This window comes from Camellia sinensis, chromosome 5, assembly GCF_055761805.1.
Source record: "Camellia sinensis isolate YWXY chromosome 5, ASM5576180v1, whole genome shotgun sequence".
In the NCBI taxonomy this organism is placed as follows: Eukaryota; Viridiplantae; Streptophyta; class Magnoliopsida; order Ericales; family Theaceae; genus Camellia; species Camellia sinensis.
In genome coordinates, this window is record NC_138965.1 from 114,045,339 (window position 1) to 114,117,427 (window position 72,089).

General features: G+C 36.3%; 2 protein-coding genes across 2 annotated transcripts in view; both read left to right on the forward strand.

Moving 5' to 3' along the window:
- Positions 1–16,239: 16,239 nt before the first annotated feature.
- Positions 16,240–42,902, forward strand: LOC114258345 (SNARE-interacting protein KEULE). The gene is made up of 22 exons (XM_028198307.2): positions 16,240–16,490; positions 19,641–19,699; positions 21,440–21,521; positions 21,894–21,972; positions 24,328–24,378; positions 24,507–24,603; positions 24,699–24,731; positions 25,330–25,458; positions 26,862–27,053; positions 27,145–27,228; positions 27,331–27,429; positions 27,506–27,576; positions 27,943–28,039; positions 28,339–28,464; positions 28,553–28,648; positions 39,592–39,708; positions 39,820–39,897; positions 41,111–41,316; positions 41,596–41,686; positions 41,784–41,873; positions 42,131–42,233; positions 42,446–42,902. The coding sequence occupies exons 1-21, from the start codon at positions 16,412–16,414 to the stop codon at positions 42,182–42,184; spliced, it is 2,010 nt and encodes a 669-aa protein (XP_028054108.1). The 5' UTR covers positions 16,240–16,411; the 3' UTR covers positions 42,185–42,233; positions 42,446–42,902.
- A 20,859-nt stretch (positions 42,903–63,761) lies between these two features.
- The window catches only part of LOC114258346 (Transducin/WD40 repeat-like superfamily protein), an 18,934-nt gene continuing 10,606 nt past the window's right edge, over positions 63,762–72,089 (forward strand). The window contains exons 1-2 of the mRNA XM_082869620.1: positions 63,762–64,257; positions 66,166–66,271. Coding sequence (XP_082725746.1) covers positions 64,054–64,257; positions 66,166–66,271 — 310 coding nt within the window. The 5' untranslated portion in view covers positions 63,762–64,053. The remainder of the gene's footprint in view (positions 64,258–66,165; positions 66,272–72,089) is intronic.

Consider the following 72,089-nt stretch of genomic DNA (forward strand, 5'->3'; position numbering starts at 1 on the left):
AAAGTGGTAGCAGGTGGCGGGTGGTGGCGGCAAAAGACGGTGGTGGAAAGTGGTGGTAGGTGGTGGGTAGTGGCAGCAGCGAAAGACAGTGGAGGAAAGTGGTTGCAGGTGGTGGCAGCGGAAGAAGGTGGTGGAAAGTGGTGCAAGTGGTAGTGGCGGAAGATGGTGGTGGCGGGTGGTGGCGAGTGGTGGCGGCGGAAGACGGTGGTGGTGGATGGTGACAGCAGAAGACGATGGTGGAGGGTGGTGGTGGCGAAAGACGGTGGTGAAAAATAGTAGCAGGTGGTGGGTGGTCAAAAAAAAAAACTGAAAACGTAAACTCATTTTTTGAGTATACAAATTTTGGCCAAATTTATAAACTGAGACCACTGGTTTATAAATCAAAATATTTACCAAACAAGTTTTTATGACGGTTTTTAAAATTTTTGTAAATATAAACTGAAAACTGAAAACGTAAGTGTTACCAAACGCTACCTTAATGTATGATAGTTTTTTTAAAAATTTTTAATAATGTGAAATATTAAATATTTTTAATAATGTGAAGTAAGATTTCTATGCACAAACTAAATAAAAATATTAAGAAATACAATCAAATAACAATTTTTTTTTTAGTGATTATTGACTTTCTAAAACCCGTGTATCACACGGGTCACCACTAATGTAAAAGATAGGGATGTAAATTTTTATTTATTTATTTTCACATTCTCTTTCATTTTTGTTTTTCTTTTTCTTCCATGAATTTCTATTTAAATTCATAATTTAGACACAACTTTAAAATATTGAATGTCTATAGCATAAGATCTTCTGTCTCAAAATTCATATACCCCTCTTTCAAGACACTCATAACTATTGAATTATGTTTTGAGATTCTTGTGCTTTGAAATTTTTATATAATTTAATAATTGTAAGTATTTTGAGAGAGAAGACAAAAGATATTAGGCTATATGTTGAATTTAGGAGATGAATCATCAAAAGCCTTACTTGCCGGGGGTCTGGTGGAAAACAAAAACAAAACAAAATAAAAAGAATTTCTTTTGTACTTGGATAAATTATGGGTAAATTATAGGGGATTTTTTTTAAGGTCCTTGATATTAAGATTTTATAACATAAAAGACATGAAATATTTTCATGATATCGAAGGTCTCTCAACATCGATCCAGAGAAATTTTAGTCCCAGATAAATTCTCTCCAGAGAAATTCTCTAGGTTCAAACCAGAGAAAATTGTGGAGAGAATTTGTGTGGCTATCCAGGAAAATTCTCTGACTTCACAAATTTCTCTAGCTCTATTCACAAAGAATTTTTTTGACTTTGTGTAATATGTAAGCCAACAATACAATCTTTACTAACAAACTCACAAATTTCTCTGGTTTAAAACCAGAGAATTCTCTCCAAACTAGACAAATCAGAGAAATTCTCTGGATTGAAACCACAAATTTCCCACTGTAAACTCACAAATTTCTCTAACCTTCCCTAGACTTCCCATTGTAAATTTCTCTAACCTTTCATTCTCTTCAGAGAAATTTTTTTCTCTGTCTTCCTGATACTTCCCACTCTCCAGAGAAATTTCTCTGGCCTTCCTCTCCAGAGAAATTTAATAATGTCAAGGTCTAAGGTCTCTCAAATTGATCTAGAGAAAATTTGACTTCACAAAGAAATTCTGAGACTTTCCAGAGAAAATTTGAAAATTTCTCTGACCAATTGTTTTCTCTGCTTTCCATACACTTCCCACTCTCCAGAGAAATTTAAAAATTTCTCTGACTTTCCCGGCCTTTCCACAAAATTACCTCTCTAGAGAAATTTTAAATTTCTCTGGCCTTTCCTGGACTCTTCACCTTCTCTCTCTACAACTCCCTTTGGCTGGACTCTCTAGAATACTCCCAAGAGAGCTCGGCGAGCTCTCAAACCTCCAAAGCCTATATCTCAACGTCAACACACTCTTTGGAACCATCCATTTCGAGCTCGGCTACGGCTCCTCTCTCTCCGACATCGATTTGGGCAACAATTTGATCAATGGGTCACTTCCCACATTGATTTGGAACCTCTAGGATCGGCTCGTTTCCCTTCGATTGCCCGTCTTCGAGCTGCTTACCAGCGAAGATCAACCTCTGTTGGTCTGGTGGGATAACCTTCTTATCCTGGATCTTAGCCTTGACATTGTCAATGGTGTCAGAACTACAAGTAAAACCATCGTAGAGTCAGTGAAGATCAACCTCTGTGGCTCGTTTATGCTTTTGGGTTCGATTCCTGTGAGTATAAGGGAAGGAGAAGACCAGAGCTCGAACTCACAAAACAGACGGCGGTAATGATGGTTAGTCGGCGACATTGCAGCGACGGAGGTGAAGAGAGAGAAAGAGAGAGATATATCCAACGGTGAATAGGAGACACAACGGCCGAGAACAAGATGTGCAGAGGTTGAGAACAAGAACAGAGAAGAAAGAAGAGAGAGAGAGAGAGCGGGAGTAAGGGACCTTAGATATCATAAAATAATATTGTGGATCTCTTTCATTACTAAAAATGAAAGAAGGATCTTAAACTAATTTTTCCTAAATTATATTATTGCTTCATTTAATTTAAGCGAAATTTTCTTTTGATCCTCTTAATTTTTTATTTGAATCCTACATTTTTTGTTTTATTACAATGTTATCTTTCTATTGCTTTTTATTAAAATTTTGAATAGAAAAAGATTACGTACTGTACGGGGAGGAAATAATTCTCCTCGTATAATCCTGTTGACCAAGTCCACGCTCCTCCGTACGACGTCGCTTTATCACCTGAAAACACAAACGTGAGCTAGCCGGCGGTTGTGTGCCGGAAACCTCTCCGATGCCTAAGTCAGTAAGCTTGACAAATAGACAAAGTTTTATGTTCTCAGAAAGAATTGTGTTCAATTACCTCCTCCAAGGTGGTGCTTGTGAGCTTTTATAGGTTTCGAGTGGCATAATCCTAGTAGGACTTTTATTTCTCCATGCAGAGTCCTCCTAGGATTCATACTCCTAAGGATAATGCTTATCCTTTTACACCCTCCCCCACTGCTTAAACCAAGTGGGATGGTTTTCACTTTGGCCGAACTACTATATGACCGAAATAAGCTTGGCTATGCAGAGCCACAGAGAAGGCCGAACTGTCCTTAGCTCGGTCTTCTCCTCCAACTCCTTATCTCGGCTTTCCCCTGTTCAACCATGGTGTGTTTAGATCAAACTTCCAAGTAGCAAGTTCTGACCGACCTAACCCAATTATGACACGACCGGACTAAATGCAAGGCCGGACTTACTTCAAATTGCCACCGGACCGGAGTTGCTTTACACATTCTTGAACCGGAGTAACCACACCTCTCCTGGGCCGGAATAACTACACTTCTACTGGGCCGAAATAACATTACGGCTTCTGACCGATTCCTTCACACTTTGGGCCGCAGGGCCCAACTCACAGCTCGGCCCAATTCTTTCCCAAAAATTACCCTCTCAATTGCCCCTTAATTTCATCTGCACAGCATGATTGAGATTACAAATCCTTCAACCGAGCTGAAGTTCTACAAGTCTTTCCAGCCGAGATAAAAACCCTTCAGCGTATCCAGCCGAGCTAGTTCTACTCCGAGCTCTGCTTTATCCGGTCAAAACGTCTCTTCAATCACGACTGTAACGTTTCCCTTTCCCTTGCCACGTGGCGGGCTATGATAGGCTGTGAGCTGTTATCACGCCGCCTTCGTACTTCGAACTTTTTGAACAGTCCCGCCCCTCTTTGCCGCTTTTTTCTCTCTCCTCTTTCACAAAATAACCTTTCTTATTCTTGAATCATTCACCTTCCATTCTTCATCTTCTCTCTCTGTGTTTTTGCTGTTCTTCCGTTGCTTCTGAAGACTGACTTTGCTGCCACTTTCCCATCATCAGATCCCCCTTCTTCAATCCTGGTAAGTAAACTCATTTTGCTTCCTTTATCTTGCTTTCGTATCTGTATAGCTTTGTTTTGTATGCTTTTTGCAAACATTTTCTTTCATTTGACGCTTCGCTTCTGTACTTTTATGAAAAAATAATAGCAGAGCTCATACGTGCATGAACTTCTGTAAAAAACTTGCCTTAGATCCAAAATTAGGTAGCAACCGAACTAGGATCCTGTTTGCCCTAAATAGGCAGATCACTATAGTCAATAACCGAACTAGAACTTGAAAGTCTCAAAGAGTCACCAACGCCTGACTCAGTTTAGCCGAAATAAGATCACCGAGTTTTGAACATATCAAACTAGGAACCTCGGTTTTCAACCGAACTAAGCTTTTGGGGCCAAGCCAGCTTTCTTAGTTTCTAAACCGAACTCAGAAAGCTGCCCCTAGAGGCTTAACCGAAGTAACTTTATTCACACTACAACCGATTTAGGCCTTGGGGCTAAAACCAGTTTTCTTAGTTTTTTAGACCGAACTCAGAAAGCTGCCCCTAGACGATAAACCGGTCTAACGAGCAAACTGCTCAAACCGAGCTACCAAACCTTTTGATGAACCGAGATAGAACCAGTTTTTTGAGGCCGAAGTAGGGCTCTTATACCTTGCTTTTAAATTGTAGCACGGTCCAATGATCAGTGCTTTAACCCCCTCTGTTTTCTACTTTGCAGACTTAGGTTGCCCAGGCCTTCCTTCTTGTGCTTAACCGAGCTGAGCACGATTTTTGCACCGATATAAATTATAAGTAAATTATATATCAGATGGGTAAGTATAGGTATCTAGTTGAGACCCCTGGTGGCATGGCTGAATTTAGGAAAGACTACCAAATTCCTGATGACGTCCATCTGATGTTGGCCGAAAAAGATGTTATTCCCTGGGAAAAAGAAGGCTTCGTCCCTTTTACCCTTCAATCCATAATAGAAACCGGACTACGGTTTCATGTCCAACCATTGATCTGTGAATTTCTTAGGCAGACTAGATTATGCCCCACCCAACTGTCCACCAATACATACCGCATTATTATGGGAATAGCCGCACTGAACCACCAAACCGGACTAAACCTCGGCCTGGCCGAAATTTTTCATCAATACTCCATCGGCTCAAAAGATGATGGGTGGGTCTACTACCTTAGGATTCGCCGCCGCCGAGAGAAGATAATTAAATACACACCGGACAAAGACCTTAATGACGATGATTTTTTCTGGGTCTCTGGGAACTTTGAGGATTTTCAAGCCCAAATTCCTGGCCGACCTATAAATTGGAAAAAGGGAGAGCCCGGTAATTTGACTTCGGTCTTCTTCCATGTATTTTATTTCGGTTCTTTTAGTCTATTAACCGAACTAACAGTTCTCCTTTTGCAGATTTTGCCCACCTCCGTTCCCTATATAGCTATCCCAACCTTGCGATTTTGCGAGCCGCACTACGGTGTAAAGAAAGAAGTTGGGCCAAGCTTCTAAGCTTTGAACCGACCTACCGATATAGCGGTCGTCGAAAGGCCCGAGTGACCGATTTCCTTCTTGAGGAAGCACCAGAACCAGACCCAAACTTGCCCGAAATACGACTTGTCCCATTAACTGCTGAAGAAGAGATGGTGAAGAAAAGCAGAGTGAGGGCCCTTCTGACCGCAACAACCAGGGCCGAAGTGCAACCATCCTTAGAAACGCAACCTGCCGTTGTGGCCCTCCCTTCTCAGCAGCATTCTTCATCTCGCCCTTCCAAACGCGCCCGATCTACATCGACCGAACAGCAACTTGTGGATGAGGTTGAATCCATCCCCCAAAGTCCTCAACCTACCCTCCAACCGGAGCAAACTGACTGGGCAGAATCTTCGAAATGGGCTCCGCAGCTAACCTTCAACGACCGAGACATCAGGGCTTCTGATTCGGTTGTTGCCGAAAAAGATCACCTATTGGCTTTTAATCTGGCAAAAAGTGTGTGCCTTCCTAAGGACATGGAGCACCACCTCAAGCAATTGAACACCGAGATGAAGTCCATCCGGTCTACATCGAAGTCCATGATTTTGGTAAGTAGCTCTGTCCATTTTTTCTGTTTAAATTTTCCAACTTTCACTTCGGCTCAAGAGACTCTTCGTTTTGTCAGGCCTTACAGAAGAACAACGTTACTTACAAGAAAGTCCAGGAGCTTAGAAAAACCACAAGGCAAGCAATGGCGGAAGCCGAGGCAAAGGTGGCCGAGCTAGAAGAAGCTGAGAAGAAAATGGCCGAGATGCAAGCAGAGAACGGCCGACTTGCCGATCTGGTTAATTCGGCTGAAGCGGAGAAGCAAAAAGCCGCCATCGCTATGAAAGACAAGTATTTGCGGGAGTTGGTGAAGCTTGAGAAGAGAAAAGACACCGAAATAACTCAACTAAAAAAGAGCGCGGAGGAAGCCGAAAAGGAGGGGTACAAGTAAGGTTACAAGAAGGCAGAAGATGTTTATGCCAAGCAATGTGAGGCCGCCAAAGATCTGTTCTTTAAGTGCGGCTGGAGGGGGGCCGTTGAGCAGCTCGGTCATGATCCCCAGACCGAGATTTTCAACCCTCCAGCCTACTTCATACCGAACTCCCTCTTGGAGTATGCGAATGCCAAGCAACAGGAGTTTCTTGAAGGCTCAGATTCTGATGAAGATTCTGCCTCTGAGGATACTCCGGTTGTCAACATCGATGAGGTGGTTCGGTCGGAGCCCATGGTGGAGGATCTAACAAATGAACAACTAGCTGAAACCGTGGTTCCGACCGAAACCACCCTCGCTGCCAATACGGAGCTTCGGCCTGAAACCGGTCTTCCTGCTGATGCTGATGCCGCATTTGATGCCGAAATTGAAGATCTTTTCTCTTGACTTTGTACTTTTTCTCTATTTGTTGCCTTTTTTCTTTGTAACCGAACTATGCCCCTTTGTAATGACTTTTCATTGAATGAAAATTTTACGCAATTCTTACTCCGGTTTTGATGTGTATGCTTGTATTTTGTAATGCCTTCCAGTATTTGAACTGCTATTTCGGTTTAAGGTGGTTGAACTATGCTTACCAGCCAACCACTCCTTAGCCGATATAAGTACTTCGGCTGAGGAGTACACAGAGTTGGTTTATCCAGCCAATACTTCTTCAGCCAAGCCCTTTACTTCGGCTGAAGAGTAACAGGAGAGTTGGTTTATTCCAGCCAACCGCTCTTCAGCCTTACACTTACTTCGGCTGAAGAGTACAAAGAGTTGGTTTATTCCAGCCAACCACTCTTCAGCCTTACACTTACTTTGGCTGAAGAGTAATAAGAGTTGGTTTATTCCAGCCAACCACTCTTCAGCCTTACACTTACTTCGGCTGAAGAGTACTAAGAGTTGGTTTATTCCAGCCAACCACTCTTCAGCCTTACACTTACTAGGGCTGAGCAAGTGATCCGTGAAATCCGTAATCCGATCCAGTCCAATCCAATCCGATAGGTTTGGATTGGTTTTTTTGAATCCGCGGTTCGGTTCCGGATTGAAGAATTAAAAATCCGTAGTTTACGGATTGGTTCCGGATTGAACCCCACGGTTCTGGATTTGAACCGATCCGAACCGTATACAAATAGTCTATATTTTTATTATACATCCTCCCCCATAGTATCTTCTCGTAATTCTATATAAAATCTAAACTCAAACCTAAAACCGTATAATATTTTCTTTTATTACTCTTGTCTGTTGGTTTTTAGTTTTAATTTGTAATGGTTTAAATACTTATAGTGAAACCAAATTTTCTTCTGGTTGTTTAAATTTTAGAACAGTATGTCGCTATTATAGAAAAATATGTTGCTATTGTGGAACTAATATAGCGCTATGTTTATATTTTTATAAAATTAAAGTGTTATAAATATATTTTTGTTATTTAATTATGTGAATCCGTGGTCCTAAACCGATCCAATCCGTATTTAAATGGATTGGTTCGGATTGGTTCCATGATTTAAACGGATTGGATTGGTTCCAATTTTTTAGGAACCGTAGATAACGGATTGGTCCTGGTTTTATCCCAATCCGGTCCAATCCGGACCATGCTCACCCCTAACACTTACTTCGGCTGAAGAGTAAAAAGAGTTGGTTTATTCCAGCCAACCACTCTTCAGCCATGCACTTACTTCGGCTGAAGAGTAACAAGTGTTGGTTTATTCCAGCCAACCACTCTTCAGCCTTGCACTTACTTCGGCTGAAGAGTAACAAGTGTTGGTTTATTCCAGCCAACCACTCTTCAGCCTTGCACTTACTTTGGCTGAAGAGTAACAAGTGTTGGTTTATTCCAGCCAACCATCGACGTTAGTTTTTCCAGCTAACTTATAGTATTTGGTTATTCCGACCAAATGTCCTGCAGCCTGGATCCTTATCCTGGGCTTAGGAAGGGTGTTGGTTTATTCCAGCCAACCTCTAAGTTAGTTTTTCCGGCTAACTTAGAATAAAATGCTTGCAATGCGCCTAATCTTTACTAAAGCTAACTTTTACAAGGAACAACTTGCGCTAAAAAGAATTTCTCATTTTATTGAAGGAAGAAAAAATTACATATGTTTGAAAAAGAAAAGCTAAAAGTAGAATAACTTGAGATTGGCCGTATTCCATGGCCTAGGGATTGCCTTGCCATCCTTGTCTTCTAGGTGGTATGCCCCTTTGCCTGCTAACCCAACCACCTTATAAGGACCTTCCCAATTTGGGCCTAACTTGCCATCTCCTGGGATCAAGGTGTTTCCCATTACTTTGCGTAGTACCCAATCCCCAATCTTGAATTGTCTTGGATGCACCTTTTTGCTGTATTTTCTGATTAACTCTCGTTGGTATGAGGCGATGTGGACTAGTGCTCTTTCTCTTCTTTCTTCTGCAAGGTCGAGTTCTAAGGCTATGGCTTCTCCATTTAAGTTTGGATCAAAATTTTCGCTTCGAATTGTGGGGAGGCCAACTTCTAGTGAGATTACTGCCTCCATTCCATAGGCTAAGGAGAATGGTGTTTCTCCTATTGATCGCCGAGGTGTGGTGCGGTAAGCCCATAAAACGTGAGGAAGTTCATCTGCCCATTTGCCTTTTGCTTTCTCTAGCCTTTTCTTTAGTCCATCCAAGACGGCTTTATTTGATGCTTCAGCTTGCCCATTTGCTTGAGGATATGCCGGTGTAGAATTGTAGAACTCTATCTTGTACTCTTCACAAAAGCTTCTAAAGTTTCTGCCATCGAACTGAGTTCCATTGTCTGAGATCAGTGCTCTTGGTATGCCAAACCGAGTGATGATATTCTGCCAAACAAACTTCTTCACGTCTTTTTCTTTGATTGATGCCAATGCTTCTGCTTCCACCCACTTTGTGAAGTAGTCTGTTGCTGCGAGAAAGAACTTCCTGCCGCCGGGCGCTGTTGGAAGTGGTCCTACTATGTCCAAGCCCCACATTGCGAAAGGCCATGGGCTAGTTAATGGTAGGAGTTCTCTTGCTGGTTGATGTATTTGGTGCGCGAATTTTTGGCATTTCTCACACTTCTTCACATATTTCTCTGAGTCTGCTTGCATATATGGCCACTAATATCCTTGCGAAATAGCCCTGTAAGCGAGCGACCTTCCCCCTTGATGACTTCCACACACCCCTTCGTGTATTTCGAACAGGAATGCTTCTACTTTGCTAGGATGAACACACTTGAGGTAAGGCCCAGAGAATGACTTCTTGTATAATGCCAAAGATGGAGATAGCCAAAATCGCTGCGACTTTGCCCTTATTCTGTTGGCTTCTTTTTTCTCTTCTGGTAGGATGCCGTCTTTTAGGAACAGGATGATGGGATCCATCCAAGAAGGGCCTAGTTCTGCGCAACATACTTCTTCTGCTTCGGGGTTTTCTATGCTTGGTCTTGGTAAGAAGTCGATGAGTAATGGATGAGGGATTGATGTATCTGCCATTGAGGCTAGGCCTGCTAGTTCGTCCGCTCGGCAGTTTTCCTCCCTGCCAATTTGTTCTATCCTTACTACATCAAACTTCTTGATCTCTGTTCTGACTAACTCTTGGTACTTGGCCATTCTGTCATCCTTTGCTTCGTATTCGCCAGAAATTTGGTTTACCACCAGCAGAGAGTCACTGTATACCATTAGTTCGGTGGCCTTCATGTAGTATGCTGACTTAAGTCCTGCGAGAAACGCCTCATACTCCGCTTCATTGTTGGATGCTGGGAAGCCAAGGTTGATTGCTTGCTCTACAACCAGGCCGTCTGGAGAGATGAGGACTATGCCAAGCCCTGCACCATGTCGGTTGGATGCTCCATCCACAAAGAGCTTCCACATCTCTCCAATGAATAATTTCCAGCAAGTGGAAGGATCAGATGATGTCGTGGGGTCAAGAATGGTGTTTTCCTCAAGGTCCATGTTGGTTGTCTGTCCTTTGTCCTCTGTTTGAACTGCTGGTGAGCCTTTGTTTGTCTCTTCCTTGTTGTCCTTCGTATGGTCTGCCTTGGTGCTTGATTGACTACCTTTCACTAGGGGTTGCGCTATTCCAGCGTCAACTTCCGTCCCTAGTTCGGTTGTGTCAGTTAGGTCGACTGGGCAGATATGATGACTTCCAGGAGTAAACTCTGCGACGAAGTCTGCCAAAGATTGGGCTTTTATTGCGGTCTTGGGTTGGAACTTGATGTCGAATTGTCCCAACTCTACTGCCCACTTCAAAATTCGCCCACTAAAGTTCGCCCTTTCAAACAGAGCTTTTAGTGGAAAGGCTGTGAGGACGACTATGGTGTGGGCGTGAAAGTAGTGCGCCAATTTTCTGGATGCCATCATTAATGCTAATGCTAGTTTCTCCAAGGGCAAGTACCTTGTTTCGGCTCCCAACAATGCCTCGCTGACATAAAAGATGGGCAAGTGTTGTATTCCTTCTGCATGAACTAACACTGCGCTGACTGCGTGCTGAGAGACTGCCAGGTACAAAAAGAGTTCTTCACCAGGTACTGGAGTAACAAGTAGTGGTGGGGAAGACATGTACTCCTTCAAGCTTTCCAGAGCTCGGTCGCATTCTTCATCCCACTCAAACTTGGCCTTTAAAGCTTGGAAGAATGGTCGTAGTCTGTCTGATGACCTGCTTATGAACCGGTTGAGCGCAGCTGCCATACCAGTGAGATGCTGTACTTCTTTGACTGAGTTTGGTCTCTCCAACTCCTGGATCGCTTTAATCTGAGAGGGGTCTGCTTCTATACCTCGGTTGGTCACCAGGAAGCCCAAGAATTTGCCAGATCCAACTCCGAATGCGCATTTGGACGCATTGAGGCGCAACTTGTGTTGCTTCAGGATCTGGAACATCTCGCCTAGATCTTTAAGATGGTCATTCTCATCCTTGCTTTTGACCACCATGTCGTCGATGTAAGCCTCCATTGTTCTACCTAACAATGGTTCAAACATCTTGGTGACCATCCGTTGGAATGTCGCCCCTGCGTTCTTTAGGCCAAAGGGCATGACCTTGTAGCAATATAATCCCCTTGGTGTCGTGAAGGATGTGACCTCCTGGTCTGGTTCATGCATGGCGATCTGATGGTAGCCTCTGTATGCATCCAGAAAGCTAAGTCGGTTATGCCCTGCCGTTAGGTCCACCAGTTGATCTATCCTTGGTAGAGGAAAGCTATCTTTTGGGCACGCCTTGTTGACTGTTTTGTAGTCGACGCAGACACGCCATTTACCATTCTTTTTTGGCACTACAACTGTGTTGGAGATCCATCTTGGGTAGTGCACTTCTCTTATTGCTCCTACCTCCAGCAGATTGCCTACCTCTTCTGCCACTATTTCGGCGTGGTGGAGTGCCGATCTGCGTGTGCGTTGGATGACTGGTCTGGCGGATTGGTGGACATTGAGTTGGTGACTGATGAAGTTTGGATCAATACCTGGCATGTCGTAGGGCGTCCAGGCAAACACTTCGATATTAGAGGTCAAGAATTCCAAGACCTCTAATCTCTCAGTGCTGGACAACGATGAGCCAAGCAAGAAGAACTTATCCGGGTTCTTCTCATCTATTTTTACCTCCACCAAGTCCTCCACCGCTTTCTGATCAGCCTCTTTGCCGACGTCCGCGAATAGTTCATTACTTTCTGGTTCTTCCACCGAATGAACGTATCCTTTGGCAGCTCGGCTTCCATTCTCTGTGGCGAAGCATTGTTTTGACATGATCTAATCGCCATAGACTTCTTCAATTATGCCGGTGTCGTTGGGGAACCGCATTACCTGATGGTATGATGACGCTACCGAACGCATGGCATGCAGCCATGTTCTGCCCAAGATGATGTTGTATGTGGAGGGGACCTTCAATACCCAGAACTCCACTTGTTTTGTTACACTCCCTGCTCTGACTGGAAGAATTATTTTGCCGACAGGCCACTCTGGCATGGAGTTGAATCCAATCAGGGGAGAAACTGCAGGCGCTAAGTCTTTGTCTTGCAGCTTCAGTTGTTTAAATGTGTCGTAGTACATGATCTCACATGAACTACCCTGGTCAATCAGAATCCGCTTGACGTCAAAATCTTTGACTCGGAGAGTGACAACCAGAGCATCATTGTGAGGACAGTATATTCGATCCAGGTCTTTATCCGAAAAAGACATGACGTTTGTTGCCTCTGTCTTCCCTTTCTTGATGGCAGGTTGGGCACTTAATACTTCCCTAAAGTGCTCAGCCTTCTTGATTGATCCCTTGAGCTCGCATACACGCTCAGGTTCAAAGACTCCATGTATTACATTGATGATGCCTTGTGGTGGGGCGTCGATCGGCATCCCATTGGGGTTATTATGATCCTGGGGGGCTGGCTGTGTACCTCCTTCAATATATTTGTCCAAGTGGCCTGCTGCCACCAGTTCTTCCAAGTGTTGTCTTAGTGGTGTGCAATTCTCAGTTCGGTGCCCCTTTTCTTTGTGGAAGGTGCACCGTGATCTGTCGTCATAGTCTTTCTGAGCTTCTCCCAGCTTGGCTGGCCACTTGACAAAAGGCTCGTCTCTTATTTCGCTCAGAATCCGATATATTGATTTTTTGAACACCGTTGTTATGGCAGTGCGGATTCTCAACCATCTTTTGTTTGGGTCTTCTCCGTTATCTCGTCTGCCACGCCCGTTTTTATTCTGCCGATCTACTGTATTGACCTTTGTTGAGGCCTTCTTTTCTGATACCGTGGTTGCACTAGATTTTGCTTTTGCACGTGCGCCATCCTCTTCTACCCTGATGTGCTGATGCACTCTTTCCATCAGGGCCTCCATGGTGAGGGGTGGCGTCATGGTAATCGAATCCCTTAGTCTGTTCCCTACTGGTAGGCCTCTTTTATATTGCGCAATGGCTAGATTGGTGGGGCAGTCTCCAATCTGGTTGAATGTCTCCCAGTAGCGACTGTTGTAAGATCTGAGGGTCTCTTTTTCACCCATGTCGATGGAGAGTAACTGGTCTATCTCCACCGGTGTTTTAGTGTTTGTTCGAAATCTTGTTACAAATGCTTCCGCCAGTTGAGCCCAGGAGGCTATGCTGCCTTCTGGGAGTTTCTCGAACCAAGTCAAGCCCAAGTCGCCAAGGCTTGATGGGAAGAGTATACACATTAAGGCCTCGCTTCGCCTGTACACAGCCATGACTTGGCGAAAGTGGCTCAAGTGTGAATACGGGTCCGTCTTCCCATCATATGTAGTGAATTTCGGCTGAAGGAAGCCTGATGGTAGGGGCGCGTTTTCGATTGCTGGAACAAACGGCGAAGTCTGTAGTCTTGCCAATGCTTTATCCGTTGGTTCGTAGGCCGGTCGCGGTATTGGCATTCCAACCTCAACGCTTCCATGCGTCCGAGGAGCCAACCGTTGTAAGGCCGAAACTCGGTGTGGATCCCTTGCCCTGGCATCCTCCTTGCATCGTGCTTTTTCTTCGAGCACGGTTCGTAAGTCGGATGACCTGGGCAGCTCTGTTTGTCTAGATCTGGTTTGGTGTGAATGTGAAGGCCAATACGTGCTTCCTTCAGTGTATGATCTTTCGGATCTCGTCCTCTCAGACCTGGAGTGACGAGTCCTGGAAGATAAGGAATGAGTGTCGCCTGTCCTGAGGCTTCTGCTCCCTCCTTGGGAGGGTGTAGTATTCCTACCACGATTCTCTGAGTGGCGAGGGGGCGTCTTGTGCTTGCGCTCCTCTCCTGTCGCCACATCTTTAGTCTTCATCTGGCGTTTTAATGCCTCCATGTCCGCCGCCATCTTCCGAATTAGTTCATCTTGCTCCTTCACGCGATCTTCCAGGGCTTGAGGATCAATCCTCCTCCTTTGCCTGTCAGGACTTTGAGAGTGACGAGGGCTGCTATTCCGCCTTCCCCTGCCACTCCTCCTGGAGTTATGTTGTTGGGGCTCCAGATCTGCCATAGGAGGGACAGAGGGTAATCCTTCTCGCCTTGCGCCCCCGTCTGGGGTTAGCCCGTCGACGGTGGACTGCGGTAGTTCTTCAATGTGTGCCATTGATTTGAGAAAATGAGAAGCTTAGTCAAGAGGTTTTTGTTCTTGTCTGTTCTTCCCACAGACGGCGCCATAATTCCTCCCCGTACACGTACAAAATTAAAGGAACTAAAATAAAATTTAAAAAAAGAAAAAGAAAAAGAAAAAAAGAAACAAGAGATCACTAAGACAGTGAATAAATTACACCAATAATTTTTATAATTATTCTTTAAATTTCATTTTAAACTCTCTAATTTTATACTTGATCTTTTATTTGCACAAGTTCAAAACTAATATGACTTGAACATGTCTGACACGTGACATATTGTATGATTTTGAACAAAGAAAATGTTTGATGACATTATCATTAGTATTTTTACTTTATTTTTTTTTGGGGGGGGGGGGGGGGGGCTAGAGGCTAAAAGGGCCTGCAGATACTGGAGCTGTCACCTGCCAAGTGCATTCCTTAAGGCCAATAGTTGGAAATTTTAGATTTGGATTTATTGGTTGAAAGTCAAAACTTGTTTGTTTGGGTTAGAGAATGTGGAAGCTACCAACCAATTCAATTCATACCATTCATTTGTTTTTATTTTGAGTTGGATTTATGTGGAGTTTAAATATGAATTTAAGAAATTTGTGAGATTAGTGTTTGGTGGCATCTTGAAATGAATTTCTAAATATAAGAAGTGCTTTTAATTAAATTTTGAGTATTTGATGAGTCACTTTAAACAAACATTTAACAAATTTTAAGTTGTGCAGAAGTGCATTTGATCGAAACTTGTATTGGCAACTTCTTCTAATAACTTCTCGTGAAGTTGAAATTTATAATTTAATTGATAACCAACTATGGCATTGTTGCCTCATAAAAGGGAGACTCTAAATGTACCTCAAAATTTTCATTGGACAAAATACTAAGATTCTTATAAGAAAAGTATTACAAAAATTTCTGTCATTCTTTCTTAGATTAGGTTATATTTTTTCAAAGGAGTTGTTTTTCCAGTGAGTCTACATACTTAGAAGAAAAAATTCAAAAAATTACTAGAATTTAAAATCAAAGGCTTAAGCTTATTCATGAGGTGGGCCCACAACAACAAAACTAAATTCCCACCATTCATTTGAAAATCTAGAACAATTTCTAGGCAATTTTTGTAGTTTATAGGCTTATTGTTATTTTTCTCCCGCAAGATGCTATGCATTACTCAATAGTTAGGTTCTAATTTTGTTATTATTTGAGAATAATTTAAATAGGTAGTGGCTTTGGTCCAGTCCAAGATCGGACTGGACCGTGCTGTTGGGTCCGTATGAGCCCATCACGGATCCCGTTTTGATAATCCGAATTGTTCAATGTATAAAACTCGTCTAGTACTATATGCCTGTAAAAAATCATGTTGATCGGATATCAATAGCTATGTGAACAAAACAGTTTTTTATCATCCGTTAATTGTTTCACCGTCTATTTTTTTTATACAAAACTGATTTGATCACATAGCTATTGATATCCGAACAACGTGATTTTTTACAGACATGTAGTACTCGACGAGTTCTACACATTGAACGGTTTAGATTATCAAAATGAGCCCTATGAACCGAACTAGACGGGTCCAGTCTTGATCTCAACTTGAGACAAGCTAGACCCTTTAAATAAATACACTTATTTGAGTTACATTACATTTTTATTTTTTAACATCTTTTAAAAAGAAATCAAAAAGTACGCAATACACAAATCCCAAACAACTCTAGTCTTTTTGTTTGGTTGTGTTTTCTTTTCTATAATTTATTTTAATTTTTTAAAAATGTTTGGACTTTGTTTTTTTGGGGTTAGGAGTGGAATAGGGGTATAAAGGTAAATTAGAATCACGTAGGGGCAAACCGAAATTCCCGTGGAAGTCACCGTTGCGCGCAACACGTCCCACGACAAAAGCATAACGAACTTCTTATTAGACTCTCTGTCTCTCTCTCCCACTAACGCCCTTCATTCTCTCTCTCTCTCTCTCTGTACTTTCTCTGAATTCTTCACTCTCTCTCTCTCTCTCTCTGATCCTCCCAACATCGACAACCAGAGGTTGGTGAGCGTCGTCAATCGTCATGTCATTTTCTGATTCCGAAGGGTCCTCTCATGGCGGTATCGGAGAATACAAGACCTTCCGCCATGTCAGCCGCGAACGTACGCTCTCTCTCTCTCTCTCTCTCTCTCGGTTTCTCTGAAATCTTGTTCATCTCATACGGAATTCGATCTCTCTGTTTTGTAATTTTCAAATACAATGCTTTCAAAAGGATTACCCTGTGACATTATTGAAGTTCTATTGGATGCTTGTTTGGGCAATTTTGGGTTTCAATTTTTGTTTTGCTATTTTGGATGATTTGAGGTTTTGTTTGGAATTTTGGAGAGTAGGCGAAAGAGGAAAATAAATATTTACAGTATGAAATCTTAACAGCCGTTTAGATTGAAGGGTTGGGCGAGAAAAAGAATATTAATGGAGAGAAAGAGAATTCTCATCCCTTCTTTGGATGATTCAGGAGCTGAGAAATAGTCATTGTGAGAAGCAAAAGTTGTTGCATGAAAAAATATAAGGGTATATTCTACTGACTCCATGAGCTCAGAGAAAATGCAATAACATAATTACATTCGGGTTCCTTAAGGTTTTAGTTCACAAAACCTTTTGCCCCATTTTTATCATTAATTCTTTAGCTAAATCAATGAAAAAATAATGTTGTCATTTCTTTTATACTGAAATATATATTTTATGCTGTTTATTTTTGTGTGTTCACCTATGTTACATGGATTCGGGTACAAGTATCGGATGTGTATTTAAGTGCCAAAACTTCATAATGTTTGTTTGGAGGTTTGGGCAGGGGGAATTGGAGTATGAGTGAGATGGGCCCCACTCATGCCTTGTTTGGTTAGGAAATGTCTGTGGGGATTAGTATTCCTCTTGGAATAGTAATCCTATACTATGGGGGGACTAGCAAAGCTTGGAAATACATGAGATTGAGATGCAATCCCATGGGATTAATGGGTAAAAGACTATTTTACCCTTTAGTCTATATGACTACAATAATGGAAGAAGGGCAATTATGGAATTTCATTGGTTTAATTTCAATCAATTAATACCACTACACTACTACACAAACAAACACACTTTATCCTATATTTCCAACAAATTAAAGGATCTAAGTATCTAACTTGCGTACAAGTGTCATACACATATCCCAAAACCTTACCCATGCCATATCCGGTGGATACCAGTGCTTTGGGAAATAGAAGAGTCCATCTAACATAGGTCTATACACTATTTGCATTAATTCTGATCCCTTCAGCTTTCTAAAAGGGAAGTCAGTATAATTATACTAAAATTGTGGAACTTATTGTATTTTCTCCCAACCTTAGAGGAGTTTAGTGTAATTTATCCAAATTTTAAATATTCCTAAATTACCCATCTAAATACAAAGCGTTGACAACAAAAAGATACTTATGTCCTCTTTTGTTTCTCATTTATCTAAATAGATATTGTAATCATTTCATTTATTTTCTCACCTAGTTTACCAAACGGACTATAAACTATGGTTGTTTGTTTGATTTTATTGGAAAGGTAATAAGGACAAGAAAAAATGAAAGGGAAAAAAAATAATTTTCACAACTTTGGAGAAACTCATTTTTCCTTGTAAAGTAGTGAGAAAAGTGAAGCACATTGGGAGAAAAATGGAGCCTAAACTTTTAATTAATGAATCCATCTTTCTTCTTACTTTCATTCTCATTTTCCTTTATTTTTCTTTTATGTTGCCTTTGCTATTTCCTTAACTGTTTCCCTGAACCAAATTAATGGTTGCAATTGATTAATATAAATAGTAAGAGCACTGCTTTGCTTTTTTGGATTGCTTCCACAATGCCGTTGTTTGTTTTTGTGTGGGAAGAGATCTTGTGCACAAGTTCGCTAGTTGCATAATTAAAGAGAAGAACCATAAACACCTGAAAGTGCCTTGATATGCTTATTGTTTAGTGATGAAGGATGACCAAAATGCCTCAACCTTTGAACTAGTATGAGTGGAATAAAGGACTAGCATAGAGAAGCTAACAACTCTAGCACAGGTCACTCCTCAAAAAGAACAGTTCAGAGTGCTTAACAATGGAGTTCAGATGAGCAAGAGGTTTAATATTTAGTAGTAACAGAAAGGCTGCAGTACCATGGATATTGCGTCTAAAAATGTATGTCCTGTTTAGTCCCATTGGTTTGGGGTCCGGGAGGAGCAAATTGGTTACAGAGTAACCTTTGACAATATTTGCACGAAGTGCCTGCTCTCAGGTTTGAACTTACACCATGGATATGGTGTTTCATTAATAAAAAAATAAAGTTAAGTAAAAAAGGACTGTTGAAACTTGAGATTGAAGAATCAATTAAAACTCTCCAGATTTGGAATATCTTTCCTTGAAATTTTCTAGAATTCGATTTGGATGGTTGGATTTGAAATAAAGGGTTTTGTGGTTCAAATTCACAATTTATAGGAGGGTTTGCTACTAGGTTTTTTTTAAAGACCTAAGAGAAAGGATAGAAGTAGAGGTAGGAGAGAAACTTGTCTGATTAAGATACTTGTGCAAGTAGAAGCTTTCTTGGATGGATTTGAGAGATTGCCTTCACCTTGTTATTTTAAATCCGTTCATAATAAAGCTCTCAAAACCATCCATGCATCTTATTGAAATTAAGCTATTCCCTTTAAATGGCTAGATTTTACGTTTATTCATTTTAAATTGATAAATCCAAATTGCTTTTAGTTGTGGTGTACACAAATTTGATTTGCTATCTTCATGAAAAAACGGACCACATTGTTCGAGACTTGTAAGATTTGGATGATGGATTGGCATTTGATTTGAGTGCTCCAGTGACTGATATTAGCAACATTGGGGCTCACATCTGCCATATTGTTTGAAATCACTTTCGGAAAGATCTACTGGTTTTAATTGGCAACCAAAAAAATAAAGAAAAAACTTTGATTGATAGAAATCTTGGAGATTTCAAATAGCAAGTGACACTCAATGTCAGAGAATATAACAGTTACTTAATGAGGCAGATCTTAAGACTATGAGTATATGTATACAGTAAATATGTAATAAACTAAACATGTTATGTACATGCTTTATTTTTTTAAATCTGCCTCTTCTTCTACAAGGCATTGTATGACCTTTTTGAAATTGAATTTGTTTGGCAACTATTTCTTTTCAATATTTTTTATTTTATTAATCTGCAGAGCCATGATTCTTCTTTCTTCTTTTTTTTCATCTGCTCTCTTTCACCACCTACTTGTGGATTGGATATTTCAGGTTTATTGCACGAAATGCTCCGATCATCCAAATCAGGCGACTCAAAATCAACTTGGAAGGTCAGTTTTCTTTTTATATAAATAGATAGATTTATTGTTTTGGAGGAAAGGAACTTTCTTGTAACTTGTTTCCTATTGGTAGTAGCTTGATTTGTTTTCTTTGCTTTTAAATTATTAAAAAAATGGTTGTGCTTCTTAAATTAGGGCAAGGAATTGTTATAACTTTCTGCATACATGATACATAATAATTTTAGCATGTATCACTACATTGAGGTCTCTAATGGGGCCAAATAGAGATGAACACTGTCCTTGCCTTTTTTTGATTGGATCTTTGGTAGATATCACTGTTTACATACTTTGACTCCTTTACGCTCATATGTACATATGCTGTTCTTTAACCTTAGTAGTAGAGAGTATAGAACAAGGAATGACCTTGAAACTTTTTCTGATGTCTAGGATTGTGTTTGACATTTATTGGATTTGTTTATAATTTGAAGATTATTTTATAATGTAAGAAGTAAACCAAACCAAACTAATCTCGTGCCCCAATTAAGTGGGGTCGGTACATGAAATATGTTTTGTTACTTTTTTAGAAAATCAACAACAAAATTTATTAAAAAAAAGAAAAGAAAGTGTGGAGGACAAGAAGTCCTCATACAGTGAAAAAGTGCCTAACAAAATAAAAACAACCATCAAAAACTAAGAGAAAACAAGAAAATCCAATTACTAGGGATTGGGATCAGCCCAATCCCTAGAAATCAAGAAGAGTGGAACTCTCTTAAAAGGAGGAGACACAAAAGCCCAAAACGAAGCCAAAAACCCACCCCTACCCCATAAAGAATCTGCAGCAGCCTCCTTTCCATCAAAGATTCGTGAATTTCTCTCCAGCCAAATAGTCCAGAAAATAGCACAAACAATACAAGACCACAATGTTTTGGCTCTCTTAGAGCCGCCGAACCCTTCAAACTTAACAAGAAGCATATGTGTGCAATCCTGTGGAGCAACCCATTTAACATCACACAAGCCGAATAGATGCTACCATAACTCAAGAGCCACCGAACAATGAAGAAAGAGATGAGCCACCGAAATATGTTTTGTTATTTCGCTCTGTCAAGGGCTATATGGCTATTTGAGTAGTTAAATTATATAAATTCATATCCTTTTTTACTATCATATCCCATGTCAGTTTAGGTCTCCTCCTGCCCCTAACATTTCCATTTATAGTGATCATATCACTCTTTCTTACTGTTGCATTTATAGGTTTCTATCGTACATGACCAACCATCTTAGTGTCGTCTTTCTCAACTTGTCCTCAGTAGGTGCTGCTACTACTATTTTCCAAATATATTCATTTATAATTTTGTCTTTCCTAGTCTTATCACACATCCATCTAAGCATCCTCATCTTAGCTATATTCAATTTATGAACATAGCACTTGTTTTTTCACGATAACTATGAATTCTTTGGCATGAAAAGTGGGTTACAGCATTGCAGTGGTCAGTGGAATAAAAACTATATTTTATCAGCATAGAGGACTTGGGATTAAACTCCCTTGAAAATTTTATTTGGCCTATGGTGAAGAAGTCTCTCTTCTTTTTGATTTCATAGGGGTTGTAGTTTGCTGGTACTTTCGCTGGATTAATCCAGCTATTTGAAGCCTGGAAGCAAATCATCTTGAGATGTACAATGTCACTCTTCTTGCTAGATAATTTGTCTTGTTCTTCTTTAGCCGTTTAGTTTTGGAAAACATGGGGAATCATTTTGTCAAATTTGTGGTCAACCTTAAATATTTTCTTACAGGTACTCATTATGGATAAAGTTACTGTGAAAGTTATGTCTTGCTCGTGCAAAATGGCTGATATTACAGATGAAGGAGTTTCATGTAAGTATCTAAAGACATCAATTGTGAATTGAACATTAATGTCAAATGTGTGCATGTGTTTCTGTGTCAGTGAGTGCATTTAATATGAATGATCAAATTTTATTTATTCTCCAGCTTCTTTCAATTTCTTTTCTTTTTCCTTTTCTTTTTATTTATTTATTTTTTTAAAAAATAATGAAAATACACTGCTCCTTTCAATTGATGGTCCTGCTTTTGATTGTTATATTGCTATTGCTCAATGCAATCACCTATGTTTTGCTCCCATGTTGGTTGTCATGAGCATTATTTGTTTCATAGTGAATCCAACAACTGTGCAGAACAAGTTTCTAGATTTAACAATTGCAACTCATGGAGTTTTTGCTTTTCCTGCAGTGGTGGAAGACCTTTTCAGGAGAAGGCAACCTTTGCCTTCTATGGATGCCATATATTTCATCCAACCTTCGAAAGAGAAGTATAACTAACTTCTTTATTATTTCATACATTGTTTATTAGTTGTTTAGGAGAGAAGGTGCACAAAATGCAGATTTCTTAATGTATGAAATTCATTATGCTTTCCTTTTTCTCCTTTGTTTGTATGTGTTTATCATTTTAGATTATTAAGTGAAAAGAAGAAAGTTTACTTCGCTGTTTTTATGTTTAACTTCAATTTTTTCAAGACCAAAAAAATGAAAATAAAAAAAATAAAATAAATATATAAAACTTTGATTTTGTCACTCAATTGTGAACAAATTCATACAAAATTTCTTACCTTGAGTAATTGGAAGAACCTGGGTGTTCAAGTGTCTGCTGTATGCTATCTCTGAACTATATGCGTCTTTTTCCATTATCAATTCTAGACAGAGCGAAATTACTAAAATGCCTATGTAGGTAAGTGCCAGGCTGATCAAAAAATGTAGGTAAGTGCCAGAGAGTTGAGTAAGGCTTCCTTAGGTTTGGTTGAGAAATTAACTATTGTTGGTTTATGAGGCAACAAGTCTTTGTGTAATTGCAAACTGGACTCTTGGTAGTTTTAGTGCTGCTCTGAACTGTCCTTTTTAGGATGGCATCTTTACTTCCAGAACAGCTAGTAATGCGAAAGAAGAGTGCTTGCATGTGTTGTCTGAAGAAAAATAGCCTTTGCTTAGTATTTATACTTTTGCCCCTCTCACTGTATTCCTCTTGCATATGTTTTTTTTATTTTTTATTTTTGTTTTTGTTTGATATTTGATTTGTTCAATAATACATTTGTTTAGATAATATTGGTAAGGCATTATGGACTAGATCAACAAAAAGGGCAGCCCAGTGCACAGGGCTCCTGCCACTGCAGGGTGTGGGAAGGGTCAGATATGTGTAGTCTTACCCGCTCACGTGGAGAGTCGTGTTTCCATGTTTTGAACCCACTATGCCTACGTCACTATGGAACAACCTTATTGTTTCGCCAAGGCCCATCCTTGGACTAGATAAATGGATTATGTTTTATTTTTAAACATTCTCTCTCTTCCTGGATGACTGATAAGTAGAAAGAGGATGAACGACTGAAAGAGTTTTAACTTTTTGATATGGTCTTTTCTTTCTCAATATAATAGCTTTCATTTCAAATTTCCACCATCTTTACTTTCCAATCTTAAAACGTTGTATTGTTTTGACTTTGTTAGTCCCTTTTCTTTTGGAATTTTTCAAATCAAGTGAAAGCTGTTATAGAAAACATGCTTTGGATGATGGTATACATGCATGGCTATTTCTTACTTTCTGAAAAGCAGTAGTCAGGTGTAGTCAAAGTTGTGCACTCCTGTGAGTCACTGAGTTAACTACCTCAATGATTGTATCTATGTTTAGGGTGGGGATCTGCTGGTACCAAGATTCAAAAGTTGCAGTGGTGTAACATTTTAGTAGGGTTTAGCTGTCTATAATCTTTAATATGTGCTGTCAGTTTCTGTTTTGCATTTAAGAATCGCCTGCCTTGCTATATAGTACATGAGACTGTTAGGACATCTACAGCTAATTGTTTTCTTCACAATGATAGTTGTATAATGGAACTTCCAAATTTGGACACTATTTTGTCATATATTCTCGAAGTTGCATCTAACCCCAGGAATCTATTATTTTTATATTCAGTTTTTGTGACAAATTTTAAAGATTTTCTGTCTCTGGAATCTTCTTACGTGATATATTTTTAAGTGAACTATTGACATTGAGATTTCAGATTATATTAAGAAGATATGGACCACTTGATATTTGGAACTTATATTTCACTTGCAGGGTGTCAAATGACTATATCTTTGTTCGTAGATAGTCCCTATCATGCAATTTGTACATTTAAAATTTTAGGGGCAATCAATTTATTGTTCTCTCACATTAATCAGATTAAGCTCTGATATCTCTGACTATTCATCCTGCTTTTTAGTGATGGAGAAGGTTGTCATCTCAAATGTTTGTTTGTCACAATTTTTTAGTTTATGTAAGTGTATATGAACCTGGAGAGTATAATTTGCATGCATATTAGAAGTTGGCAAGTTGCTTGTTTTCATTCCTTCTTTAGTGTGCTAAAGATTTTATTATTATTTTTAGTTCAAATCTCATTTTCATGTATTTTCACATTTTCCTCCATCTTATTTTCCTGTTTGATTTTTTCAGGTATTTTCACAGTTTCATTGTCTATCTTATTTTCATGTTTGGTGTTTCATTTTGTTTAATTTTTGTTGTCTTTTTTAAAAAGTATTTACGGTTTCTTCTTATCTGAATTCTTTTACAATATTCTCCATTCCATGCTGAATCGCATTAAGAAGTTTAGGACCTATTGTAACTCTTATCATTTGCCATATTGCAGTGTTGTCATGTTTTTGTCTGACATGTCCGGAAGAGAACCTCTATACAAAAAGTATGTAATAGATTCCAGGTTTCATTTTTATGTTATTCTTCTTTGTTGTGATCTTGAACCTTTATTATCCTTATAGTGAATCTTTGCTCTCTTTTTTTTTTTTGGTGTGTTTTTACCCTATGCTACAGAGCATATGTATACTTCAGTACGCCTATCCCAAAGGAATTGGTTAGTCGCATCAAGAATGATACAAGTGTGTTACCCCGTATAGGTGCATTGAGAGAGGTTAATTTTTTTTCTTTTATATATAGCAAGAGACTTTTCTTTTTAAAACACTTGTTCTACCTGTGACATTCTTCTTGTTACTTGATGAAATGCAGATGAATTTGGAGTACTTTTCTATAGACAGTCAGGTAATAGTTGATGCCACCTGTTATTCTGGTAATACTCGATAAAATACTGATGAGGGATGTCAACAGTAATAATTTTATTATTTCCTCTAAAAAACTGCCAGGAAAAACTTTAATGGCATTGCTCCAACCTTATCTAGGAAATCAGTTCCAAATTTTTTGGGTGTAATGGATGATCAAAACGATATACAAATAATCTTGTAGTGTGAATAATTATTGTGGAAGTGTTGTTGAACATGGGTTGTGTTTTATAGTTTGTTAGATCCATTTGCAATTGTTTCAACTTGAGAAGTTATGCGTAATTCATTTGCTTGTGGTTCTAATGACCCTTTAGATGCACCTCTTGATGGATTTTGAATATATGCAAGGAAACTTTTTAGTCTCCAAGCATTAGGACAAGAATGTTGTATAGTTGACTATTCACATTATCTATTTTTTAGGGTTTTCTTTACTTTAGGTTCTTCAAACTGGGAAAAGTTACATTTATTCATGAACATTGTATCATCTCTTTCCACGTCAGTTTGCATTCACTTTCTGGTTCTGATTTTTTTTTTTCTCTTAAATAATATGGGCTGTTGTCCACTGGGAATTTTTTCCATAGGCATATATCACTGAGCATGAAAGAGCTTTAGAGGACCTCTTTGGTGAAGATGTTGAGAATTCTCGCAAATTTGATGCTTGCTTGAATGTAATGGCAAGCCGAATTGCTACTGTTTTTGCTTCATTGAAGGTATGAACTTATAGATGTCACAATATTGCCAGTTGGTTAGCTCCTTTTGAAATTTTAACATGTGTTATTTGAAGCTCCATTTTCTTCACTTACAAAAAATGGAAATGATGCAAAATTCTAGATTTTTTAGAGTATCATAGAGTCTTATTTCAGGTTTATTCTGTTATTAATGTGTAACTTCTAATCTCGTTATTATAGGTAGAGGGATAGTACAATATTGGTTGCACCACTAAATATAGGCCATGTGATTTTGAGAACTACCTATTAGAAGCAGCGATTTTGATGTCATATTTGTAGTTAACACAAGCAATAAATCCAACTCATGTTGAGTACCTCCATGTCTTGTGGGATTTTAATGTCATGGTTTCATTTTCCTTGCTCCAAATGGAACTTTAAGTTGTTCTATTCAATAATAATGATGCTTCATGGTTCCTACAACCTTCTTTTCATCATATGCCTGATTTATCAAATAAGGCATATATAAATCCTACTTCATTCATAATTAAGCCTTATACTCCTCCAATATGCATATACACTGAAAGGAATTTACAATCACATGTTTGCCTGAAAGTGATATTTATCTTCTTTTATTATAATTTTGAACATGTCACGGTTGTTAGAATTGTACGATTCATACGATTTGATATGAGTTTCAACAGAAACCATTCAAATTGTATTGTTGAATCGGAAATTGAATAAATCGTTTGATTGAATTTCCGGCTCACTACAATTCAGTTTTATTTTTGTTTTTGCTTACATAATACATGAAACAATGTTGTTTTTGCCAAACTATCAAGATATGTAGAAAGATCAAATTTGTTATATTGATATACATGATATTATATGTGTGTATACATATAAAATTTAGTTATATTGATATTTTCATCATTTTAAACACTATGAGTGGATTTTTATATGTATATAAATATATAAAATTATTTATTATATTAGATAAAATGAATCTTACGATTCACGAAAGAGCTGTTCCAGATATATAAAACTTCTTTTATCGCATTATATCCCTATGGAACAAAACTTATTGAAGTATATCGTATGGTGCCTATAAGTTTTATTTCAACAAATTTTAGGATTTTGCAGTTTATTTGGAACATAAATTATTTTTAATTGAATAATTAAGCAATAGTATTTTATTTTGTCACTATGGATCTAAAGCTTGCAAAAATAAGGTAATAATTCAGAGTAGCTGTGAAAGAGCTCTGCAAAGGAATTAAAGTAACAAAATATCCATGATTGACAATCCATGGTTCAGAAAGAATAATAGCTCCTATAATTGAAAGTTAATATTTCCTGATTGTTAGGGGTACAATAGCACCATTTTAGATGTGCGATAATGGGTTAAAAAATGAAACTGTTGCTATTTACACATGTTTGTATCTTGTCAGGAGTTCCCTGTTGTGCGGTATCGTGCTGCCAAGGCACTTGATTCATCTACAGTAACAACATTCCGTGATTTAGTTCCTACAAAGCTTGCCGCTGCTATTTGGAACTCTATTACAACATATAAAACTACTATTCCTAACTTTCCCCAGACGGAAACATGCGAGTTTCTCATCCTAGACAGATCAGTTGATCAGGTTAACAGTTAATTTTTTTATTGACTGGCTTGTTGTGTATGCTTTATTGGTTGGATTTTACTGAATAGTGAATATGAGAATGCATGTTTAGATTGCTCCTGTCATTCATGAATGGACTTATGATGCCATGTGCCATGATCTACTGGACATGGATGGAAATAAATACGTGCACGAGGTACATCTTGTTGGTTTTATATTCTTTTGCTGCTCAGATTCTTTCAAGAAGTTTTTTTTTTTTTTTTTTTTCCGGTGGAAGTTAACATATGCTTGATGCCAGATTCCTAGCAAAACCGGCGGTGAGCCTGAGAAAAAGGAGGTCCTCTTGGAAGATCATGATCCTGTCTGGCTTGAGCTCCGCCATGCACATATAGCAGATGTAAGTGTCATGCATTTCTATATTTTTTTTTCAATATGTGTAAGTGATTATTCTTTACCACTAACTGCCATATCAGGCTAGTGAGCGGTTGCATGAAAAGATGACAAACTTTGTATCAAAGAACAAAGCCGCACAACTGCAGCAAAGGTTGGTGCTGGTGAACTTATTACAGTTGTTCTATTTTCTTGCTCCATTTTTTTCCACTCTAAGGAATACTACAATACAAAAGCATGATGTTTATTATTAATGTCATTAGTTTATGATCTGAAACTCCATAAGAATCGGAATCAATTTTTCATGAAAATCAATTTTTTTACAAGTTAAAACATGCTAAATATTTGTATACATTTTTTATTGCATCAAAATTGCTGCATTTCTAGCCAGTAAAATTTAGGCAAATTCTAACAGGTGCCCATGGGGCATTGTTTAATACCTTTATTAATTTTAGTGCTTATCTTGCAATTGCTGCTATTTTACTATATCCTTCTTATGTTGAACTTTGACCTTATGCAGAGATGGTGCTGAATTATCCACAAGAGACTTGCAAAAAATGGTTCAGGCTTTGCCTCAGTACAATGAACAAATGGAAAAGCTTTCTCTTCATGTGGAGGTCGGTTTCTTTCTTCGTTATTTTCATACACCTTACTGAATTGAGTATCTTTAGCATTCACTTTCAATTTCAACATGGAATCACTTCAGCCATGCATCTGAGGAAGTATTCCTCCTTTCCATCCCACATAGGGAGTTCAAGTTTGTTAAAAATATCACTTGTTTTATTATGAGATTAACAACAAGATGAGTAGGATTAATCAATGGATCATGCTGAGGAGGATTATAAAGAATAGGTAATCTAAGTATGTGGGTTAAATGCTTCCATGCTAATCAGTTACCTTTTTTATTGCAATACAGATTGCTGGAAAAATTAACAGAATTATCAGAGAAATGGGACTTCGGGAACTTGGGCAACTTGAACAGGATATTGTCTTTGGTGATGCAGGAACAAAAGAAATCATCAATTTCTTGAGGACAACCCAGGTGCAATTTTAATAAATTGACTCCGGATAACAATCAATGCATGTTATGTCTATGTTCTGATAATGAACTATTTTTTTCTTTCATGCAGGATGCAAGTTGTGAAAATAAGTTGCGTTTGCTGATGATCTATGCATCTGTTTATCCTGAGAAGTTTGAGGGTGACAAAGCTACAAAGCTTATGCAGGTAACTGATCGATATCAAATTATGGTTCTTTTTTTTCCCAATAATGAAGCTTTGGTTCCTCCATGGGGCATTATATCATTGTTCTGCTCTCCTCCAGTCCTGTTCTCTAAGGCTATGTTTGGATGGACCCAAGGCCTTGTGGTCTAGTGGCACGGGGGGTAAGACATAAGTACTTGCAAGGAGAGGTTGGGGGTTCAATTCCTTGGGCTAATTTAACAACTAACCACTGACTTTTACTGATCAAAAAAAGAAAAAAGAAAAAAAGTGAGGCTATGTTTGGGTGGTGGAATGAAGGAAGAATGAGAATCTTATTCCATATCTCGTTCGTTCTGTCATTGGGTGCACCAAGACCTTGAAAGTTATTCCAGGTTATGCATTCAAGGAGGCCACACCCCTCAATGGGAATCTGCTGTTAGAATTTCCCATCTTTACCTTCACCTACTCCACTACACACTCCACGTCACCTACCTCTACTCCACTACACACTCCACTTCACCTAACCCACTATCACCTCCACTACACCTACTACCACATTACCTTCACCTACTCCACTACACACTCCACTTCACCTACCTCTACTCCACTACACACTCCACTTCACCTAACCCACTATCACCTCCACTACACCTACTACCACATTTTCTTCTATATATAGATTGTATAGGAATTGTAATTAATGCATCTTGTAATCTATCAATCAAGACATCAATCAATAATACATAAATTCTTACATGGTATCAGAGCAAGGTTAAGAATTTAATATTTTTTCGTTTCACCGGCGGGCGGCAACCTCGCCTTGGCCGCCCGCCGGACCTCAACCTAGTCCGCTAGAATTGTCTACTACATACCTACCTCCTCATCATATCTTCATAACATCTCATTCTCTCTCGGCATCATAGTAGCCGTGATACTGCTCATACTTCTGGACAGCGGAGAGAACATCGTCTTTCTCGATCTTTCCGCCGACGCCGGTGGCGAGATCCAAGGCTCCGGCTTTCGACATCACTCTCCCCAAATAGTCCATAGCAGCTTCTCCACCGGAAAGATACTCCTAACAGCAGCGGAAAAAAGGTGTTTCCCTCAGCCAAACAAGGCTCAATAGCTGTGGTCCTCATCAAAATACGTGTAATTGCTACTCTTGAACTTGGTTTCCCTATCCTTGCTAACAAGCTTCTCAAATGCTTCCGGGCCATGTTCTTCTATGTACTTCTCAGCAGCAGTTAGAATGTCATCTGGCTTACTGAAGATGTCCTTCTTCCTTGGGACATACTAGACGTTAACAGTCTGCTGTGGGTTAAGAAAGAAAGGCCTCAAATAATGCTCATAAACATATGCAGCACCACTGATACTCTTTATGATGGTGGATATTTCAATGCCATTACAACACAGCACCTTGAAATTTATTTTATTTTATTTTCTTATCTCTCTTTCTGACCATTACAACACAGCACCAGCACACTTGTTCCCACCTTTCATCATGGTCTCCACTTTCTTTTTCTTTTTTTATATTTATTTTAATCCATCTTTTTTGAAAACAAAACCAATATCACTTTTTTTAATTCCTTAATTTATTTTAATAACATGAGTGGCCTCTCTTTTCCACCATCTCCCTCTTTTTCTACACAATATTTTTGTACCACCGCCCACTCCATGATTTCCATATTAATATTATTATTATTATTATTATTATTATTATTATTATTATTATTATTATTTTCACAAAAAAAAAAAAAAAAAAAAAAATTCATTCCAGTTGATTTTTCTGCCTTACCACACCTACCATTCGAGTTTGCCAAACACACTTATTTTATTCATGTCAGGATCAACCCCGATCATAATTTTACACGAGAAAAAAAAAAAAAAAAAAAAAAAAAAAAAAAAAAAAACCACCACCATAACACACCCAACACCCACAGTGGGATTTTTCTTCTCTACTCTGCTGCAGATCTCTTCTTCTTTCCTCCGTCCTGGGCGGCCCTTGACGGTGCTGCCTCCGTGTTTCCTACGCCGCCGAGCACGTTCACTCCTCCATACTCCTCCACTGCAGCATACGGCGGACCTCCAAATCGGAACATCACAGTGGCCTTCCGCTTCAGCTCTTTATTTTCTGCTTTCAGCACACTTATCTCTGCTCGCGCATCCTTATACATGCGTTGGAGCAGAGCCAGCTGGGAATTTAAATGCTGCACCTCATTTGTCCTACTCTGCAGCCGGTTCGACAAATTTGTGACCGCCGTCATGGTTTCCACGCATGACTTCAGAGTATACTGATTAGCCTCAATATCAGTTTGCACCGCCATTTTTTGCTCCACCGACCGCATCGGAAAGTTCAATGGAGCAAAACCAGAGGTGTTTGGTTGAGGTTCACTGGCCACCGCACCAGTTATTTCTCTTGTGGGCTCGTTCAGTTCTGGAAAGAGCGTGAGCAGGTTCTGGGTAGCTGGACGGGAAGAAGAGGCCATGTTTTTGGGTTGCTAAGTGTTTCAGCGAAATAGCAATTTCAGACTGGTAATGTTCGGAAGGGTTGGTGACAGAATGGCAACAAAGTGTTCCACAGTTTCTCTCTCCGCAGAGGCAGAGTTTTTTCAGCGAAGGGTTGGTTTCAGAGGTTTCAGAATGGTATGCCTCAGCCTCAGCCTTCGTCTTGGTTAAATAGCCGAGGCAGCCACGCGTATCGCGCGCCTCTTGCCGCCCGACAAACTGGCACGCCTTTTCATGGCACATCTTTTGACAAAGTGGACACGCCTTTTGATGGCACGCCTTTTGATGAATTGGGCACGCCTTTTGATGGCACGCCTTTTGACAAAATTGGGCACACCTTTTGAGGGTGCAACTTTTTAAGAGTCCGACAAGACTCTGTAAACTGTCCCGACATTGATTCCGGTTAGTTTTTACAAGTGTCCGACAAGACTCTGTAAACTGTCCCGACATTGATTCCGGTTAGCTCCTTTATGGGTCCGACAAGACTCTGTAAACTGTCCCGACATTGATTCCGGGTAGCTCCTTCATGGGTCCGACAAGACTCTGTAAACTGTCCCGACATTGATTCCGGTTAGTTTCTACAAGGGTCCAGCAAGACTCCGTAAACTGTCACCACAACTGTCACAACATTGTCTGCTACAACGGTCCGACATGACCCCATAAACTGTCTTCTACATCGGTCTGACACCACCATACAGTGTCCTCTACAACGTTATGACACCCCATACAGTGTCTTCACCAACGGTCTGACACGACCATACAGTGTCTCCTATCCTTTTTTATTTTTATGTATTTTCTTGTTTTGTTACTCTCTCCAAACTCAAGTTGGTTAGTTTCTCTCCTCCTTGAGTTTGCGGGGGGCTGTTAGAATTTCCCATCTTTACCTTCACCTACTCCACTACACACTCCACTTCACCTACCTCTACTCCACTACACACTCCACTTCACCTAACCCACTATCACCTCCACTACACCTACTACCACATTACCTTCACCTACTCCACTACACACTCCACTTCACCTACCTCTACTCCACTACACACTCCACTTCACCTAACCCACTATCACCTCCACTACACCTACTACCACATTTTCTTCTATATATAGATTGTATAGGAATTGTAATTAATGCATCTTGTAATCTATCAATCAAGACATCAATCAATAATACATAAATTCTTACAGAATCTCACATTCTTGAACTATTTCTGAACAAAAAAGAAAGAAGGCCAAAATTTAAATCTTCTCACTTTCCCACAGAAGATTCATTACTATTCCAAATGCCTGAATAACACTGATGGTAGGAATCACATTACTTAGTAATGTAATTCCTGACATTGAGGTTTGAAATTTTAGAGAACTCCAAGATTAGGGAACGATTATGATATCATCCCCTTTTTATATTAATGAAGATTAACAATTACAAGGGAGCCCTAAGGCATAGAATAATTATAATTTAATAATAACCCAAATAATAATATACTATTCTAACACTCCCCCTCAAGCTGGTGCGAAAATATCTCTCATGCCCAACTTGCCTAAGATGTCATGAAATGGCTTGCTTCCAACTCCCTTGGTGCGAATGTCAGCAAGTTGTTCACCAGACTGCACAAATGGAGTACATATTATGCCACTAGTGAGTTTCTCCTTAATAAAGTGGCGATCAATCTCAGCATGCTTTGTCCTGCCATGTTGAACCGGATTGTGAGCGATGTTGATAGCAGCCTTATTATCATAATATAACTACATGGAGTCCATCTGATCAATACCCTGAGTTGATCCATAAAAGCTCACACACTCCTTATGCCATAACTCTAAACTCAGCTTCTGCACTTGACCTGGCAACCACATTCTGTTTCTTACTCCTCCAAGTAACTAGGTTGCCTCCAACAAAGATGCAATACCCTGAAGTCGATCTTCTATCAGTTACTGATCCAGCCTAGTCAGTATTTGTGTAGGCTTCCACACGAAAATGATCATGCTTTGAAAAATGAAGACCCTTGCTAGGAGCTTATTTCAAGTACCTCAAAATTCTCATGAGAGCCTTGAAGCGAATTTGATGAGGAGCATGCATAAATTGGCTAACCACACTGACAGCAACAGCAATATGAGGATGGGAGTGAGATAAGTATATAAGCTTATCCACTAATCGCTGATAGCTCCCCCTATCAACAGCTGCTCCTTTTTCATCATCCCCCAGTTTCTAATTAGGTTCCAGTAGAGTGTCACAGGCCTTGCAGCCAAGCATCCCAATTTCCTTCAATAGGTCAAGCACATACTTTCTTTGTGAGATAAATATTTCATCCTTGGAGCGAGCAACTTCAAATCTCAGAAAGTACTTCAAGCTTCCCAAGTCTTTGATTTCAAACTCACTTGTTAAATATTTCTTCAACAGAGATATTTCCTCACTATCATCGCCTGTAAGAACTATATCATCCACATAAACAATGAGCGTTGTAGTCTTACCAAGTGAGGAATGTTTCACAAACAAAATGTGATCTGCCTGCTTCTGTTTGAAGCCATATTTAAGCATAGCCTGAGTGAATCTCTCAAACTAAGCCCTTTGAGACTGTTTGAGACCATATAATGACTTCCGAAGCCAGCATACTTTACCCTCAGTATGATGATCCTCAAAACCAGGAGAAATGTCCATATATACCTCTTCTTCTAGGTCACCGTGGAGAAAGGCATTCTTTACATCAAACTGATGAAGTGGCCAATCTAAATTAGCTGCTAAAGAGAGTACTCTGACTAAATTCATCTTAGCCACGGGTGCAAAGGTCTCCTGATAGTCAACGCCATATGTCTGAGTGAACCATTTTGCCACAAGTGTAGCCTTGTAATGCTCAATAGAACCATCCGCTTTGTGTTTCACAATATATACCCATTTGCATCCTACAGGTTGTTTGCCCTTAGGTAACTCAGTCAATTCCCAAGTACCATTCTTCCTAAGTGCTTTTATTTCTTTAATCATGGCAAGTTTCCACTCAGAAGTAGCAAGAGCATCCTAAAAATCGTTAGGATTGCTAATAGAGGAAATATTTGACACAAAAGCTCAATATGAGGACAACAAATGAGAAAGACACAAAATTTGAGATAAGATGTTGAGTACAAGATCTCACACCATTTCTCTTGGCAATAGGGACATTAAGATCAGTAGGAGTATCAAGATCAGTGGACTTAAGAGATTTAAAGTTACATAGACTCTCATCAGAAGTAGGAGATGGCAGTGGGTGAGCAGAAATGGTCTCTTGTATCCAATTAACTTTTTGTCTGTCTTTGTTCCTTACATAAACTTGCTCTTCCTTATCCTTGGTGACATTAGGTTTGGTAGTCCCAGTAAGAGGTGGTGAAGTATGAGGTGGTGGTGCAAGAACCACTGGTTCAACTATAGGAATCACGGGACTCACTTCACACAAAGGCTCCCTCTGAAGGGAGGACTATGACATTGGAGAGGACAAGAAATAGGACTGGGACTCAAAGAATGTGACATCTATGGACACGAACTACTTATGAGAAGGAGGGTGATAACACTTATACCCAGTTTGAGTAGGAGAGTACCTAAGGAAAACACATTTGAGGGAGCAAGGGTCCAACTTACCACGAGTAGGAGAGTGATTATGGATAAAACAGACACAACCAAAGATTTTGGGAAGAATAGAAAACAATGACTCAGAACCAAGGAGGACTTGAAGGGGAGCTTGTTTATGTAAGACCTAGGTAGGAAGACGATTAATAAGATGAGCAGCGGTGAGAACACCGTTGCCCCAGTAGGATCGAGGCACACTCATAAAAAAGCACATGCACCGAGCCATGTCAAGAAGATGACGATTCTTGCGTTCCGCTACCCCATTTTGTTGAGGGGTATTAGTGTAAGAGGTCTGATTGGATAATGCCACGATCAGAAAAATATTGCCCTAACCCAGAATCGATGTATTCACCCTCATTATCAGACCGGAAGATTTTGACAATGGCCCCAAAATGAGTACAAATCATTTTATGGAAGTTGCGGAACATAGAGAAAACCTCACTCTTGTCTTTCATGAGATACACCGAAGTAGTATGAGAAAAATCATCAATAAATGTAACAAATCATCGATGACCTTTCACAGACATAACATGAGATGGACCCCAAATATCGGAATGTATTAATGAAAAAGGAACTAAACTTTTATTAAAACTGGAAGCAAGAGAAGCTTTGTGTTGTTTTCCAAGTTGACGAAACTCACAAAGAAACTCAGACACATTATTGTTTACAAAAACAGATGGAAATAAATGTTTAAGTAAATAAAATGAAGGATGTCCCAGACTCCGATGCCACAGTCATAAATCATCTTTGGTAGTAGGACTCGTGGCGGAAGAATGAGCAAGCTTGTCCGGTTGATCCAAGAAATAAAGACCATTTTCTGCACTACCACTGCCAATCGTCCTCCTCGTGACAAGATCCTGAAAAAGACAATGATTAGGAAAAAAATATCACACTACAATTCAAATCCTTTGTAATACGACTCAAAGATAACAGGTTAATAGAAAATTTGGGAACATGGAGAACAGGAGATAGGTATGGTAGGAGTGACATGGACTAAACATTTTCCAGAAATAGAAGAAACAGTACCATCTGCAATCTTAGCTTTGTCCTAACTTGAAGAGGGCTTATAGGCAGAGAAAATGTCAGAGCATCCAGTTTGAGGAACCAAAATCAATAATTCAGGGAAAAGACTTATGAAAAAGGAAAACAAGAAGAGAATATGCTAAGTTACCTGAGCGGGAAACGACGAGGAAGATGTACTGAAAGCAGTAGAAGACCGACGGTCCAGCAAGTGACGCAAAACATCCTCAAGCTCATGAGTACGCATGCCAGAGAGACCATCAGAAGCCAGGTCAATGGAAGCGGAAGCAGAATCAAGTGTATCAACGGCACTAGACTGATGAGCCCGTAGATGAGAACCACGTCCTCTAAACTGGCTTGGCCGACCTCCTCTAGAACTAGATCGATTACCGAGACCCCTGGATGGAGTCCCATGAAGCTTCTAACACGTCTCATGAGTATGCCCCGATTTGCTATAGTAATCACAGAATACAGACTCCTTGGTGGCAGACGGAATGATGGGAGTCAGGCTGAGGCCATCTCTAGGGTAGACAGTAATCCTGAGCGGTCAGTAGAGACATGAGGCATCATAGCAGAACGATGACTCTCCTCATTCTGTATATAGGCGAATGCCTCCTGAAGTGAAGGAAGAGTGTCTATACCCAGAATCCGACTCCAAACCGGATCATACTCCACGTTGAGACCTGTCAGAAACTTGAAGACCTTTTCCTGTGCAATGAACTTTCTGTACCCAACTAAATCAGCAGTACAAACAAGCTTATAATCTTGCAGGTGATCAAGGAAGTACTGAAGAACAGGTTTCTTCCCTTGAACAAAGCTCTCAATAGATGCGCCTGTGAGAAATTCCCTTTGCGGGAATAACGTTTCCAGCCGTTGGTGAGGAAAGTGAAGTACTGAAGAACAAGCTGCCCCCCTTGAATAGAGCTCTCAATAGAGCGGCGCAATTCAAATACCTATGAGAAATTCCCTTTGCAGAAATATGTGGCAGCCACAGCATCCCAAGCATCCTGGGTAGTCTCTATGGACAAGTAGCCCTCACTAATTTTTGATACCATCAAATGAATAAGTCAACCCATAATCAAAGAGTTGGTAATCTCCCATTGGTCATAACCCGGGTCAGTGATGTTGGGTGCCTATATCCTGCTATCAACATATCCCATCTTTCCCCTACTCTTCAAAAAAAATAGTCAAACTTTACAACCACACTAGATAGTTCTGACCATTAAATAGAGATGTGGTCATTTTAAGACTAGGGTTGGGATTATCAGTCACAGTAGTAGGTATAGTTCTGACCATTAAATAGAGATGTGGTCATTTTAAGACTAGGATTGGGATTATCAGTCACAGTAGTAGGTATAGTGGAATTCTCACTCCTAGGTACCTAAGTAGGAGACACACTAGTGGAATCTACCATGAATACTGTACTACCGAACCCTCAACAAAACTAGTGCTAATCACAAACCTAAAAGATGATGGTGGAAGGAAAACACAACGACCATTATGAAAGCATAAAGTTTTTTTTTTTTTTTTTTTTTTATTGCATTAATTTTTTTTATTTTTTTAGGAGAGACGGAAAGAAAGATGACAAAACACTCAGGCCATATGTGAGGCACTAGCTGACCAACCAGATGGAAACAAAGGCACCAGTCGATCAACCAGCACTAGTCGACTACCTAGGTGACCACGAAGGCCCCAGTCGTCCAACCAGGTGCTGCCGACAGGCCTAGAGGAGGGCAAAGAAGGCCTCCAAGAGTGCCGACTACAAGGACAAGCTAGGGCCCCTTTGGCTTGAGCCGAAAAAGGCTCAGAAAGGTGTCGGCTTAAGCTGAAAGGGTCAAAGGGTTGGTCGGCCGAGTATGGGTGATTCCGGCAGACCTTTCGGTAGTGATGGATGGTGGCTGCTTGGTGTCATTGGAGTGTGGGTGATGGGTTTTAGGGTTTCCGCTCTGAAACCATGAAATTTTAGAGAACTCCAAGATTAGGAAATGATTATGATATCATCCTTTTTTATATTAATGAAGATTAATAATTACAAGGAAGTCTAAGGTATTGAATAATTACAATTTAATAATAACTCAAATAATAATATACTATTCTAACAAGGTTTTCACCCCATGTCTTCCATTCCAGCCATCCAAACTAGGCATCGATTGATTGACCCACTAGAGCTACATTGTGGTAATGAGTACAAGCATAAGAAGTGCAAATTGCATGTATGTTGGGGTTTGAGAACTGGTTATGAAATTGTTGAGGGGTGCTATAGAGATGGTACATAATTAGGACTTGGGAGGTTTAAAGGCTATGGGTAGAAACTTAAATCCAAGAGGAAGTTGAAAAAAGAAAAGGCTAATATCGATTTTATTCATTCCAGTCCTGATGTATTATTCACTACTCATGCTGCCTTGTCAATCTGCGGAATTTGTCGGCTTGCATTATTTTTGCTTTCTTACTAATTTGTGAGTGCTTTTTCTCAATTTCATATTGATCAGTGTGCTTTCTTCCTTGCTCATGTGTGCATGTTTGAGGCTCCTCAAATTGTAGACTCCACCTTTACATGAACATAGTTTTAAGTAGTCGTCCATATTCTGTATAAAATAAGTTGAGTCTGATTTTGAACTGAATTCACCAATAAGCTAAATATTGATTCTTTACATTGATTTAATATTGTGGGCAATGGATGCCTCTTGATTTGGACACGTATACCTATGCTTCAACTAGTTTTCATTTTAGTTCCTGTTTTACAGACTTCGACTTTTTCTTTTCCACCTTCTTAATTCTAGTGGTAATAAAAGGCTCCTCAAAAGCATAAAAATTCTCAGTTAATTCTGGAAATATATGGTTGCATCTTTCGCTTGTTAACTACTCCTAATTTCTAAGCCAAGGTAATCCCCACAAAATTTCACTATTTCATTTAGAACTATATGCGTCATCATGAAGTGGACCAAACTAAAATCTAGCATCCATTGATCACTTCTGTGTACTGGTTCATTTTGGACAGATAGAATTTGTTTCCAAATCAGGGAGAGATCTTTTGCGCACCTTATAAATTGTAAATCAGTGTTTATTTTATCACAATCATTACAATCTGAAACTGACATTTACTGGCTTACAGATAAGCAGTTCATATCATGTATACACACACACAAACATGTTTTGTCCACAGTTCTACTTCATTATATTGTATGTTACAATGCTATGCTTGCTAGCCATTGCTTTAAAGAACAAACGATCTTTATATTATTAAAAGCTTCACTATTCCTATATCAAAGATATAATTTCATTTCCATATGGATCTCCCAAATATATTACTAAATTAATCCTTCATAGGAACGAACTTATACTAACATGCCTTGAACCATTTTCAGTTCTTAAGATTATAAATGCTAGCTTGCATTTTGCCGCTTCAGACAACACTGCTTTTACCTTTGGATGCTGTGTTACGCTTCTTGTTCAATTGATGAATATAGGAAATTGTGATGTAACTGAAACATTCTTAATCTTACTTAGAAAAGGATATTCTCCTCCCAAATCTTCATCAAAATCCTAACTTTCTCAAATCTTCACTCAACTTTGCCTACATTTCCACTGCGTGTACAATTATGGGGTGCTGTTGGCCTATTCTCCTGTCAGATCTGTGTGATTCTGTTTGTAATTGTAGGAGATTCATTGTGGGCATTGCTTGAGAAGAGAGATTTATGATACTTGAGATTTTTTCCCATATATACTGTCAAACCTCGTTTTGACATAAGAACGGAAAACTATAATTATGGAAAACTATAATCTGTCTCATTGGATTGTTCAAGTTAGGAGAAATGCAAACAACATCCTCAATCTTCTTCTTCTTTCCTTACAGTTGGCAAAATTATCACGCGAGGATATGAAGACTGTTAAAAATATGAGGATGCTTGAGGGATCAGATGCCAGGAAGGCAGCAACTGGGAGTTTCTCTCTCAAATTTGATGCTCATAAGGTAAATATACATAGCAGATGAGAATGATTGTTTAAGATCAGTGCAGAGCTTCCATACTTCATTCAGGAATGATGGTTTGACAGTTGCTAAACTTTCTTGTTTGATTATTAGAGGAAGCATGCAGCGAGAAAAGATCGAACAGGAGAGGAAGAAACATGGCAGCTTTTTAAATTTTATCCCATGCTAGAGGTATGATTTGCATTCTTGCTACCCCCTTACATTTGTTGCCTGCTCCATCTAAACCAGTTCATTGGTAATGAGTTTTTTTTTTTTGGGAAAATATCATAAAGTTCTTGCATTGTGGTCAGCTGTAGAGTTATAGCTCGTTCTATAGGGAAAGTAAAATAGCCTCTTATGCTCTGGATGAATAACAAGAGACATAATGTTATCCTCTATAATGCTCAACAGAGTGTTCATCAAATCTTATCTGCATAATATTTTTATGCTGTGTTTGATTTTATTTTGTCAAGATGTATATATATTTAGCTACTCATGCTTGAATGAATATTCCAGCTAAATACCAGAGTATGATAATCCTCTCGAGATTTTTTTGGTTCTCTATTTCCACTAATTCTGATCCTTCATTCTTGCAATTATGGCTTCGTTTGGGAAGTGAGTTGGCTTTTTGGTTTTTTGATTTTTTTGGCTATTTAACCTGGGGCTAAAAAGTCTGGTTTGGGAAGGGTTTTTTTGACTTTTTTGTGAAAGAAAGAATGTAATGATTATGGGTTGGATGTGATGTTTTGTCTTATTGGGCTAAAAACCCTATTTTGTTTTTTGTGGCTATTTGAGTCAAAAAAGCCTCCAAACTGACTTCCCAAACGGAGCTAGTTCTCTCTTTCTTTGTGTGCGCGCATGCGTGCGCCTGCTGATGCTGATGCTGATATAAGCTTTGTGAATGATTAATATATCCATTATAATAAACAAATAAATAAATAAATAAATACAGTCATAAGTAATTTGTATATATAAGCTAATATTTTTTAAACTTTTTTGGCCTATTATGTAACCCACTTCAGATCAATGTTCTCAAAGTGATCTGATGTTGTTGAAATTTAGGGAGTGGAGTAAGGTCAAAGCTTGTAAATGATGAATAACAAGAATGTTTGTATTGATTTTTGTACTCCAGAAACTGAATAACATTATGAGAAAATATTAAAATGGATTGTCAAATGTCCAAGATTTAGATTCTTGCTGAGAATCAATTTAAGCTCCTGAAAGAGAAACCAATTGATAATGAATGGATGTTTTATTTATTTATTTATTAACATGTACTAAACCAAAAAATCTCCTTGTACTTATTCACAAATATTTTTACTACTTGCAAAACACTATTTTAGCCCATGCTTAATAATGTTGTAATTGAATGGGGCATATTACTGATGTCTATTATGTCTCTCAGGAGTTGATTGAAAAACTTAGCAAAGGTGAATTACCAAAGGATGAATATCAGTGTATGAATGAACCAAGTCCAATGGTTCGTGGGGGCTTCGGGGGTGCCCAGAGTGTATCAGCAAGGACAAGCCAAGCTCCTGCTCCACATTCTATGAGATCAAGAAGGACTGCGACGTGGGCAAGGCCTCGTCATTCTGACGATGGGTATTCAAGGTACTCAATAGCTTCCTTTTCTCATATGCCATACGAATTTGCTTTGTACTTGATTTTCATCTGCCAGCTAGAGAATATCTTAAAATCTTCCTAGCTCTTCTAAACGGTATATGATGAAACTTGCATCATGTGGTTGGATTACAAAGCTACCTTAATCGGACTCTTGATAGCATCTTAGATGTTCTTTTTGGGTCTGTGTTCAAAATACTATGGTTTGCAATCCTGAAGCTCCACAAACCTTGACTTTCAAGTCATTATCATTCCCTGCTGCTTTTGTAGTGATTCGGTTCTGAGGAATGTATCCAATGATTTCAAGAAGATGGGCCAGCGCATATTTATATTCATTATTGGTGGGGCAACTCGATCTGAGGTAAAATTCTGAAGATTTTCCTCTTTTAGGTTCAGGTTCTGCGGTCTGTTGCACTTTTGCACTTAGCATTATTGTGTATTCTTGATGTTGTTTGCAGCTACGGGTTTGTCACAAGCTTACAACAAAGTTGAGGAGGGAAGTTGTCCTAGGTTCATCTAGTATTGATGATCCACCTCAATATATTACGGTAATACTTTCTAATCCCATGTTTTTTTTTTTTTTTCTTCCTTGTTATTTTATCTCAAAATAAGCAAAAAGCTTTCTTAAAATCAGGCCCAACACAGATGAAACAGATTTTATTTTATTTATGGCATGAATGGTGTTATGGGACAAGAAAAGGTTATGCACTGCATTAACATTAATCAAGTAAATTCATTATTGACTGTTCCATTTTTCTTTTCTTTTTATTTTTTATTTTTGTTTTTTGGGATTTACACATTGCAGAAACTGAAGTTGCTATCAGAAAAGGAACTCTCAATTGATGACATTAGAATTTAGATGATGGTGCTTGGGCATTTGTATATGCTTTTTTTCTCTACACCAACAGGTTGGCCTTCTTATTTGTGATTACATTTATGTAGTTCTCTCTCTCTTTCGCTCCCTCTCTACACATGCATATATGTATATATATATTTAAATGTATTCTACATTTTTACTTTCACTTCGAATATAAAATTGTTGCTACGAATGTATTCTCAGTTCTTACTCAAACTGCAGCAATTCAGACAGTTTGTAATGAAGTTGTGTTTGGCACTACAGGAAGCAGATCAAAGGATGGTTTGTCGATCTTTTTAATGCTCTCCTGTGCCTGAACAGAAGAAACTTGAATTCGTTGGGATAAAATTTAATATCATACAGTCTTACATGATTCTTTAGAGATCATCTTCTGCATTGAAGGGGAATGGGACATTTGTCACAATAGAAATTTGTCGATCTACTGCTTCTCTTCAACTTGGGACTTTACGTTTCTAGACAAGAAAAATGAGTGAAATTGTGTTTTACCCAGATATATTAGGGTCATTAGGATCCCTCATGGAAGCTCAACTTGCTTGCTTGTTGTGTAGCAAATTGGTTCCATCCTGTTTTGTAACATCTAAAATAAGTCAATTTTAACTTAGCAACCATCTCAGGAGATGGGCATTTTGAAATTGTATTGTCTTTCACATGATGACTTTCATTTGTGGTGCTAATGAGAAGAATATTCTGACTTGTAAAATTTAAATCTTGTCATGAAAAACTCCAAATTACTTATGTTAAAATTGAAAAATTCATAGTTGGGAGGTCTTTGTAGTCTTTTTCCCGAGGCAGTGTTTAGTTCACTAAAATGAAGTATAATGGAAGAGCGCTACTATTATCACCCCACTTATTACTTTAAATCCCCTATTTCTTTGGATCTTTACTTATCAATTTTAAAACCCTTAAAATTTCTCTTCTCCCCCTAAATAATGCCGAAATTATCCTTCTAAAAACTTCACCTACTAAAATGCACACCCCTTGGTACACACCTAAAAACTATTCATCTCCCAGAACCCTAAAGTTCAAATATGAAGTTCACCGTGGAGATCTCCCAATCGATCACCTTTCTCACTCTCACGGTGGTCTCTCTCTCTCTCTCTCTCTCTCTCTCTCTCTCTCTCTCTTTCTCTCTCTCACAACAATATCTCTTTCGCTCTCTAAATTTTTTTCTTTTTCTCTCTAGAGTTCTTGATCTGAAACCCATCTGCCTTTCATTCTTCTTTGCAAGATTTGAGATGGGTATTTCAAGAAACAACCATTAAAGCCTCTTGTTAGTTGGCATTTGGGTTTCAAACTTCCATGGAAGTTGAAAAGAATGTTCGTCATCAACCTGAAATACATAACAATATAAATTAAATTTAAAATGTGTTAGGTAAATCAGGTCCGAACAAAATTCATATGTTCGGAACAAAGGTGCCAAACATACGAATAATGGAATAAAATAATATTCGGTTATCTGTTGCTGAACTAATGCCTTTAATTTGGCCTTGTGTGCCATTTTTTTTTGTCATATGTTCGAAAGTTCAATATTGAAAAAAAGTCAAATCGTTTTTTCCATATTTGTTCATGTTTTTGAAGACTCTTACCATTACAAGGCCAACCTCTTCCGAACTAAGAACAATATCCAAGTTATGAACCTCTTTTGAGCTTACATTGTTATACTCCATTCATCTCATGGAATTGTGATTGTTGGAACAACTTCCACTCATTGCCATTGTCGAAGAAGTGTGTATAATTGAATGGTTTCTATTGTTGCCACCATTGCCACCAGAATATTGCTACTGGAGGTTCTTAAAGTTTTGAGGGTGGGTAAGTTTTTAAGGTTTTGAAGTGCGTGGGTGGTAATAGAGGTGGATGCTCCCATAAATCTTAACTTATGATTTAGTGGGGGCGTCCCACAATTATTGATGTTCTCTTTAGTAATTTTATTTAAAGTTATTATTGTAATAAAAAAAAATTAAAATGGAGGTTCCAAAATAATAATTGGGATGCTAATAGCAGCTCTCATAATGAAATAGTTATTCTATCAAAATTTTCATTCTTAAGACTAAGAAAATAATGAAAAATAGATTGCAAATGGAATCATCATTTACCATTGTCAATGAATGATCATTATATTATATTTCATTTCATTCCAATCAACCACATAGAGCATTCCCACTAATTTTATTGTGGGGTAACGATTCTTGTTTGCTTCCTCCATCCATTTTGTGTGTTTTACTTCATCAGGAATGACTCATCTCCATCATACATTTTCATATTTTATTTCGTGGGCCTTAATCCAAGCCTACAATGATGATCTGAGCCGTTTATTTGCGTAAATTCAGTAGTAAAGACGAGTTGCATAAAAATTTAGTTTCATCGAATATCACTAGACATATGAGCAAATTACATTTTGTTTTTTAAGATAGACGACAACTATGAGTTTAAACTTAAACCATCCATTTTATAAAATAAAGGATTAATTTCATTTTCGACTCCTATACTATGGTTAAATTGTCTATTTGGTCCCTAAAATGTCGATTAAGTTTACTAAAGTATATAAATTTAAATCTATTTAGTCCGTAAACAATCAATTGAATCTATTAATTCCCTAAAGTATTTAATTCAAACATATTTAATCTCTGAAACTGTTACAAAAATAAAATATATGCACATATGTATTATAAATTAGTAGAAGATCCTACCTAGTTAAAATTCTATTTCAGAAAAATCTTAAATTTCTTTGTTTTTAAAAAGTGTTTTGTTTCATTGTGTGTTTAAGTTAGTATTAGAGTTTGGTTTCTCAACTTTGTCAATATAATTATACAAGTATTAGATATACTAAAGAAATAGAATAAAATAATTTAAATAATGAGTTTTTTTTTTATTCATCTCCCAAGAAAAGATTTTGTATTTAAGGACAATTAAAATATGCTTGTTAGTTTAAGGACACTAAGCTTTTTTTGGACAAACTTACCCTTGGTGTACTTCCATTACCCCGCCAACCTTTGAACATCTCTGCCACCGCCGGCGACGACCTCCGGTTGTCACCTCCAACCACTAGCAACTGCCGTTGGCAACAATTTTTTCACAAAATAAAAAAAAAAATTATAAACTTGTTTGATCCAACCCAAATTACATAGTTTAGTTTAGTTTTTCCAATGCACACTCTGGTCATGATTCTTAAAATAAATGAATTATACTACACGGTTCAATCAATAATTTTATAATTATAATTCTGGTTTAGAACCGAATCAAATTGGACTAACTTGTTATTTCAGCAATGGTTGAGGACCACAATTTTTGTGGCTCAAATGGCTCGAAATTGCCAAAACGACGTCGTTTTGAGTACAAAACAACTTCAAAATTGCCAAAACGACGTTGTTTTAACAATTTCGAGCTATTTGAGTCACAAAAATTGTGGCCCTCAAACATTTTTCTTGTTATTTATCATACACAATCAAGTATCTTATTGGTACCCATATATATTCATAATTTATTTATATTTTCTTAGAAGTGTCCTATTGTATAATGATAGAGCTAGGTTGAAAGAATCATTTAAATAATTATTGGATGACATATTATTTGATGTTTGAGCATGATATGATCATATTGCAAACTAAATTAATGATTCATCTACACAATTTTGAATCTCTCTGAATGAGACTCTTACCGGTAAGAGTTTCTCGTTTTGTAAACTCTTACCGGTAAGAGTCTCATTCAAGGGAGATTCGGGGGGACAAATCTATTAATTCTCTAAAGTATTTAATTCAAACATATTTAATCTCTGAAAGTATTACAAAAATAAAATATATGCACGTATGTATTATAAATTAGTAGAAAACCCTACCTAGTTAAAATTCTATTTCAGAAAAATCTTAAATTTCTTGTTTTTGAAAAGTATTTTGTTTCGTTGTGTGTTTAAGTTAGTATCAGAGTTTGGTTTCTCAACTTTGTCAATATAATTACACGAGTATTACATAAACTAAAGAAGTAAAATAAAATAATTTAAATAATGAGTTTTTTTTTATTCATCTCCCTAGAAAAGATTTTGTATTTAAGGACAATTAAAATACGCTTGCTAGTTTAAGGACACTAAGCTTTTTTTTGGATAAAACTATCCTTAGTGTACTTCCATTACCCCACCAACCTTTGAACATCTTTGCCACCGTCGGCGACCGGCGACGACCTCCGGTGGTCACCTCTAACCACTAGCAACTGTCGTTGGCAACAGTTTTTTCACAAAATAAAAAAAAAATTATAAACTTGTTTGATCCAATCCAAATTACATATGCCTCCGTTTGGGAAGTGGGTTGGCTTTTTGGCTTTTTGGCTATTTTAGCCTGGTTTGGGAAGTGCTTTTTGGCTTTTTGGCTTTTTTGACTTTTTTTGTGAGAGAGGATTGTAATGATTATGGGTTGAATTTGATGTTTTGTTTTTTGTGGCTAAAATAGCCTATTTTGTTTTTTGTGGCTATTTTAGCCAAAAAAGCCTGGGCTTTTTCTTGCCAAACGGTTTGGTTTTTCCAGTGCACACTTTGGTTATGATTCTTAAAATAAATGAATTGTACTACACGGTTCGGTCAATAATTTTATAATTCTAGTTTAGAACCGAATCAAATTGGACTAATTTGTTATTTATCATACACAATCGAGTATCTTATTGGTACTCATATATATTCATAATTTATTTCTATTTTCTTAGAAGTGTGCTATTGTATAATGGTAGAGCTAGGTTCAAAGAATCATTTAAATATTTATTGGATGACATATTATTTGATGTTTGAGCATGGTATGATCATATTGCAAATTAAATTAATGATTCATCCACACAATTTTGTCCCCTGAATCTTTCCGAATGAGACTCTTACCGGTAAGAGTTTCTCGTTTTTGAACCTCTTACCAGTAAGAGTCTCATTCAGGGAGATAAAATTGTGTGGATGTAGCATTACTGTTGCAAACTATAACAAGGTTTATAAAAATTATGGTTCCAAACCGAACCAAATATCATTTTCATGGTTCGACTTAGTTTCAAATTGTATGTAACCGTATATAATGGTTTTATCTTGTTTTACTTCAAAATTGAACTGAACAAAATCATGCCCAGCTTTACTATTTGTTGATGAATGATTCTATAGATACTAACACTTGTACAAAAAATCTTATTAAAGTATAAGCGGTTAAATATGATTGATTGTCAAAAACGCAATGGTAATTACCCCAAGGGGTCACAACCTGATCGTCAACTTCATGACTCTAGCATTAATACGCACAATTTAACTTGAGCACCAAATTATAAAAAATAGAAAAAAATTACAAAAAACAAATCTCAGGATTTGAGCTTTGTAATAAAGTAAATTATGAATTTTTTAATTTTGTCAATTTAAATCTTAAACTTTTAATTTATTTTCAAACTAAACCATTTATTTATTTATTTTAAGTAAATCAATAGAAAATAGGTATTTTAGTCATTAAACTCAATAAAAAAATGAAATTTTAGATATTTTATGTATATTTACATTGAATTTAATGATTAAAATACTTTTTTTTAGGTCAAATTTATCAAAGAAAAGTAGTTGAATGATTTAAATTGAAAACAAATTAAAAAATTATAATTTAAATTTATAGAAATTAAAACTCAATTTATTTTGTTACACAATTCAATCTTTGATTTTTTTTTTATAATAATTATCTCTAATAAATAAATAAATATTAGAAGCATGTATTTTAAAAGATTTGAGAAGTGCATTGTTCCAAATACTGTCTCCGTCTCATTAGAAACTTAGGGGTTGCTTGGGATAACTTAAATAAATGAATTTCTTATCTTTTTACGAAAAGATGTGCAGAAAAATAGAGAGATGATGTGATGGAAAAAAGATAAAAAATATATACTTATTTAGGATAGCCAAACTTGACCTTAATTCAAACATGAACTCTCATTGTTCCCCACATACCCACAAAATAAAATAAAATAAATATCAACAATGATTCATCCCCCTTTTCCCCCCACCCCCTTTGACCCCGCTCTCTCTCATTGGTTACATTTTTTTTTTTCTTTTTTTTCCTGCTCCTCCAATCACCACCCGCCACGTGGCAAGGGGGTGAGGGGGTGACCCCAAAAGGGATCCCAAGCATTATTCAATAAATATATAGGTCTTTCTTAAGGATGGAAGGTCTGCCTCAAGCATACAACCTCTGCCGTCGTTGTAACCAAGGACGTCGTCCACCATCGCCGCTGCACTATAAGGCTGAAGCTCTAGAACCAACACAGTAAAGAACCATTGGGGATAATACCAAAAATCTACATAGGAATTGAAGGAGATATCACAAAACCCCCCATTCCTTACATAAAAGTCCATATCTACACTTTAGGAGGTATATCTACACTTTAGAAGGAAGCAGGAGGTCATCGGAACATTATTGGAGCATGGCCAGAGCATCGCCGAAAATCTAAATTTAATACAATGATGTACATGATATTATAATTTAATTTTTTATTAATTGAAGCATTGTTTAGAATTGACTTTTTTTTAATAATCTTTTTATTATTTTTTTTTCATTTCTAATGATTTAAAAAAAAATCAAAAAATTTAGATTTTTAGAATTTACTCAACTAAACCAAGCAGAAAGTAAAATAAAAATAAAAACTATGAAAAAGTTGCACACACACACACACCAAAAAAAAAAAAAAAAGGAAGAAGAAGAAGAAGAAATAAAAAACAGTTGATTTTTTGAATTTTTTTTTTTGGATTTCTTTATTTATTTATTTATTACTTTTTATTTTCTTCTAAACTAAATGGAATAGAAAAGTAAAATAATTGGACATAAATTTTTTAAAAAAATCACTTATGCTGTGTTTGATTGGAGGATTTGAGAAGAGATTTTAAAAGAGAAAGAAAAATGGTGTGTGAAACTAAGTGAGATGTATGTATATTTTATTTACATTTCACCTATCTTTTTCCTTTTCCTTTCCAGTTTCCTCTCCAAATCTCTCAATCAAATACAGCGTTAAGATAAAAATGTTTTGAAAAATTTATGACCTTTTGAACTATTTGCCAAACGAACTCTGAAATTATTTTTCAAAAAAAATAAAAATAAATAAAGGATAAATTACACTGACATCTCCTGAGGTTTCTGTTTAATATAGATGTTTAATATAGATCATCCCCTCACATTTGAAAAATTACACTTACCGTCCTGTCAGATTAAAATGATATATTTGCTCCTTAACCTTTATACATATAATAATATATAAAACAATGTAGATATTTTGTTTATGTCATTGCAAGGGAAATAATGATCATTTTCTTTAATTTAACTCACACAAAAAATTGAGTTTTTTATTTTATTTTTTTGTGTTTTTTTATTTATACTATTTTTTTAAAATATTTTAAGCATTTGTTTTTATTTTTTGTGTTTTTTTATTTATATTGATTTTTTTTAATATTTTAAGCATTTTTATTTTAATTTTTAGATACACCTAATCTAGATATACTTAAAAAGTATAATATTTTGTGATTTTTTTTAATTCACCAAATGCAAAAAAATTTAAAAAATACAAAAATTCAATACATTATCTTATTTTGTTGTATTTAATAGATATTTTTTTAAAATTTTTTATACAAATTTTATACTTTTTAAAATTCTTTAGATTAAATTGATCTAATCTAGATATAATGGTGGAAATAAAAAAAAAAATATTCATATATAAAAATTTATACAAAAAATATCATAAAAGGGCAAGATGGTCATTTAGAATATTTTAGGGCATGACATCAACAATCTAGGGACAATTTGTAATGAGATAACAAACCTCAGGAAGAGGAATGTAAGTTTTTAAATATGAGAGGAAAATCTGTATTAAACAGAAATCTCAGGGGGTGTCAGTGTAATTTACCCATAAATAAAATAGTCTGAAATAGTTGAACCAATTATTTTTAGGGTGCTCGGGCGATAAATCTAAATTTGGGATTTTCTTTGCCAAACCTCCATGAGCTAGATTACTTTCTCTATAAGGACATGCTTGTTATTCCAGGTAGGTAATCTAAGAGGAGGATGAATTAGATTTTTAAAAATAATTTCACAATATTAAATATAATAATTAAAATATTTAAATTTTAACAAGTAAAAAATAGAGCAATAATAATCAATATAAAAGTAAAAGAGATAGAGAGAAAAAATCAAACACAACAATTTATAGTGGTTTAATACATCAGACCTACATCCACTTCCCAAGTATCATCTTGGGGAATTTCTCCACTATTCTTCAAATTATACACCACTAGCTTTACAAGTGCCAGTGAACCTTTACAACAACAAGTGACCAATCCTGATCACTTAGACTAGTTTAGAATCGGATGCCTAGTTACACCTAACCCAAATGATTTTATTCAAAAAAATCACTCACAAAAACTCTCTTTTCACAAGAATAATATAAATAAGGGATATAAAATCCTTTTACAATTTTGCTCAAACTCTTAACAAATTTTTTGCCAGAAACTACAACTCAATGAAGTTCAATATAATATTTAAGAAAATTTCAGTATCACAGATTTTTTTCTTCTTCACTTTCTTATTTTTCTCCAACCAAAATACTTTATATATAGCTGAAATTATATCCGTTAGAGGAAAGAGATGCTCCTCTCGGATCACGAGGAGACAGCGCGTTGCAGCTTCGAGCACGTCAAGAACATGCCCACCAGGAGTTTGAAAAATAGGCCAAACAGTCGTTTTTTTATGAATAGTGAAGTGCACAGTAACTCTGATTTGTTTGTCAAAAGCGACACTATTTGCACAGTAATTTTTTATTAAAATAATAAAGGGGCACAATAACTTTTCTATTAAAAAATATATGATGTATAGTAAAATCTATTTAATTAATATTTATATCAAATACATCATACAACATATATCTTAATAGATAATATTTTGTGTCAAATAATATAAAATATATATATTAAAAAAATCACAATTTATCCCATAATATTTTAGATATCATCAAAATCAAACTATATAATTAACAATCTCCCCCATTTTGATGATTATAGCACTCCATAATTTTTTTTTCTTCTCATCGCTCGAGCGATAAAATGATCGCTCAAGTGGTCTTGCGAAGCTCCCAATACTTTTGCAAGTCTGAGATTCTGAGAGCTGTTGATCTTCGCTCGAGCACAGGGTTGATCGTTTAAGCGGTGTGGTGTCTTTGACGCTCAAGTGCATGAGTGGTCGCTCGAGCGGTTTGGTCGGGTTTCAGCATCTATAAAAGCCATTTTGGTCCACTTTTCTTCATTTTTCTCACACCCTCTTCCTCTATTCTGCCATTTTTAGGGTTTCAAACTTTCAAGCTTGGTTTTTAACTCTTTTCTTTCATTTTCTACCCCATGTTCCTTACATAAAAACGAAGAGCACGCCGAGGGCTTTCTATCCATCCAAGCATATAGCGTTTTCGTAGAAGTTGAAATTGCAGGTTCTTCCTCTTCTCGCTTGAGGTAGGGATTTTCTTTACTTCTCTTCAATATTTTCTTATAGATGGATGTGTGGTAGATTCTATTGCATAAAAACCTCATTTTGAGGAGATTTTCACAATGCATGTAAAGAAAGTTAGGGTTTTCAAAATAGAGAGATTAAATGACAAATTGAAGTGGATTAAGGAAGCTTTATGTGGTTAGAACAATATTTTATGCCTTTAAATAAAAAGCCCTGACTTGTGCCAAACCCTAGTTGTGGAATTTATTTTGGAAATGAAGAATGTTTCAATTGACATTAGATTCATGAAATTAAATTTATGTTTGGTTAAGATGAGTATAAAGAATGATAATTAGTGGTTATGAGAATTGGTTATTGTATATGAAGGCCACGTTAAAGAAATTTATGTTGGTAATTAAATCACTAAATTATGGGTAACATATATATATATATAATTATTGTGTTGTACAATCAAGTATTAAGATTTGATGATAATGCGGAGTAGTAAAGAGAGAAATGGAACACGAGAATTGTGATTGCTTCTAAGGATAACTTTTATGCTTATGGTGGATGTGTTGTTAGATTAATGTATGATGGAAGTAATAAATGATTTTATTGGCTTTGTCGAAATTGTAACGATAAATAACATGATGAATTGATGGATGGTGATATTGGAATAAGGGTCCGTTTCCTTCTAGCTTGTGATCGGTAAAGCGTGGCGTTTAATAGCGGTTCCGTCTTCCTTTCGGAGTAGCGCCTGGTAAAGCGTGTAGCCTGTTGAGATATGTTGAGGTTTCACTTTCCTTCCGGCTTGTGACCGATAAAGCATGAGGTTCTGTATTCCTTCCGACTCGTGACCGGTGAAGCATAGCGCTTAACAGAGGTTCCGCGTTCCTTCCAGGGTAGCGCCTGGAAAAGCGTGTGGTATGATGATGTGGCTTGGTAATGGAGCCAGTTTCTTTTTGAATTTATGTGAAATAATTGTAATGAGATCAATATGGTGTTGTTTGGCAAGAGAGTTCTGGGCTAATTTAGCCACTACAGTCCAAAATTAGCTAAATTAGCCACAAACCGACAAAAACACATTAAGGGGCGTAACTTACATACAAGGAGGGGTGAAAGTACCAAATTATTCCTGGGTCGGTGTTCACACCATCACACCTTCGAACCCTCAAACCCATTTTTCAAAAAGTAAAAACAAATTAATGTATACCAATAAAAATGAAAATGACAAAAATGTAAATTTAAAAAAAAAAACCACAAAAATATGCCTGACCCACAACAATAAAAAATAAAAAAATAAGAACATAATTTACCATTTGTCACGTAATTTAAAAATAAATACAACACATGAAAACCCGTTTTTCAAAAATAAAAACAAATTAATGTATACAAATAATAAAAAATGACAATTTTGAAAATTTACAAAAAAGAACCACAAACATACTGCTCATCCAAAAAAGTAAAAAATGAAAACATAAAAACAGAAATTAGCATTTGCCACGTAATTTACAAATATCATAAACACATGAAAACCCATTTTTGAAAAATAAAAACAAATTAATGTATAGAAATTCAAAAAATTGATAAAAACGTAAATTTAAAAAACAGAACCACAAAAATATGCCTCATCGAAAAAAATAAAAAATAAAAACATAAAACCAGAAATTAGCATTTGTCATGTAATTTACAAATAAATAAAACACATGAAAACCCATTTTCAACAAATAAAAATAAATTAATGTATAGAAATAAAAAAAAAAATATGACAAAATCGTAAATTTTTAAAAAAAGAACCACAAAAATACGCCTCATCCAAAAAAATAAAAATTAAAAACATAAAAATAGAAATTAGCATTTGCCATGTAATTTGCAAATAAATAAAACACATGAAAACCCATTTTTGGAAAATAAAAACAAATTATTGTATACCAATAAAAATAAATAAGAAAAAAACGTAAATTAAAGAAAAAGAACAAATTAATATATAGAAAAAGAAAAATGACAAAAACATAAATTAAAAAAAAAATAACCATAGAGATACCCCTAATCCCAAAACAGCTCATAAAAAAAATAAAATAAATAATAAATAAAAAAAATAAATTTCCAATGACGCTGACGTGGAGCAGAGAAGTCAAGGAGTTGACATTTTTAAAATCATTTCAAGGGCATTTTGGTCATTTACCATGAACACACCTCACCAAAAAGTCAAAAAGTCAAAAAAGCCAAAAAGCCCTTCCTAAACCAGGCTTTTTAGCCCCAGGTTAAAATAGCTAAAAAATCCAAAAAGCTAACCCACTTCCCAAACGGAGGCTATGTGTGATTGTGATAATGAGAAATGAATAACTTAATTGTGTAAAGTGGAACAAATAAAATTGAGTTGATTCATTTTATGTGGATTGTAATGGGGTGACGGCTTGACGTGACTTATAGTAGAATGATCGGTTTCCATATTCTTGAGCTCTAAGCAATGTTGACAAGGGGTTCTTGAAAAGACTTTCGAAAAACTATACTAGAATGATACGGAAACAAAAGAAAGGGTTTTCTTTGAAAAGTTTTTCTGGAGTTCTTTATGAGAAAGGTATTACCTATATGTATTGTATTTTGAGTATGAAAAGAACACATTACTTATGTATGTATCATTCTTTAGCATTCATGATCGCATGTATCTAGAGATTTTATTGTTGAGAATCTTTGAAAATTCCTGTTGGACATATTTGTTCATTGATGTATTTTAACCAGTTCAGGGACGACGTCAGAAAGATCGACTTTGATGATTTGAGGAGTCCATTTGCCTTTATGGTGTTTATTGTACAAAGTGTAAACAAGAGGTGCTACTTGTGCTATAGAAGTTATGAATGTTTCTTATGTAATTAGTTATTATGTGTATTTTAATGTAAATCTGGGCATGTAATATTGTTGTCCTCATTCGAAAGAGAACATCATTCTTCTACTCAAGTGAAATGGTCATTTGCAAATATATATATATACACACAAATGAAATGAGTAAAAAGGGACTTAAATTAAAGGTTTTGATCCTGTTTTTGGCTAATAAAATTTGGGGCGTGACAATGATGGGTTGAGATGGCTTAGCTTCCACATTTGGGCTTTGTCGAGCCGCTGTAACACAGTTTACAAGGCACTAATCGGAAGAAAACTGGAACATATCTCAACACGCCACGCTTTACCGGTTGCTAGCCAAAAGGAAACAATACCTCTATATAGCTCCACAATACCTATAGTTTACCTAGCGTTAACCGGAAGAAAACTGGAACTTACTTCAACATGCCACGCTTTACCGACAGCTAACCGGAAGGAAATAGAACCTCTATATAGCTCAACAATGCACACATTTTATCGGGCACCAATTGAAAGAAAACATAACTCATATCAATGAGCCACGCTTTACCAGTTGCTAACCGGAAGGAAAGCATAACCTCCATATAACACTTTCGTCATGAATACCAATAATTCCACTAAACATTACCAAGTTCTCAATTAAGCTCATAACAGTACATGACACATAACATCCACAAAAACAAGTACATATCAACTTATTTACATTCTTTCTTGTTCCACCATTCAATTAAACTATTTCATAATTCAAGCACTTCTATTACCATATTATATCTCTATCTCATTACTCAATTACAACTGGGGTTTCTATTCATCCTAAATTAACATATTCTCTACAATAATGCCAATCCTCACAATTTTACCAAAAATTATGATTTAATCTATTTCATTAACTACTCACGCATGTACTTCTAATTTAACTCATAATGCATTGTTTCAACCATCTCAAATCATTAATTGATTGCACAATTCCCAAATGATGGACACAAATACAATCACCATTTATATAACTAACCAATTTCTCAAATTCCATTAATTGCCTAATCACATTTTCATAATAACCTCCATTACGAATTTCATATAATTATTATAACTTCTCGAACCTTTCTAATTCCATATACTTCCATTAAATTAGGGTTTCACCCAAACTAGGGCTTTTCACTTTCTAAGACACTAATGTGTTCATTAGACATTCTTCTCACAAGTAAGGAAAAGACACAAAAATAACACATAACATATCCAACCCTAAGTCAATACTATACGCAACCAAAATCTTTACAAATTCCCAATTTTTCATGCAATAAAGTATACCACATATCCATCTATAATACTACATTAAAGAGAATTAGAAGACATCCCTGCCTTTTGAAGAAAAAAGGAGAACCAAGAACAAAACCCCCTAAATTCGAACTCGCCAAAAATTGATCTCCACCGATCAATTATCAAAAACTTTGTTGATCTTGGTGGATTGAAGGATTTGTGAGTGTTGGGTTATGTTTTTAGAGAGAGGGGAGAGAAAAGAGATGTATAGAGAGAAAATGGTTGAGAAAAATAAGAGAAAAGAGAGAGTGGGTCAACATTCGAGGCAAAAAGGCACAAAAATTGAGGCAAAAACGTGTCTACCCACTAGTGCATACTTCAAGCAGTATGCCACTCAAGATCGGCCACTCAGGCGGAGCTCACCACCGCTTGAGTGGTGGCCACATGTGCTCCCACTACGGTCGCATGTGCGGTGGCTCCTCCCACCACTGTTGATTCTCGACCGCTTGTATGGCCCAATTCTGCTGCTCGTGCAGTCGAATCCTGAACTGGTTTTCAAGTTGAAGTGTTTTCTAAGTTCTTGGGGCAAATTATACCAATGGTCCCTATAGTTTGGGACTTATGTCACTTTGGTCTTTGACTTTTCAATTGTGACACATTAACCCTGAATTTTGAATCTTGTTCCAAATAAAAACAATTGAAAATACCATTGCTCAATTTCAAGGGCAAAGTCGTCAATTTGATAAAAATAAATGTCAAAAAATATTTTTAAACTTTTAAAAATTATTTCTAACCACCAAAGATAAAATATAAAATTAATAAATCTTTTACACATTTATTTATTTATTTATTTTACAAAATTAATTTTTATTATGTGTTTGGATAATGATTATGTAATGGATAGTTGTTTTTATTTTCATTAAATTAGTTTATATTTTCTTCAAAAGTCAAATATGGTGACACTTTGATATCAATATTAAACCAATCCATTAAATCAAAAAATCCAAAACTAAGAATATTTCATATATTAAATATATCGATTATACATTAAAAGCCTAACAACCATCCATTACATGATCATCATCCAAACACATAATAAAAATTAATTTGGTAAAATAAATAAATGCGTAAAAGATTTATTAATTTTATATAATTTTATCGTTAGTGGGTAGAAATAATTTTTAAAGATTCAAAAATATTTTTTTGACATTTCTTTTTGTCAAATTAGTTTATATTTTATCAAATTGATGACTTTGCCCTTAAAATTGAGCAATGATATCTTCAATTGTTTTTATTTGGAACAAGATTCAAAATTCAACGTCAAATGTGTCACAATTGAAAAGTTAGGAGTCAAAGTGACACGAGTCCCAAACTATAGGGACGATTATTGTAATTCTTTTTCATCCTTACGTCTAAAACAAAAATTCTAACTCGAGAGACAATAAAGAAATGCTAGACATGGCTTGTCGCTCAAACATTAACACGATACACAATGCTCAAGGTCTGAAAATAAGTCAATGAGTCTGAAAAGGTACATTCAAGTTGAGTCAACGACGCATGGCATCACAGTGAATGTTCACATTATAATTAGGGGTGTAAAAATGGCCCGAGGCCCGAAGCCTACCCGATGTGGGCCTGGCCCGTTTCGGCCTAGTTAGGTCCGGACCCGAGCCCAGCCCAGTACCTTGGTCCTAGGCCTGGGCCTTCCATTTGTGACCCGGCCCACCCATCCAGCTCTCTCTCTACTAATGGTCAAATTTCAAAAAATAAAAATAAAAAACAACTTGCAACGGTTAAATAATTAAAATAAATAAATAAATAAAATAAATAAAAAGATTGATCTTGTAAAAATAAAAACAAAATAAAAGCAAAAACAAAATAGCATAATAGTTAATAATTTATACAATTATCTGTAATTGAATTACAAGAATAGAAATAAAAATTTATATAATTAAATAAATAACATTAATAATTTAAAAATATTTTTTTATAATAGTTTACCATTATAATAGATTACCCATCACTTTGTTTATAATAGTTTAATATTAATAGTTTAATGGTTTACCCACCACCCCTACCTAGGCTAGCCTAGCCACAGGGAGAGAGAGAGAGAGAGAGAGAGAGAGAGAGAGAGAGAGAGAGAGAGAGAGAGAGAGAGAGAGAGTGGGAGTGGGCTGTGGGCACTGTGTGGCTACCAGTGGCAGAGCTGTGGCAGACGGTAGTGCTATAGCACTGCTATAATAGCAGCCGAAAAGAAAGGAGAGAGAGAGAGAGAAAGAAATGGAGTGTAAAGAAACCAACGGTCATAATTCAAACCAACAACGGTCATAATTCAAATCAACGGATACAAACCAATGGTCATAATTTTAACGGTAATATATATATATGTATATATATATTTATAAATTTATTTTACTCTTTAAAACTATTATAAATATCCTTAATTTTTCAAAATAAATCTCATAACAAATAATTCTCTCCCTCTCTCTCTCTCTCTCTTTCTCTCTCTCTCTCTCTCTCTTGGTTAAACTCTCTCAATCTCTCTTAAACTCTCAATCTCTCTCAACTCTCAATTAATTTTGAAGTGTCATCCCTAAGTGACAATTGCAATTATGCAACAAGAAACTTTTATCAGAAAAAGCTAATTTTTGTATCGCATTCGCCACTTGGTAGAATTAATTAGTTTAATTAAATTTATTAGCTACTCATTTTTTTTATTAATTATTTATGCACATATATTAATTATTATTTTTTACTGATTGTATTTACATATTATTTAAATTAATTGTTAATTCTTATATATTGTTGTACTTACATTACTATGGATTCTAATATGCCTAATGTTTATGTCGATGTTGATACATATACTACACAACATGAATCTGTTGATTCTCCTTCTAATATACCTCTTACAACAGTTGGGTCATCATCTAGGAGCAGAAGTAGTAGTGTTTGGGAACATTTTGAAAAAATATCTATAAATAATCTTGATGGTACAATTACATTTGAAGCAAAATGTAAATGTTGTACACATTTACTTAGTGTTGTATCTGTAAGGGGTACTAGACAGCTAAAAATGTATGCTAACAAACATTTACAAAGTCAACAACCTGATATTCGAAGTCAAATGCAATTAGGGGCTTCATCAAATGGTAATTTGCAAACATTTTCATATGATCCTATACGTGCACAAAATTCTGTAGTTGATTATATTATTAAAAAAGAATAACCTTTTACTACTAGTGAATGTCTCAATTTTACTGAAATGATTCACGAAAGTTTTGCACCGTAATATCAAAGTTTTTCAGAAAATACTACTAGAAACAAGATTTTAAAGAAATATGAGGATGTTAAAAGTGAATTATTTGACATCTTTAAAAATTTGAATGGAAGAATTTGTTTAACATCTGATCTGTGGTCAAATAATAGTTTTGAATATCAATGTATCACTGCATATTTTATTGATAATGATTGGAAATTAAATAAAAGAATTATTTCATTTAAATTAGTTGAACTTCTATACACTAGTCATTCGCTTGGTGTAGAAATACGAAATGTATTATATGAATGGGCTTTACAAAATAAAATACGTACGATTAGTTTAGATAATGCATCATATTATAATCAAACTGTAACTTATTTAAATCAATTTTACAATTACTTGTTGATGGTGATTTATTTCATGTTCGTTGTTGTGCCCATATTTTAAATTTGATTGTTAAAAAAGCTATGCATGTATACGAAACTTATGTACTTGTAATAAAAATTGCAATTGTTACTATTATATCTTCTGGTAATCGAATTTCGGAATACACAAAAATTTGTCAATGAGAAAATTTGCTATTTAAAAAATTAATTTTAGATGTAGATAGTAGGTGGAATTCAACATACAATATGTTAAAAATAGCTTGTAAACAAAGAAGAGCAATAAATTTATTTTTTGCAACAATATCAATAGAAGGAGTACTGATTCCCATAAAACTTAATTGGCGCCAAGTAATCTTGTATAAAGATTTTTTAAAAGGTTTCGATACTTTAACAAAATTATTTTCTTATACATATATATATATTCCTACTTCACCATTTGTTTTACATATGCTAGCAGAAATAATTAAAGTTTTCGTAAAATATATGGGTAATGAATATTATATAACCATTATTACTTCAATGAAAGAAAAAATTGGTAAATATTTTGATCCTTTGCCTTATCTATTAGGTTTAGCCATAATAATTGATCCTCTGTGTAAAGAAATCGGTGTACAAGAATTTTTAGAATGTTTGTTCACTGATCAAACACAGTTTGCCCTTATTATGCAAATATGAAATAGTTTATTTGAAGAATACAAGGTAGCTGCATCTGTAAATACACATACACACACTACACTAGTAGTTTCATCTCGAGGCAGGAGATTAAGTGTTTTTTCAACAATAAAAAGTAGAAGAATATCTCAACATACAAGTGTAAGTAGTTCTGAACTATAACATTATTTGGAAAGCCTGTCAATGGATCATTTCAATGATTTTGACATTTTGGAATGGTGGAAACAAAATGAAACTATGTGGTCTGTGGTTTCACATATGGCCTGTGATATACTAACCGTTCCTATTTTTACAGTTGCTTCGAAAACAACTTTTAGTGCAGGTGGACGGGTGCTAAGCAATTACCGGAGCATGTTTTCACCCGAAATGGTTGAGGCACTGATGATATCCAGAGATCATATGCATGCGCTTACAAGAAGACAAAATTATAGTGAAAATGAGTGGATTCGAAATGATTTGGATGACATATCCTCGAGCAGTGCGACTGAAATGTCTGTTTCCTCCGATGATTAATCAATAATTTGTTTTTTACTATTTCATTGCATTTCCGTTTTTTTTTTTGTATTAGATTATTGAGTTGGAGTACAATGCAAATGATTGGTAGACTAGTAAATGCCAAACCTAGTTGGGATGTACTTGACCTATAGTGATGCAATTGCTTTACCATCATCAGTAATTTATACCTAATTTATTTAATAATATTAATTTTTGTAATATTTTATTTCATTTTGAAATAAAAATTATTCATTCAATAAATGTTATATAAGTAATTTAATATTGGGAACAGACTTTTTTAATAACTTTTAGGCTTTTTGGCTAAAATATGATATAAAAAAAACTTATATATTTGAGAAGAACTTTTTAACTTTTTACGAAAAAATGTGAAAAAAATAATATAAATAATTAATTTTTGTACCCATGACAATGACAATGACGGCATTGTACCCGTGACAATGACGGCAAACTTGCAAGCATAAGTCATGTTTAAATAATTAATTTTTTTTAAATAGACTTGAACTTGAAAACATTTATAGGTTTGTAGACTTATAGGTTTGTAAGTTTGAAAACAATTATTAAAATATTTATAAGCACAGTGTATAGGTTTGTAGGATAAAAATTGTAAGTTTTTTGATTTTTTTAGTGATTTTTTAGCTTTTAGACTAAAATCACCACTTGCCAAAATATCACTATGAAACATTATATAACCAAGCAAAATATCTCATTAATCTTAACTAAAATATTCTAGTATAATTTTTTTTAATTTTTTATTCCTAATATAAAAAAATAAAAATAAAAAGCCCGATTAAGCCCGGCCCGCGATCGAAACCCTAGGCCCTATTATGAGTGGGCTTGGGCCCCATTTTTTGGCCCATGGGTCGGCCCCACCTATTAAAAAGACGGGAGCTTGCGACGCCCACTTAGGTCAACCTGGGCCCGAGCCCTGGTGGACCGAGTAGGGCTGGGTTGGGCCATTATTACATCCCTAATTATAATTTTGTCATTATGTTCACATTATGAGTTATGTGAATATTCATATTATAGTTTCAAGCATTGTGTCATGTGCGATTGTCATCATTCTAAATTTTCAACATTATAGCTCATTACTGTATATTTAGCCGAATAAAACCAAAATATGAATGTTCGCATTATGAAATCTAGTGAAACATAACTCTATGACATAACACGTGTTCAGCTCAGTCTCGCCTTATGTTGCAAAACAATATCAGTCATTTTTCATCTACTAAAAAAGCAATATAATACACTCTCCCAAGTCTCTCTCTCTCTCATAACGTGCTTCTTTACAAGAAGTTTAGATAGAGAAATTATAGAGAGAGAAAATGCACAGAGAGAGAAAGAATGGACTCTCATGGCAAGACCAGCAGCAAAGTGAAGTCGGAGCAGTAGCAGTAGAACAAAATTGGAGTAGTGACTTCTCATCATGCCTCAATATCACCAACTCGCGATGCTCCTTAACCCTCAATGAAATCACTTTCTCTTTTGTTGATGAAGCCTGCAAGCTTGTCTACAATGTCTAGTAGAAAATATCTATATGGGTAAAAATGTCTATAAAATAGTTCAAATATGAGAATTAAGATTAAGTGAAACATAAGTCCAAATATATAGGATTTATTGAAATATAATAATATCATATAGATTGATGGGTGTATAAGTCCATGAAAGTAAATTTTTTACTAAACCCCCCTCCCTTCCAAAAAGTATAATTATAATTATTGTGCAATGTACACCGTATGCAACAAAATTACATATGTTAAAAACACAAATTCTCGTAAATTCGTGAAAACTTACATGATTACATGAATTTGTATTCAACTTATACATTTTTGTAGAATCACTTATATAAGTTCGTAAAAACTTGTGTAATTTTATATATAATTGTATATGATGTACATTACAAGCTGGGAAATTATCACTGATTTAAAAAAAAATAAAATAATTGAAAGGATGAAACAGCAATAAATCCCAAAAGGTGATCTTGTGAACTGTTTAGTCCTCTCTTTTTTTCTTATGAACCCAAAGGTCTCATTAAAGTGAAAATTATACAAAATGATAGTTACTTACATGTTTGGATTTAATTTTCTAAGAATAAAAGTGGATTTCTCTAAATGTAAAATTAAACATTTGGACAATTCGCATTATAAAGGTTTTGAATTTTCCCTCGTAGAACAAATCCCACATTACGAAAAAACAATATAACACTCTAATGTTAACACTAGCGTAACATCTAATGTAAAACACTAAAAACTCTTTAGTGTATTTTTCCCGAACGTAACAATGTAACACTCCAAAAAAACTAATTAGTGTACTTTTTCCAAACGTAACACATAAAAAAATTTATTAATATATTTTTTTCCAAACGTAATACTCCAATCAATGTAATCTCAAACATAACACTCAAATGTAATACACACAAAAATACTAAAAAGTTCCTTAATGTAATTTTTCTAAACATAACGCTCATAATTTGAAATTATACATTTGCTCAAAACTTACTAAGGAATTTTTGTACTCTTTTTGGAATGGTTTGAAGAATCCCATATCCTTTTTTTTTTTTAAGTATTACATTAGAGTGTTACATTAGGAAAAGTTACACCAAGGAGTTTTGTTGTGTGTTACATTGGAATGTTACACAAAGAAATTTTTTTGAAGTGTTATATTGGAGTGTTACGTTTGGAAAAAGTACACTAATAATTTTTTTTTTGAGTGTTACATTTGAGTGTTATATGGGAATATTATAGTTTGAAATTATACATTTACCTAAAGTTTACTAAGAAATTTTTGTACTCATTTTGAAATGTTTGAAAAATCTCACATCATTTTAGAATGTTTGAATGATTCCATATTTCAATTCATTTTTGTACTCCTTTTGAAATGTTTTTCTGATAAAAAAATTTTCATATAAAAATTCATCCCAAATTTGATTCTCATAGATTGTATACATTATCTTTCTAGTACAAAAGAAAAAAAGAAGAAGAAGAGAATGAAACATAATAAGGGTATAATTGTAGATTTAATTTCTAAATGATATATTAAATTAATTAATTAGTTTATAAACAAATTCTTGTAACTAAATAGATTATTATTTCTTAAAATATGATTTATAGGTAAAATTTTTAAATAAAAAATATTAGAAATTTTAAAAATTTTACTATACATATGTACTCATTACGTTGGTTCACGCGAAACATTCGGTAAATTATTTTTTTTTGGGTTTCCTATGAAATATGGTCCATACGTGTCACACGATCAGAGTCAGACATATAATCGCTTAGGAGGAGGTGATTTTGTGACATTCAACACAGAGGATCGTTGTTTCTGAAGATACAGAAGTAGCTTCCAATCTAATCGATAATCCACGAACACCCACTGCAGCTAAACCCTAATTCGGAACCTTGAAGATCACTCATACATATCTGAATCTTCTGTTTACTCGGATAATAGCAAACAAAAATGGATTCGATTGTTCCTGTTGCTGTGGTTTCGGTCGTTGTAGGATCTCTGATCGCGCTCGCTGTGTTCGGGAACTACTTTCGCAAGAGAAAGTCCGAAGTCGAATCGATCGCACAGCCAGAGGCAATTCAGAAAGCTTCAAAGCCTCCCCAATCAACCTCTAAGAAATCTCATTCGAAGCCTCACTCTCATGCCGCTGATAAGGTACCCCACCCATTTCTATTTCTAGGGCTTCTACGTTTTTCAATTTACTAAATTTAAGAACATAGAACATAATGGGATGAGTGTTACCCCAAAAAACGCGTAATTTACATCTGTAATACACTTTATTTCTAATATGGTAAATTTTGTGATCAAGCGATCACAAAATGTTTTTTTTTTTTTTTTTTTTTTTCCATTTTATTTCCTAAATAATTTCTTAGAAAATGGTAAATTTAGTGATATGAAGTGATCCCAGAATTTTTTTTCCAATCCTAAAGATTTTATTAGAAATTGGAAAATTCAGTGATATAAAGGTATTTTTTTCCCCAATATATTTATTAAAGATTTTCTTCGAGTAAGAAATTGAATATAATGAACTGAAATTTAAGGTTAGTGAAGTTTTGATAGGATAAAATATCAAAGGTGAGTCATAATGCTCATATCATAAAATGCTTTGCTACATGATTAATTTGGCAAAATACCTACATCTTATTTGGTGTCTGATTGTTAAACGGAAATTACTCTAGCATTTCTTTAATTCTTATAATGTAATATATGCTAGTCTACTTCTATTGTATTGTATCATATTTTGAAACATGTCACGTACTATGATTCACATTTCAGGTAACATAGGATGTGACCACCCTTCGTGTCAAATACATTTATTACTATGTGAAAATCTTCCATGATTGCTGTATTGGGTAGGGTAACCCTTACTTTGCAAGCTGATTTTCAAAGGTGACTTCTAGGGTTTGTATCATTTGGTATGCCAGGCATCATGTTGAATAGTATGGCGCAACCTATTCGAGTATGGAATTGAATGGGTTGCGGCTTTGGGATTTGGGCTGCGGAGGGCAATATATAGGTTGGATAAGACAACTTAGTAATATTTGTTAGTGTTATCATGTTGAATATTGATAGGTGAGTGAATTAACCAAAAAGAAAACGTCAATATAGTGGGCCTCGTTGATGTCAGCTATGGAGCACGGTGGTATGTTATGATCTTGATTTGTCCCACATAGTGAGAGCTTGGTCATGTTCTTAAGGGTGAATTCTACCCAGAATTTGTATCAAATTAGATCAATTGGTATAATTGTTTTGTTCTCTCTCACAATATGTATATGTATATGTATATATATATGTTATTGTCTTAATTGTAAGTGCATAATCAGAATGAGTGTTCCAATTTGTATGGATTGGATTTGAAGAGAAAAGAAAAGAGAAGAGAAGGAACTCCCTCGTACCCAATCACATGTTCAGATAGCTTAAGAGGGGAGAAGGGGGCGAATTGGAGAGAAACAAAAACCCTTGATGCCATTTTTTGAATCTCTCCACTTTTGGAGTGATTTGGAGAGAAAAGCAATGAAAGTTTCCTGTTTTACTTTCTTTGCTCTGCACTCCAATCTTTTCCAAATATGAGGAAATGATAGGACTATCTGTTCTTCTCTTTTCTACCATTTCCCATTTCTTCTGGCTTCAGTCGCAGATGCATATATTTTGAATTGCTTTGATAGAAGTGAAAGCCAGATAACCCAAACAAAATGAAGGATAAGAGTCTCGATTTTGTTTTGTTTTGTTTTTTTTTTTTTCCCTTTTATCTCCAAACTTATGTTGTTCCTTTCTATTTCTTTTCCCTAATGGACCCTAGATGATTCTCATAGGCTCTCCTTGACATTTTTCATTGTGAAACGTTGAATTGACAAAAGAAGAAAAAGATCCAGATTAGTCTCTTCCCCACCCTGTTTAATTGTGGAGAATGATTAAAATAAATATTGCTGAACATTTTCTTCTGGACCCCCTACTTCACAGCTGTGTAAATTGTGAATTGATTATCAGAACAAATGAATCATATAATACTTCATCCCTTACTCTCTGTTTTTCTCTGTTTCATGTTATCATTGTGAAATGAAGGAGGCAAACAAGCGACATCATCCACTGGACTTAAATACATTAAAAGGTCATGCCGATTCTGTCACAGGGCTATGTTTCTCCTCTGATGGACGTAGTTTGGCAACAGGTAATGTTGTTTATACATTTAAATTATGAATTCGCATGTTTGAATTGTTTGGTTTTGAGTTCTTTTAGAGCAATTTAAAATGTGTGCATTTGCAGCAGCAGTTAATGCAGCACGATAGTTGTCTTATTTAATTTGTTCACTTTGAACTGTGGCTTGAAATTGTTAGTAGGAAGCTCCTATTGCCATAGCAAGTAAAGAAACCACTACAAGTTATACATTAAGCACTAACCTGTTGTGCATTGCTTTGGCAATGGTTATAGCCTTGTTAGTATGTTGACTCATATGGAATGATGATGTAGAACAAGTGGCTGCAGATTCCTTGAGGCAATTGGACAAACACAAGTCAAGGAAATCAAATTATTGACCAAGGGAGACATAATAATTTTGGACAATTTTTACTTGGTCACCAAGAATTTTTATTAAAAAATATAATTTCCTTGGTGACCAAGGAATATTCTAACTAATTACTTTTTATGTATTATTATTTGGTCTCCAAGTATACTTGGTGTCCAAGACTTGTACTATCTTGGTTAATTAGTTTTTAATATTAGTTGGTTTCCAAGTATGCTTGGTGACCAAGACTTTATCTAGCATAAATAATCATATAAGCTTAGAGGCAAAGGCATTCTCTATCAAAATAATTATCAAGTTACACTATGTTCCTTGTGGATTCAAGGGTTTCTTTCTTATGGATTCAGGAGTCTTCCTCTATTAGAATGATATCTAGTTTCATGCGTATTCCGTTGTGTCAAGTGGTATTAGAGCAAGGATTTGCTTGGCTTAATGGTATAAGAAGAACACACAAACCCTACTGACAGCGATCATGGGATCGGTGCTTTGTAGGAAGCATTTGTGAGACAACAATGGTAGTTGGATGAGATTTGTGACATGATTGCAGGGTTGACTCTCAACGCTAACAACAAACTGCCAACGGTTGATCGGGCGCATGCTGAGGGAGTTGCCCAAGGCCAACCAAATAACCGAGACAGATTTTGCGCCGAAGGAATTGCCTGAGACCATCTTGTCCAAAACAACTTGAGACGTCCAGCCCAGTATCAATCAGACTGTGAAGGATCTGAGCCAAAGGTTGAAAAAGAGTATGGAGGTCATCAACCAAGGAGACAACAATGGATCGATGACCACTGATTGAAGATTTATATTCTCCAATTCAATGGGAATCTAAATATTGAAGATTTCCTGGATTGGATCTCCGAAGCTGAGTGATTCTTCGAGATGATGGTGGTTTCAGAGTTAAAAGATGGTCAAACTAGTTGCATACAAATTGAAAGGAGGCACTGCAGTTTGGTGGAACCAATTACAAAGAACTAGTTAGCGATAAGAAAAGCACCCAATTCGGGTTTAGCGATGAATGAAGTAGCTTCTCATGGACAGATTTCTACTACCGGACTATGAGCAGTACTTGTTCCAGCTTTATCAAAATTGCTCATAAGGGTCCAAATTAGTGTTTGACTACACTGGTGAGTTTTCTCGACTTTTAGATCGGAACAATCTGAATGAGACAAAGGATTTTAATCAACGCCATAATATTTTTTGATCATGTTGTTCAATCAACTAGAAAGTATGTGATTTGATCGTTGATAGTGGAAGCTGCGAGAACTTTGTAGCGAAGAGATTGGTGGAGCACTTGAAACTACAAACTAAGCCACATCCCAATCCTTACAACATTGGTTGGATTAAGAAAGGTCCGACAACGAAGGTAACTGAAATTTGTTGAGTTCCTATTTCTATTGGCAAGCATTATAAAGAAGATGTTTGTGATGTGATTGCTAGTCATATACTTTTGGGTAGACATTGGCAATTTGATGTGGATGTCAGATTTAAGGGTTGGGACAACACCTATTTGGTTATGTAGGGGACTCATAAAATTGCTATGGCTCCTTCACCACAATAAATAGTGTCCAAACCACCTAAAGTAAAAGGGCAATCTTTTCTAACCATCGCTAGTTCAATCTTTTCTAATTGTCGCTAGTTCTGAGACTGAGTTTGTGAAAGATTTTAAAGCTTCAAAAGAGATTTATGTGATGGTTGTCAAAGATCTAGTGGAGAAAGGAAAGAAAAAGTAGTGGTACTGATTCCAGAGAAGATACAACCATTGCTTGAGGGGTTCAAAGATCTCGTTGCTGATGAACTACCTAATGAGCTACCCACCGATGAGGGATATCCAACATCAGATTGATTTTGTGAGGGGAGCAAGTTTGCCAAAGTTACGCACTATAGGATGAACCTAAAGGAGAATGAGATTTTAAGGGAGAAGATTGAAGAGCTGCTATAGAAGTGGCATATTCGTTAAAGTTTGAGTTCATGTGTTGTTTTAGTTCTTTTGACGCCAAAAAAAGATGGATGTTGGCGTATGTGTGTTGATAGTCGAGCAATTAACAAGATCACCATCAAGTTTAGATTACCTATTCCACGTCTAGATTATATGCTTGAAGGTTCAAAGTGGTTCTCAAAGATTGACTTATGAAGTGGGTATCACCAAATTCAAATATGGCCAAGAGATGAATGGAAGACGACATTCTAGACCAAGGATGGCCTTTATGAGTGGTTGGTTATGCCATTTGGACTTTTCAATTCTCTTGGTACTTTTATGCGAGTTATGAATCAGATATTAAAGCCATTTACTGGAAAATTTGTAGTTGTTTACTTTGATGATATCTTGATTTATAGCAAATCTGAAAGGGACCATATAGAGCATTTGCGGCAAGTGCTAATAGTTTTGCAGAAGAACTAGTTGTTTGTTAACCTCAAGAAGTGCAGTTTCATGACAAGTAGTCTATTGTTCTTAGGGTATGTGGTTAGTTTAGAAGGTATTCATGTGGATGAAGAAAAAGTTCAAGCTATCCAAGAGTGGCCAACACCAAAAAACGGTTAGTGATGTTTGAAGCTTTCATGGGTTGGCAACATTCATCTGCAACTTTAGTTCAATCATGGCACCAATCATAGAGTACATGAAGAAGAGGAAGTTTTTTTGTGGAGAAGTTGCTGAGAAGAGTTTTGCTTTGATTAAAGAGAAGCTTTGCACTGCACCAATACTAGCTTTACCTAGCTTTGAAAAGATTTTTAGGTGGAGTGCAATGCTAGCGGTTTAGGAATTGGAGCAGTTCTTTCACAAGAGAAGAGACCGGTGTCTTTCTTTAGTGAAAAGCTAAGTGAAGCCCGACAAAAGTGGAGTACCTATGACCCAGAGTTTTATAGCATTGGGAACATTACCTAGTGCAGTGGGAATTTGTCCAATACACGGATCATCAAGTAGTCAGAAGCACCTAAGCAACATGCATGTCAGATGGTCTACATTTCTTCAGAAATTTCCTTTCACCATCCGGTACAAGTCAGGGAATTTGAATCGGGTTGTAGATGTGTTGAGCCGTCGTGCAAATTTACTAGTTACATTGACCCATGAGATTGTGGCATTTGAGTTCTTAAAGTAGTTTTACCAAGAAGATGAAGATTGTAGAGAGGTATGGGGTAAATGTAAAGAGAATAAACCTGTCAGTGATTTTCATGTCACTGAGGGATATTTGTTCAAGGGAAATCATCTTTGCATGCCCAAGACGTCTCTTTGGGAAAAGCTAATTCGAGACCTACATGGAGGAGGATTGAGTGGACACTTGGGTAGAGACAAGAATAGCAAGCTTGGAGGAATGCTACTTTTGGCCTCAATTGAAGTGAGATGTTGGGAATTTTGCAAGGAAGTGCTACATGTGTCAGGTATCCAAAGGCCAGTCTCAAAATACTGGTCTTTATATGCCTCCACCTATTCCTAACAATATTTGGGAAGACTTGTCTATGGATTTTGTGTTGGGACTCCCTCGTACCCAACGAGGAGTAGATTCTATATTTTTGGCTGTCAATAGGTTTTCTAAGATGGCTCATTTCATTCATTGTCAGAAAACATCAGATGCATCCCATGTGGCTCGATTGTTCTTTTGAGAGGTAGTTTGCTTGCATGGAGTACCTCAATTTATTACTTCCAATCATGATGTAAAGTTCCTTAGCCATTTTTGGGTGACTCTGTGGAAGTTGTTCGATACTTCATCAAATCAAAGCTCTACTGCACATCCATAAACAAATGGTTAGACCGAGGTGACTAACAGAACTTTGGGAAACTTGGTTCAAAGCGTATGTGGAGACAAGCCGAAGCAATGGGATCATGCCTTGCCTAAAGCCGAATTTGCTTACAACAATGCGGTTCACAGTGCTACTAGAAAGTCACCATTATTTGTGGTGTATGTGACACCTCCGAGGCATGCAGTTGATTTGGTTCGTCTACCAAGAAGTCTGGAAGTAAGTGTTGCAGTAGAGGCCATAGCTAAACAAGCTCAAGCAGTACAAGATGATGTGAAACAAAAACTAGAAAAAACAATGCAAGTTACAAAGAAGCAACTGACAAGCGCAGGCTTACCAAGGTGTTCAAAGGAGGAGATTCAGTGATGGTGTTCTTGCACAAAGATAGGTTTCCCATGGGTACATATGACAAGCTAAAGCCAAGGAAGTATGGTCCATATAAGATTTTGAAGAAGATCAATGACAATGCCTATGTGATTGATTTGCCTGAAAACTAGAAGATCTTCAAGACTTTCAATGTTGCTGATCTTTTTGAGTATCATGCGGAGGAGTCTTTCTAAATTCTACCCAGATTTGAACTCGAGGTCGAATTGTCTCCAAGTAGAGGGGACTGATGTAGAACAAATGGCTGCGGATTTCTTGAGGCAATTGGACAAACACAGGTCAAGGAAATCAAATTATTGACTAAGGGGGAAATGAAAATTTTGGACAATTCTTACTTGGCCACTAAAGAATATAATTTCCTTGGTGACCAAGGAATATCCTAACTAATTACTTTTTTTTATATTATTATTTGGTCTCCAAGTATACTTGGTGTCCAAGACTAGTACTATCCTAGTTAACTAGTTTTTTATATTACTTTGGTCTCCTTGTATGCTTGGTGACCAAGACTTTATCTAGTATGAATAGTCATGCAAGCTTAGAGGCAAAGGCATTCTCTATCAATATAATTTTCAAGTCACACTATTTTCCTTGTGGATTCAAGGGTTTCTTTCTTGTGGATTCAAGAGTCTTCGTTTACTAGAACGATATCTAGTTTCGTGTGTATTCCCCTGTGTCAAATGAAGTGCCAAATTGCATATCAGAACCTTGTTTTTTAAAAAGGTAGTGATGGATATGTTTTTCAAGCTAGTCAATGAGCTAGCTTTTGGTGTGTGCATTAAAGTCATCTTACCACAATGGTAAAACGGTATGGCATCTAGAAGAGGGCTGGGTTTAGGGGTTAATTCTTATGGCTTTCTAATCGCCACTGCCTGGGGCCCATGAACACTCATATACACCAAAAAAAACTCATTTGCATTATATGTGTTATTTTTCAAATTGTCAACATTTAAAATCGAAACACTAGTAACACTTTCTCTATATGCCTCAACCATATTAAAAGTTGCCATCCCTTGGGAGTTCACTTCCACTAAACTACACTACATGGATTAGAAGTTTCACCAATCAGCTATCCATCTCATCCCTTTACTCATAACATGTTGTCCCGAGCAGCTCTGCACACCTATTTAATTTGGTGGATTAATATCAGCACCTTCCAACACAAACAAATTAACACCTATATTATAGTGTTTGGTAAATATGAAGGAGACACACTGTGCAACTGGCAGAGGGACTTGAATACAACTTGAAGCATTAACAATGTATAGGCAAAGCTCTGGATTATCTTCTATTGATTGATTGTAGTAACCTCACATCGAAAACGCCATTTCATTTTGTTTGGTGTTAACCT

Bases quoted from the DNA above. Each gene is read 5' to 3' on its own strand.
- LOC114258345 (XM_028198307.2), top strand. From the start codon at position 16,412: ATGTCATTTTCTGATTCCGAAGGGTCCTCTCATGGCGGTATCGGAGAA. The intron at 28,649-39,591 runs GTAACTGATCGA...CTTTCCTTACAG, and splicing joins AAGCTACAAAGCTTATGCAG to TTGGCAAAATTATCACGCGA. The intron at 39,709-39,819 runs GTAAATATACAT...TTTGATTATTAG, and splicing joins TCAAATTTGATGCTCATAAG to AGGAAGCATGCAGCGAGAAA.